The sequence below is a fragment of the Prunus mume genome, linkage group LG5, assembly GCF_029339155.1.
Source record: "Prunus mume cultivar Tortuosa linkage group LG5, ASM2933915v1, whole genome shotgun sequence".
Lineage (NCBI taxonomy): Eukaryota > Viridiplantae > Streptophyta > Magnoliopsida > Rosales > Rosaceae > Prunus > Prunus mume.
The window spans coordinates 2,323,288-2,392,695 of NC_142702.1; the positions used below are offsets into that span (position 1 = coordinate 2,323,288).

Genomic DNA, 69,408 nt, shown 5'->3' on the forward strand with positions numbered 1-69,408 from the left:
TATTTCTATTGCTGCACAAAGAAGTTGGAAGATTTATCAACTCGACGTCAAAGCAGCTTTCTTGCATGGAGAGATCAATGAAGAAGTTTTCGTTGAGCAATCACTTGGATATGTACAGAAAGGAAGCGAAGGCAAGGTTTATCGTCTCAAGAAGGCACTATACGGGCTCAAGCAGGCTCCACGAGCATGGTACAGTCGAATAGAGGCATATTTTATCAAGGAGGGCTTCAGCAAATGTCCCTTTGAGCACACATTGTTTATCAAGACAGCCAAAGCAGGTAAAATTTTGATTGTATGCCTATATGTTGATGATCTCATATTCACTGGGAATGATGAGGTGACGTTTGAGCAATTTAAGAGATCCATGATGCTAGAATTTGATATGACTGATCTCGGAAATATGAGATACTTTCTTGGCATTGAAGTAATACAGAAACCAGATGGTATATTTATGTGTCAACGTAAGTATGCACAAGAAGTGTTAGACAGGTTCAACATGGGTCAGTGTAACTCAGTGCATAACCCTATGGTTCCTGGATTCAAACTCACTCGTGATGAAGGGGGAGCCAAAGTAGACAGCACGCTCTATAAGCAAATGGTTGGGAGTCTTATGTACTTAACAGCTACACGACTGATCTTATGTACACTGTAAGCCTAATCAGCAGGTATATGGAGCATCCTACTGAGACTCATTTGTTGGCAGCTAAAAGAATTTTAAGATACGTGAAGGGAACTATTGATTTCGGGGTGTTCTACAAGAAGGGAGGAGATGGAGAGCTCATTGGCTATACGGATAGTGACTATGCTGGTGATCAAGATGACAGAAAGAGTACTTGAGCTATGTATTTATGATGAATTCGGGAGCGATATCATGGTCATCGAAGAAGCAACAGTGGTCACTCTCTCTACTCTGAAGCAGAATTCATTGCTGCTGCTTCAAGTACGTGTCAAGTGGTGTGGTTAAGAAGAATTTTGAGTTGCTTGAATTTGAGGCAAACTAGTCCAACAGTGGTTTATTGTGATAACGTCTCAACCATTAAGCTTTCAAAGAATCCAGTAATGCACGGTCGTAGTAAGCATATAGATGTAAGGTTTCATTTTCTTCGAAATCTTGTTAAAGATGAAGTAGTGGAGCTGCTGCAGTGTTCTACTCAGGAGCATATTGCAGATGTAATGATGAAGCCATTGAAACTTGAAGTTTTTCAGAAGCTGCGAGACTTGATGGTACGTAAATGGCCTGGAATAAACTGAATCTTTAGTATTCAGTTTAAGGGAGGATGTTGAAGTTGTCAAAGATCCTAGTTGATAAGGTTCCTTTGTTTTAGGGGCTTATTCCCTGAACGTGCTAATAACCCTCCTATACTTGAGGGACAAGTTTGTTATTTTGTTTTGAGTTAGTAAATTACCACGACTCTAGGTTGTTGTAGTCGTGGGGTGTTATTTCACTTCCTGTTATTGTAAGGCTATTTAATAGTCATTTATTGTCTTTCAATTTAATAAGGATGCTTCTGAGTTTTCAGTGCAATATACCCTGTGTTCACAAAACCTATCGATAATCTAGTTAGTTTCAACAAAAATATCCTCGGTGACAAATGATTGTTCATGATCAATACAGTTTTCATTTGAAAATTGAAGCTGCTCGTAACTTAGCTGTCTGGAAGCTTCATACAAAGCAATGCCAACACTTACAGAGAGATTCAGACATCTCACATAAGTTTCAACCATTGGAATCCTAATGGTCCCACCGCCAAATGTTTCACTTTTGCAATCTTGGAGGACTTCAGGTGGTAGGCCAGAGGTTTCTGAGCCAAATATGAGAAAATCACCTCTTCTGTAAGAAAAATCCTGAAAAGTTGAACTAGTGTAGTCGGTTTCAAATACTTATTTCATTGGCCAGCCAACAGTGTTATGTCAACAAAAAAGAAGAGTTGCTAACATTTGGTTTCATGACAAGAAAGCAGCGCAGATGGCGCTCTCGATATTCCTCAGTGCTTTAGTATGGGAGTGCTAATACATTGGTTATACTCGTGTTTTTTAAAAAATTTCTGAAGTATATGGTATAGCCAGGCAGCTATACCCGCTTCCCTTTCTTTTCTTTTTAAATAAATAGTATAGCAGGGTGGCTATACTGGGTCCTTTTCTTCTCTATGAATAGTATAGCCGCCCGGCTACACTCTTTATATATATACTGGGATTTTTTTTTATACAAATTTATAAATAAACCCAATCCTAGACATGTATTTATAAAAAAACCCAAGCACTATTTAAACATAGAAACACACCCAAAATTAACCCCAAAGTCAACTTTTTGGGTGTGTTTATAAATGGGTTTTGAGTGTGTGTAATGATGGGTTTTGGGTGTGTTTATATGTTTAAATAGTGCTTGGGTTTTTTTATAATTTCAACTCCCATTTTTGGTGTTTTAGTGAAACTCCCTTTTTTTTATAATAAAAATTATTTTTTCCCTTTTTTTGTTTATAAATAAGAGTAGTTTAGAGCATTATCCATTACTATTAGGCCATTATCCAAGTCTCTATTGTCCCCTTTTGATTTTTTACTTTTCCAGAGTTATTATTCATATAAAGAATTTAATATTTTTTGTTTAATACTCGTATTATATACAAGAATAATGGGGAAACCATCAAGAAGACCACAAAACAAACTTTGGAAAAATAATATTTCCATATTTATAGAAATAGTGGGGAAATTGCCAAGAAGATCACAAAACGAGGGCCCAACCACAAGTGGGAACCGCAAGTTGATGTGCTATATAGGTTCAATTTTGTTTGTCTTTAAAAACAACATGGACTACAATAATTTTAAAAAAAAAAAATTCTTCAAAACTACCCGGGCTACAGCCCAAGGTAGCCTTGTAGGTAGTTGCGCACGTGTATTAAAAGTTGAATGTAATCCATATTCTCTGGGGGTAGGCTACTATAAAGAAGAATACTGAAAGTCCCATTCCAACTCTCTCTTAATTATGTTCTAAAGAATCTGATTAGTAAGAGCTTTTTATTACTCATGTTGCATGCGTCAAATCAAAACCACTGTTTTTAAACCAAAAAACGAAGAAAATCTCTTTTCGTTCTCGCCAAAAAACATCCTTCGAGCATTCCAAAAGCCATTTGCTACATCGAAATTTTACCTTACCGTCCTTAAAAGCCAAATACACTGCTTGCCCGGCATCACTAGCAAACACCGCAAGGCTTAACCATCAAACCCTTTATATATGGACGTCAAAATATACATATAAGAGTCACAAATTCATAACGGCAGCTCATCTGTTTGCAAAAATTATAATTAGCTTCTTCACACTACTCCTAGCCCTAGAAGCACAAAAGAATGCTTCGCCTTTGAATGTTGATGTCTGCTGCACAGAGTTGGAGGATTTGGATGAGCCGTGTCGATGCCCGCTGTTGATGGAAATGGTGGAAGAGCAGAGATTATTTTACAACGAGACAAAAGTCGAAGAAATGAGCCAAAAAGCAAAGCAGTTACCTGATTTCTGCCACTTAGCACCGACCAGGTGCCCATAATCCCTCTTAATTTATGGCTTGTAGTTTTGGTCTTATAAGTTCAGGAGAACAAAGCTATACATATGACCATCCTATTCATTTGACATCTCTTTCAAATGACTCTTGTTAAAATATTCGGGGTAAATTTTAAATGATTTATTCCTCTCCACAGAGTACAGCAACAAAGATAATAAAACCTCATTGTACAATAATGAGTCAACTACACAAAATTATGGAGGAAATTTCTGATGTAGAAGCAATGTAGGCAAACTTGGCTGCTGTAAGTTTGGGCTTTGAGCTTAAGATTTAGAACAATGGCTCTTCTTTTATAAGAAGTTTGGGCTTTGAACTTAGATTTAGAACAATGGCTCGTTGTTTATAAGAAAACGGCAAGACGAGTGAAACTCACTAGGTCAAAACAACATTTTCATTTTTGAGATCATTTTTGGAATTTTATTATTTTCATTTTTAGACTTTTAATTATAATTCCTAGTGCTTCAAGAGTTTGAGGTACTATTTCAACTTTAGTTGTTATCTTATTCTCAACTTTCTAGTGGATTCAAGTTTTCATGTGGCGATCGCTTGATATTCTTTGATTGTCACGTTGTGTTAATCTCGTTATTAAATACAATACAACTCATGGTAACACTCCCCTTTGTTAGAAATATGTCATAAAGTCAAACATGTGATGTTGCTTTTTGAATATTTCACCATTTTGGATGGGCAAGATCGTTGTTTTTAACCATGATATTTGGTCTACAATCATAGCAGTAAAACAACAATCCTTGAAATATGAAATGGTATGAGGGTTATGCAATGATATTGGATATAAGGCGAACTCTCATACTTACACATCATTTCCTAAACGTTTATGATCATAGGATTATCAATTGGGCATTGATCATCCGGAAAAACTTTTACATACTATATATGCCCAATTGGGAGGATGACTAGTCTCAAGTCATTACATGTATAGACACTAAGATAAGTGTGTAGGTGCTTGTAAAGATAAGTATATTAAACGCAATCAAATCACGAGTTCTAGGATTGAGATCTTTACTCACATGTCAAACTACAACTCATAAGTTACAATAGTGCAAACTAGGCCTCATACCTTAGACATATAGATGTCTTGTGGGTGAATTGTTTGTCTTTGAGAACGCTATGAGGCTCGATATGACTCAAAGGTGTTATTGGAATTCTCGATGAACTCAAAGAGGCAAGTGAATGTACAATTAATGAATTTCTACTCTCGATAAGGAGAGTGAATGCTTTAAAAATATAATTGAAGAAATCTCTGTAGAGTAGTGATATGATTAGAAATGAAGTTTGATATGATTAGAAATGAAGTTTCTAAACATAACCAATGTAATCATATAAGTGGAGATTTCATATTAAGGTTTAACAAAAGCATCTATACCCTGGTAATATGAATTAGGTGATTTCAAGCACATTGATTTAGTAAGTTCACCAATTTAGTGCCATCTTCCCCTGTTTCATTTGATTGAATTGGTGGAGTTTTCCCAAATGCTGACAATTGTCACCAACAGTGATATGCCTTGCTTCAGTGTGTGATATGCCCACCTACAACTTGTCTCCGTCACCTCCATCAGCATCAAATTTCGTTGTAGATTCGTTGTCCTCACTAGGTCTTGCCATACACAGTTATCATAGCTAGATCACATTGTAGTCGTCTTGTTGATCTAACCGAAAATCGAAACTAAAATGCATTGAACCATTTATTAGGTGACTCTGATCAGTGTGGCGGTTCCATGCCGGTTCTGATTTCTCCAACATCTCACTAACCACTAGTTGATTAAAAAAATAATAATTATTGAAAGTCATCTCCTCCATCTCCTCTCCATTGTTGAACTCAATCTTCCCTAGCATCATCAACACGACAAACTCCTCCTCAAACTCATTTTCATGTCACTAGAATGAGCTACATAAAGGGTCTTACAAAACAATGAGTTGGCCTAACAAGTTAGGGCAAGCAGCCAATTTTCTTTTTTTATTTCATTTATTGCCGTATATAGCTAACTTGGGTCACTCTTTTTTTTTTTTTTTTTAAATGCAAGTGATAATCTAAACTAAAAAGAAGGAAGGTTTCTCACACACATACTACCGAGATGTCACAGAGGTTGTATCCTCTATCCATTTACTTATTCATTGAATTAATATTTGAAAGAATGAAGAATGACTTTCTGGAGTGGATAGCGCAGCTCCAAAGAAAAAAACCAAACACGCTCGTTTCATGAAAGTAGCTACTAAAATTTATAACTTCAGCCAAAGTCCCATGCCTTCTTTCCTAATAAAAGAAAGGGGGAAAGAGAAAAAATTGAAGGGGCTGACCACTGTCACGTGAGGACTTTGAATCATGTTGTAATGGAGACGACACAACCCCATGTGAGGTCATGAGGTCCACCAAAACAAGCTTTTCTGTTTTTGCTCAAGAGCCCAACTTCTTCCTTCACCTTAGCGTTATTTTCTCTTTGCTTTGCACAAAATGTGCTGTTTCTTGAAGCTAATTACCTACTTATAACATGATAGACCTGCAGAGTACTTGTCTCGTACATCTAATGCACCGGTGTATTACACTTTTTAGTTATTAAAAATCAAAATCAAAAATTTAGAGATTAAAATTCAACCGTCAATAAAACAATACATCCGATCTCGCATGATGACTCCGTTTTGATTATCCACACAGAGAAATAGAAGTCTTGCTTTTGTTGTCAAAAAACATAACTCTTTGCTTAAGTAGTGCGCCTGATTTGCAATCATTTTTAACTTGACTATGGAAAATGAGAGGGGAAATTAAGAAGAGAAAATAAATGAATTAATGCTGAAATAATGAACCTCCATATACGAAAAATTCAGTGCATCATTTACAGCACTTCAGGCCTGGAGCTGCCGACCAGGCCATGACAAATTAAACAGTGGGGACAAATCTTCAAGGACCAAGACATGTTCTATCCCATCTTTATTATATTATAATTTTGAAAGCCAGGGCCGAAAGGTTGGATAAGACGCGAATATGTAGGAAATCTATTATCTGGAACAAAAATAAACTTTAAATCTATAATTTAAAGAATAAAAAATAGCAAACCATTGACAAGACAATCATTCAACCAACTTTTAGGCCTTGGTCCTGTTATTTTACCCTTTATTTTATTATTATTATTTTAGAAATTTTGGGATTGTATTTATAATTCAGCTAAAAAAATTAATAACTATAAAAAGTCAATACAAATTAGTCACAAAAGAACATTACAATAACGGAGCGGATAAAAGAATTCTGCATCGCCACACCCACAAAAAAAAAATCCAAGAAATTAAAGAAATATTCATGGGAAGGATAAGTGTTGAATAATTTTTAGCTAAGATACTAATCATGATTGTATTGTTGTCACAATCAAGGTAAAAGAAAATATAACAACACAAACAATCATGATCATGTGTTTAAAAAACTTTTCTTCTCATTGAAGCTTTTGATCAACCGATGTCAGTTGATTGTATCATTTGGAATGCAAATGGGGGATGTAATTAACAAAGTAAACCCATTATGATTTTGTAGAAAACTTTTACGTCGGTGTCAGAAATTCATTAGGAATTCATAAAAACACTTGTTTAAGTGTTTGAAGATGATGATCATATAATCTACGTAGGGACAAAAATAAAATCAGGAAGAGAAAGGCCTTCAATCATTGAGATCGTGGTGGGGCATACATATATTTTGTGGATCATCATCATGCTATAATGCGCTAGATAATGAAAACTTGTATCTTTCATTTTAAAGATGTCTCGTAAATATGAGGAAATTAGCAAATGCCAGTGGAGAAAGGGACCCATGCCTCTGCCTATGGTTGATTATGAGGCAAGCCTCCCAATTGGAACTATTAATTTGAGGTATATTACATGGCCACATTGGTCAGTTTTAGTTTTGGTTTTGAGTTTTGCGGCAAAAAATTAAAGCTAAAATGAAATCATACGACCATGATCGACCTTGGAAAAAATTAGAAAGAAGTGATATTTTAAACTACTCTAATATACAAATAGGATAATCGAACTCGGAAACAAAGAAACGAACATACCATCTTAACCAATTGACGTATCTGTCACATTTCTTCTCTATTGCATATAAATTCACAACAACTCGCTATTTGCATTCAATGCAAATTCAGACTGGTGACACCCTTCTTTCACAACCAAACCAAATTGCATTGGTAAATGGTGAATATTATATATATTTCATGGGATTCACAGTCTAGAAAGCCTTAAACTGTATTTGCATGTGATGTGTTAATCAGCAAATACATGTGCAATCCATATTCAATTACATCCTTAAACCTGTAATCACATGCACAGTGACAGTGAGTGAACCAATCTCACTATACTCCAAACTCCTTGTATATATCCCAACCCCAAAACTCCCAACTCCCAACTCCCAAACCCATCTCCCTCTCTCTCTCTCTCTCTCTCTCTCTCTCTCAAAACATTTAACACTTGCAGACATCCATCAACAAAACTTAGTGAACAAATACAGAGAAGCTCTCTCTCTACTTTCAACCATGAATATGAAAATGAGGTTGTTTTTAATCTCAGTGACAATATTTTGTGCCATTATCTCAAGCGTGAACTCTTGTTCACCAGCAGACTTGGCAGCTCTTAAAGCCTTCAAAACCGGCCTCACCGATTCCCATTTGGGTCTCTTCAACTCCTGGGTAGGAACCGACTGCTGCGTAAACTGGTACGGCGTCAGCTGCGACCCCGAAACTAAGCGAGTCGTCGACATTAACCTCCGAGGCGAGTCGGAGGACCCGATACTCACCAAATCGGGTCAGTCCGGGTTCATGTCCGGCTCCATCTCGCCCGAAATTTGCAAACTCGACCGCCTCACCACCCTCATTGTAGCAGACTGGAAGGGAATCACCGGCGAGATCCCCAAATGCCTCACTTCACTCTCCAATCTCCGAGTCCTCGACCTTATCGGAAACAAGATTTCTGGCGATATTCCGGCCGATATCGGAAACCTCAAGATGCTCGCCATCCTCAATCTTGCCGACAACCAGATATCCGGCAAGATTCCCGCTAGCGTTGTAAGCATGTCCGGGTTAATGCACCTGGACCTCAGCAACAACCAAATCTCGGGCGAAATGCCGGCCGATTTCGGGAAACTCAAGATGCTGAGCCGGGCTTTGCTGAATCGGAACCAGCTCACCGGGTCCATCCCTGTTTCCATCGGCAACATGAACAGGTTAGCCGACTTGGACCTGTCCAGGAACCGGATCTCCGGTAGTGTACCGGACTGTCTCGGAAAAATGCAGGTTCTTTCGACGCTGAATTTGGACGGGAACTTAATTTCGGGTCAATTGCCTTCCGCCCTTTTGAGCAATCGGGGTTTGGGCATCTTGAACTTGAGCCGAAACAGCATTGGAGGTAACATACCGGACGTTTTCCACGGAAATTCGTATTTCATGGCCCTGGATTTGTCGTACAACAATTTGAAGGGGCCGATACCCGGTTCGCTATCGGCGGCCAAATATATCGGGCAGTTGGATCTGAGCCACAACCACTTGTGTGGGACCATTCCGGTGGGCAACCCATTCGATCACCTCGAAGCGTCGTCGTTTGCCAACAATGATTGTCTCTGCGGGAATCCATTAAAGACTTGTTAATCATGGTAATGATTCAATGAATATGATTCGGCCGATAGGGATTGTAAGTTATTGTATCGGTTTCGTTTCGTTTCGTTTCGGTCCGGGCAGTTGTTTTTTATTTTATAATATGTGTGTAATTGTAACAATTTATATTATGTGGTTTAATTTTTCAAACCTGCAATGAAATTTAAAAGCAACGCCCACAAGAATTTGTCGTTTGTGTCGGGAGTTGAAAAGGACAAAGATAAGGCAGAATGCAGAATGCAGATGCATGCACGTGAAACAGAGCATCATATACTCAATAACTGTTCATAAGATTCATAGAGTGAGTTAGCAAACTTCACCTACTTTATATTTCGTATTTGAATTATCTACAAGGTAATGCGTCCTATTCTTTTCATTTGCAATATCTTTGGTCTTGGAGACATCTAGATCATATTGCCCAACTGTCTCCAGATCATATTGCCCAACTGTTAATTTGGCCGATATTGGAATCACGTGTAGTTCATATTAATAGTTTGACAACATAACATTCTTCAAACAAAATAAACGAATGTTACAATGTTACGTTATGTGAAAAAAGAACATAGATGATCAAATTGATGTAATCTAAGAGGGTCCCAACTTTAGTTCTTTTGTGATGGAACCTTGATTTAAGGATTTTTATCTGCTTTCTTGGTTAAAGTAGTGATTTAGCTTTAACTCTGGAGTTCACAAAAATGCAAGCACATGAAATTCCATCATAAGTTTGAGACAAAGAGATCTGAAGTTAGTGGAAAAAGATGCCGACAACTATATCCCCGTGATGTATGTGTGGAATAATTGGAAATGGGATATTGCTGATATGACTCGGAAAGCTAGGGTGCTTCAAATCTCAAAGCTGAAAAGATTTCATCCTTTTCTTTCTTCGTATATTAAAAGAAGAGAATAAAAAAAGGTTAAAAAGTCTTTTCCAGCAGAAAACAAGGCAATTAGATACAGAGTTATGGTTCGAATTTGTTCATTTTAGGCCTCAAATTATTTGGATAAGGCGACTAAATCAATCAATCTCTTTGGTTTGGTTTGGTCGGTCTCGAGAACATTCCCTATTCTCTTGCATGTATAAAAAAGCATTTTCAATGAAACATGCAAATAAAATAGACAAAATTGTACTATAACAACTTAGGTTGCATGTTACATACATATTTATTTCACGAAAACAGTCGGTTATTTCAAGGAACTAGGCAATGCAATTGTACAAACCATTATTAACCCGCGATCACAAACAATAGATCAACATATACAAGGTGGGTAGTTGCAAGCATTAACTTGCCACCATTCATGTTGGGTTGAGCAGCAGTTCCCAAAACTGGAAGGCTAAGAAGCGAGGTCAAGGTCTCATACATATACAGCAAATAAATACATAAACTATATGTCCTAGTCCTACAGAGCACTTCCTCTTAACTATTCCCACGTTGAATTGAATTTACGCACCAAGACAGCCAGTCGACAGACACTGCCTGCCCCCACTCCCACCGTACACAAACAATTTAACTCATAGCGCACGGTGGCAAAGATAAGTATGCTTTTACTAGCATGCGCCGGTTTACACCATTACCCCCCACCTACCTTTTATCCCATGGGAGGACAAGAGTCACAAGACCAGTCAGGATCTGAAGCTGAAGAGGCCAAAAACGGAATATTGATAGGAACAAATTGGCTTCAATAATTCAATTCAGAATTCAATATCAATAGCACGGTCTGTCTGTATGTACCTCCACTCATCAACCTCCTTAAATACAGTAAAGGGGACATCTTCCTCATCCCATGCTTCACCATAAATCAACTCTCACATTTTTCTTACTATTTTTTTTTTCTCTGACTTAATAATGGGGCATACAATACAAGCCTGGTTGTTGTGCTAAAATGTTGTCATAATGTTATTGAATCAGTTCCTGAAAATTTTATGATCATTCTATAATAACAGAAAATGTGTCTTTTTTTTATTTTTTATTTTATCATTCACTAGGGAGAGTAAGGGGGGAGTATTATATTGGGTTGCCTCAAGATTGTCTCCTGCGTGAATCGAACCCAGGTGCACTTGGGGGGAGGGGGAGGTGTTTGGCCCACTTTTCCATTGTGGTGCCACCCTATGCGCAAAATGTGTCGAATTATTGAATCAGCAGAAAATGACTTTTAGGTTTTTTTTGGCACTACAGCAAAGAACAGCACATGAACATCCAAGATTCTAATGGTAAAGGACTCATTTAACCTAATTGCACACCTGATTATGTATTTTCAAGGGTACATCAAGAAGGAAACTATACCTAATACAAGAGGAAACTATAAGACTAGTTTGTTCAAACGCACACTTAATTTGCTTCATCTAATAATGAGACATTTGGTCTGGATACTAGTAATTCAGAGAATTGGATGCTATAGTAATGACATTAGAGAGTTTAAAAGATGCGAAGTAGGTACCAACAATTTACTTTATATGGATAAACTAGGGTATGAATACCAAAATGATAAATTGACCTTTTCTTTCTGCAAAACAATTATACTTACACTTGAGGGCCTAGTGACAATGAAATCAATCACTTGAATTACCCCACTAACATGAAGAGGTTTTCCTTTTCCCTAACATCTAATTCACTATAGGAAGCTGTTGTGACGCACAATCAGAACAAACAGGCTTTTCAAACCAAGGAAATTCCACAAAGAAGAAATAAAAAAATTAATAAAAAAATTTCGTACCAAACACCCATGCTATACATAATGTTCACTTCTCAACCCAACATATCTAACGGATGAGTTTATATGCTCAAATTCTCAGAATTTAAAACTCTAATACTGTGTCCTGTAATATGGGGCATACATGAGGATGTAAAACTATGAAACTATTCTTTCTAGAATAGACAAATGTTTGGGAAAAAGAGTTATTTGACAAATACAAGAACTATCGTTTCTGGCATGGCTCCTATTCTACCTTTTGGGTAATACTCCCTGTTTGAGTCCTTTTAAGACCCACAGAGTTGGAAATACAAAATTAAATATCAATACAAGTTATTACTCTCTGAAAAAATAAAATAAAAATCAATGAATAACGAATTTCTCAACATCACATTTCAGATTCAAATCCAATATTCCAAAATCCTTCCGGAGTCAGAGGAGGAGCATACCTATACCGATGTCGAGAAACACCTTCATGGTGCTCACAGCGGAAATTATGCTTATTTTTATCAGTATCCTTGCCACCGTCATCATTGGGAAGAACAGCATCATAGAACTTTTTGCACTGCTTGCATTCAACTCCTTTCAAATTTTCCCGCTCAGCTTTCTTTCTTACAGGTTCCACAAACTTGAAACCATTTTTGCCGGCCACTGGAACTGGAATCTGCTGCTTCTGTGGCCTAATTACAGCATTCACATCCTGTGTTTCATCATCTGAGCTATCTAGGTTCATGTCATTTGGAACTGGAACTGGAAGATCAGGAACTTGTTCCATTGTGGCTTTATTCAAGTTTCCTCTGATGTTCTCCAGTGGAGTATCAAGAAAATCATCATGCGGGTCAGGCCCACCTTGGCCTTGACGGGACCTAGTATCTATCCAGCAGGCAGCAGGCCTTTTTCTCCCAGCTACTGGGGCAGATTTTGCAGTGGGAGGGCATTTTGGTGCAACGGGGAAGATGGAAGTAGGAGAGTGAGGACTAGTTTCTTGAATTAGCTTGCCTCCTTTCTCATTCTCCAAGTTATTGTTACAACTGATTTCATTCTTCACTTTTTTCACGTAACCAGCTGCTGCAGAAGCATGCTGATTTTGGTCTACAAAACCTACCATTTTGCAATAGGTTAATGGATTAAACAAAGGATACCAGCAAATGAAATCATAGTGGTAAAACCAACCATAGGCTAAAAGTAAATGCATGCCTACTATTCGCCTAATTCTATGAAATTAGGAACCAAAGGAAGTTCTTAAAAGTAAAAGATACAACTGAGACTTCAAATCAAAGTTACAGACGAAGATCAGCCAACCAAAAATCATCTAGCAACTCTATTTGGTAGATCACCAAAATTTTTTGTAATAACTAATAGTTTCTGACAGTGTATTTATATTTCATTTTGCAAAAAAATAGTAATAAAGTTGGAAAAAAGAAAAAAGCAAGAGCATCATACCATGGGAAGTTGATGGATTGTGATCATTTCTCAATGAATCACTTCCATCTTCCAACTTGTTTTTGGGGAGCATATTCTCCCTAGTAAGACCATGCTTTGTGCGGAGATAATTGTGCTGAGATTTCAGCCTTTTGTAAGCAACAGTAAGATCCGTGTACTTCTTCCTCTCAGCCAGTAAATTCGAGTTCATTGATTCAATTTGTTTCTGTAACTTTTCCCCCGAATCCCTTCTTTTGGTCACTTCGCTGACCCTGCCCCTGAGATCCTCCCGTAGCTCATTAACTTTCTCCTCTAAACCAGTTACTTTGACCAGAAGCAGTTTTTTCTCCTTCACACAACCCTCCACTTCGTCGTTCTTTGTTAGGAGATCCTTTTGGAGTTGACCAACGTTTTCTTCCAGAAGTTTTAATTTGGCCAGAATAAGTTTTGTCTCTTCTTCCTGATCCTTCAAAAGATTTTCTTTATTCATTATCTCAGCATCCTGATACTCAATCTTCAGGAATAAATTTTCTTTAAGCTCATTTCCCTTGGTTACTAGGTCAATCTTTTCTCCTAGCTCCTCTTGGAGTTCATCAACTCTTTTTTCAAGATCACTCAGTTTGGCAAGAAGCACATTTCTACCTTCTTCATTCTCTTTAAGTTGTTTTTCCTTATCCACAATGACAGAATCTTTCGACTGAATCACTACGAGCAACTTACTCTGCAATTCCATTCCCTCATCGACCTCCATAGACTTCTGCTTAAGCATTTGTTCAAGCTCATTGCCTTTGAGTTGTACACTTTTCAGTTCAGCAAGTAGTTGATTCATCTTCGCTTCCTGATTCTTGGATGGATTTTCCTTGTCAAGCTTGAGTGAGCGGTTCTCTTCAAGGGTTTGTTGCTTTTCAGCTCGAAGTGTTTCAATTTGACGAAAGAGATCGTTTTCCTTGTCTTTCCATTCATCTTCAAATTTCTGAAAGCTTTTAGACTTGGATTGGAAATAGGGGTAGAGCTGGCTGCAGAACACATATTCAATCTGAGAAATCCTGTCTTTGGCTTCCTGAATGGTGGCAACAAGTAAAGTACTAAGCCCAGAGACATAGTCGACATCATCCAATTCACTGTCAATTGGGTCACAACCCATCTCTGAGTTTTGACATAAATAAATAAATAAATATCACAAAACCAAAAATAAGTAAAACAAGTAACCATAGCGACAAAAATCATAATGTTCCAGAAACATAAAACGTCTGTAGTAGTGAGAAAGAATTAAAATTCAGTCTGTTGTAAGTGACAAACATTTTCTGAAAACTGAAAGATGCGGTGAAAAATCAACCAGGTTTAATGAAGACCAATGCTAAGAAAACACACAATAATCAAGCAAAGCAAATGCAATTAATTTCACATAAATCTCGGCAAAATGCAAGGAACAAATATAGCTCAAGATTCAGATTAATAAAAAAAAACATAAACAACAAGTTGAATTAATTTCACATAAATCTCGGCAAAATGCAAGGAACAAATATAGCTCAAGATTCAGATTAATAAAAAAAAAACATAAACAACAAGTTGAATTAAAGAGATCATTACCGATCTGGACTTTGGGCATTGTAATGCCAAATTCGCGATTCCAATTCCAATTCCCCTCTCTCTGCAATCCCTAATTGGCTCCTTATCTACGAGAGTGCAATGTAGAAGATTAACAGCATCCCAATCGCTCGATCTCTCTATCTCTCTCACTGTGTATGTGTTTGGTTCTGCAACTTCTAGGGTATGGGTGCGAGGGAGGGCTGATGATATCTGAAGCAAGTTGTTATTATTGGCGCAGGACCGGATTGGCCTGGCGGGACGATATAGTTTTATATACTTGTGTTTCAAACACAGCTTCGCGGGCACGATTGCTTCCATTTCCACTTTTCCCCCTAAACTTTCTTTCGTTCACCAAAAAAATTTAAAAATATATATATCTACAGCATTAATACAAACGTGCAAAAAAGAATCTTATGTTTTACTATGTGGTATTTATTTATTTTTTTAGCTAGCTAGCTAGCTATTGGTTTAGTGGTAATTTTTAGAATATATATATACAAAGAGCTTCTATTGAGAGATCCCTCAAATTAGTTTATTTGAGGAACATCAGTGTAGGATCCACTTCGCATTGTATTTCACTAATCCAAACCGTCTATGTTTTAGATAATAATTCAAAGATCATATCTATAAAAAATCATTTAAATCTGATATCGTTTGACCACTTAATTGTTATTGAAATTTTAGTACTTTCTTGAAGCAACGTGTTCATTGATTTTGTAACATACAATTAGATGTCGAAAAGGTTTTCGAATTGTCTAATTTTTGCAAGAATGATCTATGAATGTAGACTTAAAAAATAGATGGTTTGGATCATTGGAAAAAAATTCGTAAATTATTTAAGGGATTTACCAATAGAAGGGGACTGTGTATATATATATATATATATATATATATATATAACTATAACATTTTTATAATTAAAAATATATTACTATCTTATTTCGTGCCCGCAAATCACAATTTGACACATATGCAAAAATAATTCATCAAAAACACGAAAAGATAAACGTATGTACACATGTGATACTGCTATTGACAGGAATGTAGGAGCTCATACTTATATGATAAGAAGGGAAGTATTATCATAATGAAAACAAAATAAACATTTCATTGTTGACCCCAAAAAAAAAATTCTAATTTGACTGAAATTAATTTACAATAAATTATTTTTATTAAATAATTGGACATCTTATGTTGTTAAAATGCCAATAAATATGTTGTACAAAACCTTGTAATTAGTCCAAGTTAAGAGGTGAGAGTGGGTATGGGTTCAGGAATTGGCCACCCACAACCTTCTTATTTTGCTTATTTTTCCAATTAATTAAATGAAGGGAAGAAATTAACGAATGAAAAGAAAAGATAGTACTTGGTTTTGATTTTTTACTTTTCAAATGACAATTAAAGTTCGGATTCATTAAAACTAGCCAAGACAATCAATCAAAGCCAGACTACACAGAAAAAGAAGAATTCCGAAAAATCTGAAGAGACCGAAATCATGAACCACATAAGAATTTTGCAATGCTCTGCTGAAGAAATTTCCAAGATGGACAAAATCAGACCACACATCCTCAAGTAAATAAAAGTACAGCCAAAATTGGAATTACCTAACTAGAAGGGAGAAAAAACAAGGGATTTAAACTAGTTCAGTCTTCTTCGTCGATCACCTTGGTGCCCAAACCAGTAAATCCCTCTGGAGGGACCTCTGTAACAGTGACTAGTGAGTATAACTCCTCCTTGGCATCTTCTTCATCATTTCTCTTCCGTGCAATGCGGACGCGTATCCTTCTAGGCACACTTCGAATCCCACGGCTCCAAATGTGCTTGTTGAGCTTAACATCCACTCTAACATCTGTAGTACCCATAGCCTTTTCAGCAAACTTCCTGATTTCCTTTATCGCATTTGGAGCCTTCTTTTTAAATGTGCTGCATGAGAATCAAGATATAGGTTACTTAAATCATTTGCACAGCTGATGCTTAACATAAACAAAACAAAGGAATACAGCAGAAATGGAGTCTGCAACATTACACTCAAAGATGCAGAAATTTTCTAAGCAAAAACTAAAACTGTGACGAGTCCTCATATCAAGTTAAACTTTCATTCTTTTAGATCGGTAAACCAGCAGGTTTCTCATCAATGCATCATTCAGAAAGATATTATAAGAACACAGGAAAATTGATCTAAACATATTCAAATTTGGTGACACACAAAGTCTAGAAATGTAATGTCATCACATAACCACCCAAATACATTTGAATTTAGGTACATGACATGTATACAAAAGCAAATGTTTTTTAACCAGCTTCGGCTTTGGCTATTACTGCCGAAATTCAATTGAAGTCAGAGATCAATTCACACAACTAAAATAAATTTTATAAACAAGAAATCAACTGCTTGTGCAAGACGATAATGACTGGGGACGTATCAAGCGCAACAAAAACACAAACAAATACGAAAATATGATCATGAAACTTCATATAATACATAATAAATTCCACTTAAAGCAAACAAATTTCCTGAGAGGGAACAAAATAACAGTTTATAACGACAACAGGGTTCACTACCATCATTTTGAGTCTCATAAGGAGCAGCCACTGACTTTTAAAAATGGATGTAATGCTTTGAAAATAAATCATCTCCATGCCTTTTGATAAAGAAATTTATAACATCTACATCTTGGTAATCAAATTCTTTTGATTTCAGTCTCAACAATTACAAATTATAATAGGAGACGAGCAAGATCAAAATCAAATAAAATAATGCAGGAAGAATCAAATCAACTATGTAAGCACTTATTGCTCAGAAAACACACAGAATATAAGCATTAAAAAAAACAAATACAAGACTAAATTAACCTCCTTCAACGCAGATCTTAACCCATTAGCAAGAACAGTATAAAAGTAACGAACATGGACGGAGGGATTACCATCCATGCAAGCGTTTGTGGAGGTTGATGGTGTACTCTCTGGTAACGACCTCTTCCTTTCTTCCTTTTCCGCCCTTCTCCACCATGGTTGAAGCTCTGCGATCCCCAAATGAGACGACGACGACGAGGAGGACCTCCACTCACCAGCAATGAATTTGTTCCCTCGGCTGCTAAACAAGCCCTAGGGCGTTAACGGCAGATCATATACTGATGAGCTTTTCGTGAAATGCCCTTAACTTTTCTTTTAAACTACAGCATTGCCCTTACAAGTACACGAAAGCTCAAGGTTGTTTTTGTCTTTCCATTTGCTGTTTTTTCTTTGTGGGTAAAACTGTGTCAGGCCCAACCAAACACCACAGCCCAAACTGACTCCGTAGCATCCTCAAGCAAATGAGACCCAAACTGGTAGAAAGACCCAACCAGCTTGGTCAAACAATCAGCTGCACAACAATTTTATTGGTTAAAAATGAAATTTAATGTACCTCAAGTAGAGTAGTTAAGAGCGGTTACCGATGTTCAAATCCACTTTCTTTAACATCACTTGTATTAAAACAACATAAAAACAAGAAAACGAATTTGCATTTTTAGGAAATGAAAATGCGTCTGGTAATTAGAAAACATCTTCAGAAAACAAAAACAATGAAAACGTATCTAGTAGTACAATTTGAAATAATAATATGTGAGTTATTTTTATGAAAACATTTCCCATGATAATGAAAACAACTTTTTTATGTTTTCAACAAGTACACATGAACTTGTTTTCATTTTATGAAAACATTCTCAGTGTTTTCTGTTTTTGAGCCACCAAACGTGTTTTTGCCTCATTTTTGTTCTCTGAAAATGAAAACAACCTTCTAAAACGTTACCGAACGGGCCCTAAGAGTCTATTGGATGAAACAATTTCAAATTTATTGATTTATATAACTATGTGGTTGTTTTCTTTAGAATACTACAATTTATATATATATATATAACAATATTTAAATAAGAAGGAAACGAGAAAAAACAAATAAATTTTATTAACCAATTGTACATAATCATTTCAAATCTTGTTGTTCAAATATTTTTCTTCTAATAATGAATCGTAGAAATTCAATGGATATCCAATTAAAATCTAAAAAATAGTAATTTGGTGGTATTCAATTATAATTTGGCAAAAATAATCATTCAAAAAGTCAGTTTTTAAGGGAACTGTAAAGTATTGATTTTTGTCAATGAGAATTGGTTCAGTTAATAAGGTTTATGCACCATGTGTAGCCCTATTAGTGTTCGAGTCCCACTACCAGCAGTCCTTATTGGTGCATGATTTATAATTTCCTACATAAATTCATATTGATGTCAGTTGGGTACCAGTGCACATGTAAGTCCTTCTGGCTCGAGATTGTGGGTTTGCCTTTGGTGGTGAGAGTAGCCAATTTCCCCATAAACTTCCTCTCATTTAAAAAAAAAAATATATATATATAAAAATATATTTTAAAAAAAGTGATTTTTGTAAACAAACAAAAAAAAGTAGTGATTTTTGTGGATTTTTAGAATGAAGATTCAAGACTTAAACCCTAACTTATAATTGACCCCAAAAGAAAACCCTTACTCATAAAATAAAAATAGATAATAAATAAAAGAGACTCAAACCCTTATTAAGCTCCCGCTCCCACTCTCTGTCTGGTGCTGCCTCTCATCTTCTTCATCGTCTCATATCTCCCAACTTCCAAAGGTAGGCAACCGATCAGCTCCTTTTCCGTTAAACCCACAATTTGAAGATCAGCAGAGAGACAAAGGTACTGGCTTTCACCTCTTATGCCTGATTTCTTTATTATTTTCTGTTAAATTTTAATTTTCTCAGTATATTAATGTGTTCGTGGTTATATATAGCTTGTAAAAGTTATCTTTCCTGGGTTTCAGAAACCCTAATGTTTGATAAGTGTTTATACATGTGTAGTCAAAAGGTTAATTGGTGTGTTGCCATTTGGTACTTGTCGAATCTTTCATTCAATTGAATAAGTTTTTTTTTTTGTTGTGATGCTTTATTTTCTCTTCCTGATTACTTTTATATTTGTCATTCAATTGTCTAACTTTTGTTTTTTGTTTTTATTAAATATTTTCCAAGTTTAGCTTTTTAGGGTTTTTGAGTAGAGCTTCATCATCCAATTGAAGAACTGAACAGAGCCAAATAAGATGGTAAGTTTGAAACCCACGAGAAAAAGACACAGAAACTTTTGATTGTATATCCTGGCTTGGCTTACATGTGGATTTGGTGTTTATATTTTGTGGGTGAAATTGTGTTTTGTGTTTCAGTCAGGGAGGAAAGAAACAGTCTTGGACCTGGCCAAGTTTGTGGACAAAGGTGTCCAAGTCAAGCTCACTGGTGGTAGACAAGGTTAGTACACTTTGCTCAACTCCCCATTTCTCTTTCTCAAATAATTACTATCTAGTTTTGTTGAATTCTTGATCAATGTGTAAAAGATTCTAGCCATCTGGCCTATAGCCTACTGGTATATCTCTCTCCTCAAATTTTCGTGGATTTGTAGGGGTTATGAGTCATTTGATTACCGTTACGGTTAAGGAAGTATTTTCCCTGCTTTAGAGGGTCAAAGTTCAAGCAGTCTTCGTTTCTAAACCAATAAATAGGAGTTGTAACACCCTATCAAACAATGTCTAAGATTCAGAATGTAGAAATTTACACCATTTGTAGGTTGTATAGTAAATATTTTATTAATCTGGGGTATGTGGCAACAGTGAATAGATACTAGCTGAGTCATAATAGGTTATCCCACCTCTTTGCTTCAAACATAATGTCAACAGAATTTACATTTTTCTGTTTAGGAAAATATCAATGAGAAATTTATATATTTTTATAATTATCTATTGTGTGTACGCAATTTAATTTTCTGTTTTGAATTTGATTACAGTAACAGGGACTCTAAAAGGATATGACCAGTTGTTAAACCTTGTCCTAGACGAAGCAGTAGAGTTTCTAAGAGGTAAATGTTCTGTAGCCTTCCGGAAACTGTTTTTGCCTTGTGTGCGTTTAAATTTATAGCATCCTTGTGCTCAAGAAAGACCAACTTACAGCACAGAAGGCAGGAATTAGATGACTTTGAAAATTTTCTAGGAGTTTTAGTCTCTTCAGGTTCTTGTCATGATAAGTTTTGTAACTTTTCTGTACTAGTGGATATGATAAATTTGACGTAAGAATTTTCCCCCTTCATTGCAGATTCTGATGATCCATTGAAGACTACGGACCAGACCAGGCGCCTTGGCCTAATAGTATGTATTCTTCTAGTATATCTCTGATGTTGAATCTTAAACCAGCGCCTAAAACTTCAAGCATACATACATATATACATAGATGTTCGGTGGTGGTTTAATGGTAGTGAACTATGACTAATATTGTTAGGATTTGGGGTATGGTTGGTTCTGATACTTTCTGAAAGTCTGATCACATCACAACGGTGAGAATATAGTATTAAGGGGAGAGATGAAAATTGCTGGATAAAATTAGAAAAGAAAGAATCTAAGGATCATGTTATTATCATGCAACTATGGCCTGTCCAACAGAATGTAACATGCATAGGCTCCTTATCACACTTACGTCATCTTCAATTTTGTTACCCGTGATATAATATAGTTAAACATCTGGAAGTGACTGGTACATCAGTTCCTTTCCAAATTCAGTAGCCAACATCAAATACAGACTCCAGTAACATTTATTATTCCTCCACTCTCTGGTGTTCACCCATCATGGTGGCTATGTATAGGAACAGTTTCGCTCTCCCTAAAAGAGTAAGAACAACGTTGCAGCTTGCTGACGACCTCATGAGAGTCTGAAAGAAAGCTGGTTTTAGCATCATCTCTCACTATATCCTTCCCTTTCTCACCTGGTCAATATTAGCAACATGTCTACCATGTGTCTGTTGGTTTTGGCAGCATCTTGTCCCAGCTTCATTGCTTTGCTCACTTGAAACATTCCAAACAACAGCTATATTCACAGGTGCTGCACCATCTTTCTTTCCTGGAAGGGCCTCTTGCACCATAGCACCATGCCTCTTTCTCTCCCATTGAGGCATATTTTATCCTTTTGGGTTGAACAAATGCAAAACTCCCATCTCATCTATAGTTGATTGATTTAACCCTGCAAGATAAAGAGATGTTAAATGCTCGTTACTTAACCAATTCAATTTGAGGGATTACAGAATGCATAATTGTACTCCTCTACAGTCCTTACTTTCATCCTTTTGCTTTAGTGAGTGAATTTTCTGATACAACTCAATCATGTAGTCAGCTGCTAAAAGTTTCTCTGCATTTTTATTTTCCCCATGATCAGAAAACTGCCCTTTTCAGTTTTCTTCTTCCATTGAAGACCAGTATTATTCAATTTAGGCTTCACAAATTTCACTTTTCTTTTTTTGGCCATCAGCATTACACAAAGTAAGTCTCCGAACTAGTTTCATCCAAATAATCCTCCATGTGCATTTTTCGATGGAATCATCAACTTCTATTTGAATTCATCCGTTAATGTCAAGTGCTAGTGCCCAGAGAACTCTCCAAAACCGTAAGTTATTTAGCAAGTAAAATACCTTTCTTGAATTCACTAGTGTTTCAGAGCGAAAAAAAAAAAGAAAAAGAAGAAGAAAGAATTCAGTAGTGCTTATGCATTTCTCCATCTTGTCGACTTAATATTGTCATTTTTTTCTGGCTGCCTAACTTGTTTAGAAAGCTATCCTGTTATTTTTTTAGCTAGGCTAAAGCTGCTCTAATGTGTATCTGTGAAGAAATATTCATTAGTAATGTTTGTATGATCGAGTAAAACGAAAAGACAAAAAAGAGGAAGTTGATACTGGAGCTCTTGGCTTTTTTTTCTCTTTCTTTTCTCAAATTATTCTCTACAACAAGTTTGAGTGTGCATTATTGTCCCGCAGGTTTGTAGGGGAACTGCTGTAATGCTTGTGTCGCCAACAGATGGTACAGATGAGATTGCGAACCCTTTTAGCCAGCCAGATGGGGCCTAAAATGGAGAACTTGCTTTGCCTCTCCTCACAACACAGTTTTTAAGAAACCATGATGGGGTGATTGTGGGGACCTTGGTCTTTAAATACCATGGACATTTGATTATCAACTAATGTAAAACATTAAAATGTTTGTTACTCTCTGTTCGTTTTAGATTCTAGTAGTAAATCTGTTCTAGGTGTTATTGGATGCTTCTAAAAATGAAACTCATTGTCTTTTGGGTGTCATCCTGTCAATGTAGTTATGTAACATTGTAAAATTTGATTCCTACCTGAGTTTCATACAATTCTAGTAGGATTTTCTTTGTTGCTTCATTTGTTTTCACCGTGAAGTGTGTCGTCCTCTTTTCCACTGGCCGTGGTGCAGAAAGAGGAAAACAAATTTGATGTGCACAGAAAGAGGTTGCTGCAACCCGTAAACTTGTAGATATCTTTTAAAGCTGTGACCCTTGAGCATTATATAGTTCACCAGGCGTGGAAGATGTCATCAAGGAGACTGCTTAATCATTTGGCCAGTGGAAAAGAGGATTTTCTGAAGATTCTTTTGTACTGAATGGCATTTAATCATTTGGATCAAACAGACTTTTGATATAATTTGTCCATTTTAAAAAAGAAAGATAAAAAGATAATTAACTTTTAAACTTTTGATATTATAGAATAGTACGGTAATGCTACGTGATATATCTTCAGACATGTGTTCAGTGAGCCAAGATGACAGTGTGGTCCCAGGCTCCCACTCCAATTATTTATTTATTTATTTGTATATCATATATGATATAATATTATAATATATTATATTAGTTTTAGCGTATTTATTTCACAATAAAATAATATATTAGGTTCTTTTTGTCTACAAATTAACCATAAAATTTCTTGTCTCTCTTTTACTCATTCTCTTAAATCTTCTAGGTTAGTTTATGATATTTGCACTAAAAACTCCTAAAGTTTTAACCTTTCTTTCTCTTCCTCTTTTGTTTAAAGCTTTATGAATTTTTTATTTTCCTCATTTTTTTATGTATGAGTTGGGTACCTTAATCTTGCACTTTATGAACTCTTTTTTGTTTTTGTTTTTCTATTTCTTTTATCTTTTGGAATATAAATGATCAAATTTGAAGTCTTTAATAGTGTAGATGATGATATTAGTATTTACCCAATTTAAAATATGAAATTCATGATAATTATGAAGAGAAGACAAAGTTAATGAAGGGCCCCCTCTAATGTGAAATCCCCGCCACGCATGTGTTATAATATTAGTGGATGTTTAATTGATACTATTCCCTAAAGCTTAAAAAAGGGAAAATAAACTTTAAAACGTCTGTTCATATTATAACACGTGAAAAATATGTCATTTGACTATACTACCGTAGTATTTTATAATTTATAGTGCTTATGGGGCCTCTCCTCCACTAACCTCTTAATAAAAGAATTTTCAACGGGGTCGGCTGTCCTCATGCGCACTTGAATATAAAGTTGTCATTTTACGTTGCTTTTTGTATATGGATTCCATTGCAGGAACATGTCATTGGGTTTTTGGGAGTTTCTGGTAACAAAATTGCCAGATCTGATGAAGCTGTCCATTTTAATGATCTTGACCATGGTGCAAGGTGGAGGCATTATCCATGAAAATAAGTGGCTTGTATTGTATGAGAAGTATATATAAAGTAGTCCAGTGGAAACATGAATCGCTTAGAGCCACACTTGGGGAAAAACCAATGAGATGTCTTTTGATTTTTTGACAGCCATTTAGCTGTATGGTGCCCTCCCCCTTACCACCCACTTTGCTGATTGGCATTTTGATCTTCTCTCAAATCTAGTGGTTCTTTGACATATATGCTTTTCCCCCATTTTTCCTAGCTACATAGAAATATATTCTTTTCAATTCCACTAAATTTAAGATGGATCAACAGCAAAAATCACATAAGAGAGATGGAGGAAAAAGACTTTAAAACTCTTTTGCAATGTTTGACTCAACATTTCTATGCTCCACTTTACGAAGGTTGAGAAAATAGTTGGGTGTCAAATGTGGCGTTGGAATAAATGTTTTTAATAACTTAAGTTACAAACTCATTAGGGTTCGTTTGGGAGTGATTTTAGATAAGCCAGAATCACTTATGGGAAGAAGGAGGATGTACTTCTCCAAAAAAATCACTTTTAGTAATTTTAAATGGTTCTTGGGAGAAGCATCTCCTATGTGTTTTTTCATAAAATCACTTAAAATCATTTTAAAGTAATTATTTTAAAAAATAATTCTCCATAAAAATGATTATTGGCCTCTCTATAATCACTCTCAAACGAGCATTTTAATTAATTAGATATTTCATTGTTGCATAAATATCATCCTATGCGACAACTCGGCATGCCAGATCAGCTAGGCATGAGAAACATGTGGAGCAAGTAAGGGTGAGAGGAGATGTGTGTAACATAAGTTAAAAAGAGGGAGATGACAAGTACTGTCGCATTGTAGATGATGTTACAGAACATAACCAAATTATTGAACTCTGAGAAAAGCTTCCCACACAAGGAGTCGGCGACTTCAGCTCTCTATCTATGGACAGCTGGAAACCCAACAACTTCCATGATATGACCATCACTAAACCCATAAAAAATGGTTAAACCCTAAATTGTCATAGATAAAAAATGTCAAACTATATCTTTTTATTTTAAACTATTTCAATAGTGAGGTTTCAAGTTCAAATCTCGTATAAATGGTTAGATTTGAGGTTTCGGGTTCACATTCGTCATCCTCCTTTGATTATGTACTTATCCTTAATATAACTTCATTATTAAGTATATGAATTGAATGGTATGGGCTGCTAATAAGTCATGTGATGACATGATTTTGGTGATTAGGAAAGTGGGTCCTTGTGCACCTTTTCTTTTAAATTTTTTTATTTTATGTTTTGGCCCTTGCGAAATAAAATGGCATGAAACTGGGTCCAAATTTTGGTTCTATAATTTGTCCCCAGGATTTGACCCCTAAAATAATAAAATAAAAAATCAACATGGGGAGCCTCCTCCTAATTGACCACAATTTTAGGCTTTACCTTACTCGAGGACAAATAAAACAAACACATATAAACAAGGCTTAATTATGTATATGCCCTTTGTGCTTTCCAACTTATCTCGACACCATCAGATTTGCAAACTACCAAAGTACCCAAAGTTTAAAAACCGTTTCACGCATCGTTCATCTCCCCAAAATTCCGAACAAAGAACCCATCCTCTTTGTTATCGTTCATTCGACCAATTTTGGGCTGTCATCTCCTTCTCCGCCACCCAAGCGATTTACATGGGTATTAAAAGAACCGATTTTACCTAAAATCTTCATCGCTCGTTCGGCGATTCCGAGCACCATTTGCTTCGATCCGGTATGGTTTTTCAACCTCTCGAGTTGTTCTTGCCGCTAGTTGTCTGGTTATGAGAAATTTCGAGTTTTGGAGGGTAAATAAGCGATGAACAGAACAAAGGGGATGAGTCTGCTCGAATTTTGGGGATGAACATGAACGCTCATAACGGAACTTCAAAAACCGAAAAGGTAACGTGAGACGGTTTTTTAAACGCTTGATTGTACTTTGAGCCGCTTGCAAACACCTGTGGTAATATGAGATAAGTTGGAAAGACAGGAGGTATGTACATAATTAAGCCTAATTAAGCCTATAAACAAATACGACTGTTTTATTTTTTCCTGATTTTGAAGGATTCAGGGATTCAAATTGGATTATTTTTATGACAAAAAATTACGTGTAGTACACGGCAACATGCATGTGGTCAACGCTTAAATATTTGATATTTTCAACAATTCGGTTTTTCATATTACCATCCGTACTAGAATTTTCAAAATTAGCCAACCTCAATTAATTTGCAAGATAGGTCATGGTGCGTCATGTACACGATTTAGCCTTGGATTGGGTGGATTTTCCCGTCAGTGCAAAACATGTTCCACTTCTATTATGGGGAAAAAGAGCCTTTGCATCAGCTGCTCCCAACAAACATTGCCAAGAATGATCCTCATCATCTTCTTCCAAGTGACTAAGAGGGTCGGAATTGCGCCTTAAGGTCTCATTTGGTTGCACGATTTGTACTAAATTGGAATTAAGTTTAAGTCCGTCTTTATGAATCATGTTTCTTTAGATACGATTCATATGTATAATATTAAGAATTGTTATTCAATTTAATAAGTCCAATATGATTATTTATAAATTCACCAAACAACGATCAATCATCATGACACGAAACCAGGCTTCCAAGCAGGGTTTGGTTTCAGTCTAGCCTTACGAGTCCAATCCAACCATTTAATTCATTTGTGGCCTTAATTGGTGGGAGGCTAATTAATTTTGAAGGTGATGCCACACGCATTTGGTCGCATGCCTCGTCGTTCAGACACTTTACATTTCCACTGCCTAGCAGGAAACAACTCTGCTTCCAAGTTCCAAGTTCCAACCAACCCAAACTCCCCAGAGACAAAACTCAGCACTTCGACGACGTCGTTACATAAATACACATAAACATACACATTCACATTCACATAATAATACATTATACATATGTACTTTTCTGACAGCTTTTCATGTGACTGAAAGGTCACGAAAGGCGGACCTACCTACATGTGGTCCCCACACAAACCCCCCATGCATGGCCCACCATGCAAGTGTATGCATGCGCACTCATCCACGTCATCTATTCTTTACACCCACCGCTACTCAATCTCGGCCGTCAGATCTCTGAATCCCTCGAGATCCTCGCCCCCACTCCTGCCTTTATGTTGAAAACAGCGACCAGTTATCATACGCAAATGTTCCCTTCACCTCACTTCATACTTTACAGCTTTAATGGTTTATGCCATGCACACGTGTCACCCTCCCATACGCCCTCTTCAACTCGCCTAGGCAAATACCCACTCGTATCAAATTATCATCTCGTTCCATCGCGAGAAATAAATAATTGAAAGCGCCCCCTAAGTTGCCCATACGGTGGGCCCCATAGCTTCCAACCCTCCTCCCAACTGGATTTTCCAGTTGCAAACTTTCGAAATGACATAAAACACCCTGTCTCTTCTTCGAATTAACATTCAACTGCCATTCAAACATCGCAGAAAAAGAAATATCAAAACCAGAAAAAGCTGAACACCAACTATTACCAACAAACACATCGAATATCGTAAATCACAATAATTTTATCATTTTCCAAGCCAGAAGAAAAGAAAACACAATAAAATTAAAAAAAAAATAATTATCAGAGAGAATTTGATTTTCTTCAATAACTAAGCGATCTCTCTCTCCGTCGTCTCCTCTGCTCCTAAAACTGTTTCCCTCAATCTAAAACCATCGGTGATGATCTCCGAGAGAGAGACACGCCATGATAATCGAGCACAAATTTCCTCTGAAACTTTCTCGAGAATTAATTTTAATTTTCCCGAGAAAATTCAGAAATGTTTTTGGTTTCATTTCTACAAATTTAATTATCAAACCCGGACGATCTTCGCGGCCTTGACCACGGGGTTTTCTCTCGCGATGGCCTCGCGACCCGCGGCCTTGTAGTCGTAGCTGCACACGTGGCGGTCGGAGTACCGGTGCTCGGAGCAGAAGAGTTCGCCGCACCGGCACCGGAATCCGGTCAACCCGACCTTTCTCCGGCATCCGGAGCAACGGTTTACCACTCGCCGATTCGCCGATTCGTCCGATCTCGCGATCTCGGACGCCGTCGTTCTGCGGGTGATCTCGGCCGGAGCCTCGAAGCTAAAGGAGCTAGATCTCGGACTTTTTTCGCCGGAAAACTTCAAAGTCACAGCCGAAGATGAGGTTGCTGTGGTGGTGGCTGAGGAGGCGTTGAAGCACTTCTGGCACATGTTGTTGGTGGAGGGATTGCCTGTGACGCCGCAGTTGTTAACGCAGTGCGTTAGAGTTTCGGGGACCTTGAACTCCGTCTCTTCCTTCTCCGTTCTCTGAGCCATTTTTTTCATTCAGATTCCGTCCGATCGATCGATCTCTCCTCTTCTCTTCTCTGATTTTTTTTTTTTTTCTTGAGATATAGATAGAAAGTATATGGAGGTTGAGGTTTTCTAGAGAGAGAAAAAGAAAGTTGTGGTTTCTAGAGAGAGAGAGAGAAGAGAGAGGTTTGAGAGGTTTGGGTGGGCGAGGGAGGAGACAGAGAAATGGGGATATGAAGGACTGAAAGGTCGGTAATGGTGATGGAATATAGGCCTCATACAGACGCGTATAAAACATTTCTGCGTTTTATTTTTACCAAAATACCCTTCCTCTTTTTCTTTAATTATGACCTTTTGCTTAATGAACTAAATTAAATTAAATTAAACTTTTATTTTTAATTATTTTGGTTCTTTGGTTTGGCTTAGGTTGCTTGTTCTAGATTGGTTCTGACGTGGTAATCGTCATTATTGAGAAAAGGCTATCCCTGACAAAGCTTATTTTAAGGTTCCGTGGGACCCGCATTTTTACCCACATGCAGAATGATATCAATATGCAGCCGTCTGATTGATTCTATTGGTGGCGGATGTTCTAATTTATTTTTCATTTCTTTATTTCCAATATAAATAACTCAAAAGATTAAAGATGAATTCGTCTGTCTGGATTTTTATTTGAATAATTGTTCATCAATCATACGATAATTTATTTATTCATTTTTTTTACACAAATTAATTGGTTTCTACTCTTATGCAATTGTTCTCATTTCATTGTTATGTAGTGGACTCATATGCATACTATTAGAAAAATCACTTTATACCTTCTCAATAATTATTTGGTGTGCCATTTCGGTCATAGATAGTAGGAGAAAAAATAAATGATATAGTCGTTAAGATCGTTCGAATAACAACACTCAAATTAAGAGGAGTTCGAAGTAGGGAAATATGAACAAATCAACGATTTAGGAAACCCTAGTGGCTTTAGTAGTTTTAGCGCAGTTTTTGTTCGTTTTAAGTTTGTTTTTAGCATGTTAGTTTGTTGTCTTCTTAGAATTGGTGCTTTAGATGTCATGTTGATGTCTTTAACTGCATAGTTAAAGTTTATTTTTTGAAGTTGCTCTTTGATAAAAAAACAAAAACAAAACTCAATTTATATTGTAACGAATGCATGTTAATATTTTGATTTTATTTTAACAATTAAAAAATAAGTGAGATTTTAAGTTATCCTACACAAGAATTGCTTCCAAATTACGAAACCCCCTTATTTAGTCATTCTCATGATTTGCTATAAAGCTATCACATATAAAAAGAATGCTTGAAAAGCAATTTCTTACTTTTTTTTTTCTACCTTTAATTATCTTGCATTGGAATAAAAGCTGCCTCATGGATGCCTTCCCAATTTAGGGTGATTGACATCTTTAGCCTACAAAAATTTATTTCATATGGTAAAGTATGCATGTCTTATAAAGCTTCATATTCTTTTTCTTTTTCTTCATTCTTTAAAAAAGAAAATTTTTTTTTTTAAACCAAGAAAACCATCATGAAATTAAGCTGAATATATATATATAAAGCAAAAGACAGATAATAGTAAAACATTTAAAATATCAAAAAATGCTTTTAATTATTGCAAACATTAAGAATTGAAATTATTAATTAAATTAAGATAATATGATAAATTCACATTTTTTTATATTTTAAAAATTAAAATGAAAAGAAAAATCAAATAATGGATTCTACTTTTATGAAAGCAACTACCCATTATCTTTTTTAATTCTAAAATAAAATAAAATTTTTTTTTTTAAAAAAACCTATCACAAATACGAAAGCGCGTGCGAAGATACTAGTATTAATTAAACAAGAATTTGAAAAAGATAATTAAAAAAGTTGGGTGTGAGGTGAGAGGGATATTTCCTGTCGTCCACTAGGAAGAAAGGAGTAAATAGTTTTTTGTTTTTTGTTGTTGCACTGCATGGGTAAAAGAAGAGCAAAACAAAAATAAATAAATAAAATTAAAAATGTACGGGATCCTAGAAGAATTGCAATGCAAGTGGAAGGGCAAAATGGAAAACGGGGAAAAATTAGAAAGCCCCACTTGGGGAATGGCGGTGACAGGGGCAATTTCTCGCGTCCAGCTTTATAAGGCGAAGCCGCCCTATCTGACTGACCCATTTCGTTGTCTCAGGAAAAAAGTCGCTCTCTCGGTCCTCGTCCAACGCACACGTGTACGTCACACGCGTCGTCGTCTCCCCTCCTCTACGTGTGCCAATATGAGGAGCCAAACAAAATACGCAATACTGCTGTTCACCGCAAAAACAAAACAAGACAAAAAAGAAAAAATAAACAACGCAAAAACTATTTCAGTTTCGTTCACCTACTTTCCCCATGTTACGTTAAGATTTTAACTACAATGTTTCTATTTTGGTTAATATAAGTTCGGAACAATATCAATGTGTGAAAATTATGACATTGATTCAATGTTGTAACTACGGAATAGGAATATAGAATGAGAGAAAAACCAACGAAGTCTAGTCCAATTAAAAAGAATATTAAGTTTGAGCGAATAATTTAGTTAGAGCACTAAAATGTAACTCAAGGACAAGTACATGAAAATGGTTTGTACTTACCCGTTGGCCCAGTTTCTCTTTTGATTTTATTTTTTAAAGGAAAATATCCACGTCTTTTTCTCGAAGTAGGAATTCCCATTTTTCTGTTAATCACAATTTATATTTTTAATAAATTATTTATATATATATATATCAATCTTTGATTCGTAGAAAATAAAAATGCCTCTTTCATAGTAAGAAGGGAAATAATATCCTTTTTAGAAATAGGTTGTGTTGTTAGGGAATTTCAAAGTCTTTTCACGGCCATGGTTTTGAAAGAGCGCAGCTGTTTCTCTCTCTGAGCACTAATAATAAATTAATGCAGCGGCATGATCTGAGAACCGCTGTGGGTTGAGCCCACCACTTGACTGGGTCCAAAGGATAGTGACTAATTGTTATCGCAAAGTCAAACACGGTGAGATAGACGGCTCTGATTGGATGCCACGCGGTTCACACGTGGCCGACGTACCTTGTTGGATAGCAAGTGGGCAAAAAGGGTCGGTCGCAGATGACCCGGCCCCACCACCAGCGTCTGACCTCAACTTCCAACAATATTAAGATTAGGATGGGCGTGTGTGGGCCCTATGCTCATCCTACCTAAAAGGTTCAGCATATACATCTTATTATTTATTTTTAGTATAAATATTAGGCTTAATTAAGATACAGATTAATCTGGTCCATGTAGTATTAATTGGCATGCTATTTGGTACCGAGGAATGCTAGCTACATCCTTTTTGTATTCTTCGTTTAATTTGTTCCGCGTGTACTCTATTCATATATAAATCTATGTGCTAGCTACATCCTCCTTGTATTCTTCGTTTAATTTATTGTACGTGTACTCTATTAATACATAAATCTATATAAGAAGAGTATAAGATGGAAGTGTTCCTCTTTATTATGTATTTATAGTATTAACTAGGACACATATTAATCTAGTCAACAGCATGTGTTTCACGTGTTATAAAAACATGACTGGAGCATATTTATATTTAAAGTTAGGGGAATAGTATTAAGAAGTTATTAGAATTTCTGAAAATTCTTCCATTTTCCAACTTTGGGTGGGTTTGATTGAACTATTTTCACTATTGTTTGATTAACTTATAAATGTTGGATTCAAAGAGACCTTGGCTAGTACTCAACTCCAATTCAATCCAAGCCGAACAACCAAATGAGGGTAAGGCCGAGAGAAAAAAACTACAAGCATTACACGCGCGTTACTTGAGCATACTACTACTTTGGCTTAAATTAAATACTCAACAAGCAAAATAAACAAGATCCAAAACATCATCCATAGCAAAGCCAAGTGACAGCCTCCTGGCCCTCACCAAAGGCTGGGATTATTACACACAATCGTTCCTGACATTTGAAATACTCCCACAACAGCTTCCAACCATCTATAACACGAGACCTAACACAACAAGATCAACTTAACATAAGCAGAAGCCACATGGGTAGAAATGAGAGCATGTGTGCAATAGATAAAAAGATGAACCCTCATTCCGAGACATTTATCAGATTTTGTCCAGCTTTTCTGCCTTCACAACCGGGTTGGCTTTTGCTATAGCATCCTGAGCAGCACTTCGGTAATCATAGGGGCAGTTGTGTTTATCCGAGTAACGATGGAGCGAACAAAAGAGATTTCCACAACGGCAATTGAAGCCGGTTAGACCAACACGTTTCTTGCAAGTTCCGCACCTGTTTGGAGTCTCCTTCACCTTCTCCTCACTCTTAATGTCCAAAGATGGAGTAGAGGAAGCCTGTGTTGAGATGAGCATCAAATCTGCAGACCCAGCTTGTACATCTACATCAACAGTAGCAATAGGCTCCTTCCCTCTGTCATTGGGATTGCCATTCACAGCACAATCAATGGATGCTGCAGCAACTTTAGCCTGTTCTTGCTTCAATACCAAGTCCTTGTGGCATTTGGAACACAAATTCATTGTTGCTGCACTTCCAAAGAATCCGCAGTTGTTGGCACAGAGCTTGGGAGCTTCAGGAGGAGCTTGGCACCCTGTCTCGTTGTGCTCCATTTTTTTTAAATTTTCCTGCACCATAATTCCTTAAGGTCTCCAAAAATATATGATAACACAACCACAGGGTAGAAATCTCTCCCCACCTGACATCTACAATTCACCCACTAAATTAAATTCAACATAGTAGTTTAAATCTTTAGAACAAGACATGAAATGACCAGTCCATATCTTTGCTGTGACAGAAAAACTATATGGAAATGTAAATCGTCATTTCTAAGTACCATACTCGAGGGAAAATGACTCTTTAATTGTATACTTTAACCATGACACCCTAAGAGGATCTTATCAGTTACCTAAACTTAGTTTGAGGTTGGCTCTGAATACTCATCTTGGTTATTTAAATATTATTACATTGGTTTCACAAAAACGAAAACAAAATTCAAATGGATAATAATCAAGAAAGACCTTAAGGTTTCACTTGTACATAAGGGAAACAGGAGCAGATAAGTTTCCATTAGAAATCATTTTTCAGGGCCCTGCATATTAATAGGAAATTTTTTACATTTTAAAAAGTATAATACAACATCAGATGCATCAATCAAGTGTATGCACCCTCAAACTTTACCAAAGAAATCAAACAGAAAATCAGTGTGTCCCTTCCTTTACTATATACCCTTCCAAAGAACCATATTACTAGATGGTCAACCCTATTCAATGAAAAATTTATGAAGAAAAAGATGGCTTTCTGCTTTATTCTTATTGTTCACACATGATGATTTAATCATGCTTTGCTATCTTCATTGATGATTAATGGCTTCATAGTTGGATTAAAAAGACCTTATACTTCTAACCAGATACTTTCATGACATTCAACAAAATAAAGGGAGAAACAAAGAAATTATAGCAGCAACTCTCCAATATTCGACACATACAGAAGAGACTGACAATGACACCCCATAAGGCGTAGACATTTCTTACTTCTGCTGTCCCAAATCACAGTGAAACCATACTGACAAATAGACAATTCATTGTTTACAGGACAAAGCAAAAAGTAGAGAACACCATTCCTGCAACTACCTAGCAATACAAGTATAAAATATCTGCAATTCCTGCAAGTATATGAGTATAAAACATGCACAATCTGAAATGTATATTCAATTCGCTGGATGCCAAAACCCACAGATACAGTATTGGAAACCCAAAAACTCAACAACAATAATAAATTCAATCCCTTTATTTCATTCCAAGAAGAAAACCTACCATTTCTTCAACTGACTCTTGACAAAGACTAACTAGCCATCACTGTCACCAACTTCCAACAAACACCCTTGTATCACACAACAAAATGTCTTCTGTTCCATCTATTGTTGTTTTGTTTTTGCCTTACTTTTTTCCCTAATGTTTTCATTGCCTTCATATAATATTTGCACGTCTTCTAATATTTCATAACCTTCTAACTTGTGGTTGGGACTTCCATTCAGTCACACTGGACAGAACCATGCTTCATGGGTCACAATGACTTGGCTAAAGTTGAGATAATTATTGAAGCTCTAATGACAATTCTAACTATGAAGACCGAATATGAAACTCGTACAAATGAAAGAGTTCCATTTAACTAGACATATCATTTAAAAGTTAGGAACGAAAAAGAATGGTTGCTTTTTACTTTTCTTTTTCTGCTAGGGAAAAATAACCCTTGGTGTATGACAGTATTAGTAGTTTTCACTTTGCCACCCTAAGATTTATAAGGTGAAAACTTTCGGTAACATTCTTTATTCTTTTAATTGTTCAACCGGTTAAACAGAAAATACAACTTTGCAAGAACATGAATGTCCATTGAAAAGAAAAGTGTGTAGTTCATCCATCATGACAGAGAGAGAGACAGAGAGAGACAGAGACAGAAACAGAGACAGAGACAGAGAGACAGAAACAAAGACGGGTTAACAGAAGAGCAGGGAATAAATTTTGCAATTTTTTCATCTTGTCCGAGAGAGTTCCATCAATGTAAATTCAGAGATTAGCTTTTCTGATTGGTTATGCTTTGCAACTCAAGAGCTACGCATCAGCTTATGCCTATTTGTGGGCATTTGATACAACAAGCCTTGGCTAAAACCTTCATGAAAATAACAGGCTAAAACCTTCATGAAAATTCGCCAGTCAGCATAATAACCACATAATCATACTTCTGCTAAAATGCTTTACTGAAAAAAATAAAACACAATAATCCAAACATTAAACACATATATTTGCTCAACATTGTGGCAGATATTAGCGATTGGAGCATACAACTATTGACAGGAACATTGCCCTCTTTGTCCTAACAAATTAAAATACCTAGTTAAGGTAAAATCACCATCAGAAGAAAATACGTGGATCTTTCTGTAAACTCAATGAACCTTACAAAAAAAACCTCAAAACAAAAATTGAAACTAATCCCCTTGTTCTCGATACAAGGCTAGGAAATATTGAGACAATCTAAAAACTCATATAATATTGCGCTACATAGCTTTGAAGAAATTAGCTTATCAGACAGCTCATGAACAATACTCAAAAGCCCTTCCACATGCTTGTTCCTACCTTTCATTTTCTCTCTCTATTTTTTTTAAAGAAAGAAGGGAGTAAATGGATGGTTATGACGAATTCGAATTCTTTTTCGTGGTACTGAGTCATTGATTTCTTCATAGATTTATATTAGTACATAAAACATACTCATCAGAAAACCTAACCTCTAACATACATATCCCCTTTTCAAGTCTTGAAAGAAGAAGTCATGTAATCAACTTTAAGCTAATTCACCATGGCCAATGAAAAAATAAAGACACAAACCACTTTAACCAACTCATCAAGCTAAAAACTTGCAAAAAAATTCATAATCTGCACAAAAGAACCTTAATTTCTTATTGTTAACATCACTAACTCGGAATTAGCACCTGGGTTTCCATCAAAACACAAAACCCACCATCATAATCACATATTTTAACATATACATAAAGTTCTGAGCGTCTTCAACCATTTTGAATATATTTCATCAAAACAAGCAGAACCCAAAAACGATTAGTGACAGAAGAGCAATCTACGACTCACCTGTTCGCAGAGAAACCAACCTCCTCAAAGTAGAACCTGTAATTCACAGAGAGATGGTCCCTATCCGCTCCCCTTCAATGAATAAATAATAAATTATCAAAATTTTGAAAAATCAAACACTCAAATAGAGAGAGAGAGCGAGAGAGACGAACCCTAAAGCGAACAGGAAAGAGAAAGGTGTCAGAGGAGGAGAAGTCGAAGCCATCTGTTCCAGCTGGGATTTATAGGCGAGGAGGGAGCGTGGAGGTTGAGCGAGAGCAATGATTTGATGTGTTCAATATGTTACGATTTAAGCCACGTTTCTTATTTTCATTGGAAGATGGGGAAAACCGTCAGAAAATGGTTTTAACGCATTTGAAATAAGAAGTAGTGAACCAATCAGATTCTGGAAAACACAGATTTCACATAGACTCTGCCTTACCTGATATTTTTTTGTCCTGGAGTGGAAGTGAGTTGCGTGCTCAGTAATGTTTTGTTTTTGTTGGGTTTTTTCTTTCTTGATGTTACGTGCGCAGTGTTTTGTCAGTTTCTTCAAAATGTTATTTTTTTGGGTGTGGTTTTATCGGAAAAGCTCGAAGAGGAAAAGAGAGCGACTCATGTACGATTTCTTTACTAAATTACCGATCGTCAATTACGCCATTTTTGTATAATAGGCGTCACGAAGTATTTTTAAAACATGTCATTAATTTGCTATAAAAGAGTGTTATCTTGATCCAGCTAAACTGCAATCTATACACTTCAATGGCTGGTTTTGTATTTCCAAAACTGCCCAACTCAAAACGACCATCCCATATTATTTTTTTCAACACTTTTTTTTATTTGTGCATGATTCGCATTTTAGTCATTAACTCAAAAAATGATTCGCATTTTAGTCATTAAACTCAAAAAATGATTGTTGTAGCACCTCACCAGTTTTATTTTCAAATATCAAAATACGAATCGGGCACAAATTTATAGACTATTGCTTTTAAATAGCCTATTTTTTACATATTAATTGTCACATTTTGAGTGTTAAATCACATATTTGAACAATAATATGAGAGTCAATTCAATGTTAAAAGGGACCTATATGTTGGAAAATAGTGTCTAATTACTATATTATTCTCATATGAAATTCAAGAAACATTAATGTAATTAAATCCACAATTTAATGCATACACATGAGCAAAAAAATTGCTACATAAACATGAAGTACTTGATGTAAGAATATTTTATAAATATTCTATGTGGCCCACATGAAGTGATCTATGTGGTAAATAAAGTGTTTAATTGGTTTAATAAATAGTATTCAGAATAATTATATTGGTCAAATAAGGAGAAGTGGTTTCCTATTTTATTACTGTGATGGGTGGTAATTGATTATGGGCTTGACTAGGAAACGGGTCCTCTCTCTGCCTATAATAGTGCACATACCCATCTTATGTGTACACTAATGAAAAACACGTATTAGGGTTTTTCAATTCTAATGTGCAAAAGGCTAGAGAGAGAAACACCGTTTCCCCTGTACAAAAGCTCACAACAATCCTGATACTCTTCTTTACTTGAAGTCATGGATCAAGGTACGCATATTATTTATTAAGTTTCCGCCTGAAGTTTATTGTGATAATCATAAGGTTCACGATTCTGTAAGTTATTGGGTCTTATGTTTTCACTCAATATTTAAAGCTTACATTTGGTATCAGAGCATGGTTGAGAACTCTCATGATTTTCCTTTACTATGATAAGGTTTGATTTATTAATTTAATCGAACTATGAAAGAACAGATTGTGTTTGCGTGATTGACCTTGATTTCTATAACTGTAACTGGTTATAAAATTAATAATTGTTGTCGTGGGCTGTTGCTGTGGGTTCTTCATTGTAAATTAATGTCAAATCACTTTATACACGAATTGCATGAGTATCTAAGCAATATGACTTATAGTGAATATAAATATTATGGGTTCAGTAAGTGACGCATGTTTATTGCTTATCAATATCATTGTTGTTCAATTAATTTGATATTCATATCATGAGTTGTTTGTTAGTCACCAAAGTGGCCAAACTAGAAAGTTCCATGAATTCAAATTAAATGATAATCAATCAATTACTCATGGTAAGATGATGCATATAAATGAATGGAATCTTGTTATGTTTCGTTAAAGATTTTGACATGAGTACGTTGATTTTCAATAGTCATGAGATATTTATGGGTCACCCAAAGGTAGATCAATTATTCTGATGATTGTTGATATAACTGTGGTAATCTGGATGTGCTTTATTTGGGTTAGTTTTGGATATCCAAAGATAGCAAAGCTTGCCTAATTATGGATATACAGTTGCCAATAATGTGATATAAATGCATCCTAATTGTTTAATGGTATTGTCATGGTATCTACCCAAAGGAGAGTTGTGATGATACATTTACTGGTTGTCAGATTATGTATGTAATTCTGATTATTTTTTGTGTACGTGTTGATAACTCAAAGGATTAATGTTGTGAGCATTTAATTGCAGTGTCAGTGCCTGTTTCGCTTCATTCACTTGCTCCATCTATTCCAAAACTTAATGGAACAAATTTCTCAGATTGGTGTGAACAAGTCCAATTTCACTTAGGTGTTATGGATCTTGATTTAGCACTCCGAATCTGAGAAACTCACGCTGCTCTTACTGACAATAGCAGCAGTGAAGAAAAGTCTTTCCATAAGGCTTGGGAAAGATCGAATAGATTGAGCATTATGTTTATGCGAATGACTGTAGCAAACAACATAAAGACTGCGCTTCCTCAAGCTGAAACCGCTCAGAATACTTGTAGAATGTTGAAAAACGTTTCAAGATCTGCTGACAAGTCCCTTGCAGGGACATTAATAGCTGAGCTTACCACCAAGAAATTTGATGGTACGCAAGGCATGCGTGAGCATGTTCTTGAAATGACTAATGTAGCAGCAAAACTAAAGACCCTGGGGATGAGTGTGGATGAGTCATTCCTTGTTCAATTTATTTTGAACTTTTTGCCTCCTCAGTATGGACCGTTCCAAATTAACTACAACACCATTAAGGACAAGTGGAATGTGGATGAATTGTCCAACATGCTTGTTCAAGAAGAGGGAAGACTTAAGCAACAAGGGGACCATTCCATTCATCTTGTAACTCAAGGAGCTGGAAAGAAATATGGAAGAAAGCCTGGAAATGGCAAGAAAGGAGGATCGTCCAAGAGTAGTGAACCTGCTAATGTTACTTAGGCTCAGAGGAAGGAACAAAAGAGTGATATATGCCATTTATGTAGAAGGACAGGGCATTATCAGAAAGATTGCCCAAAACGCAAAGCATGGTTCGAAAAGAAAGGTAAGCTTTTGGCTTTCATATGTTTCAAATCAAATTTGGCTGAAGTTCCTTACAATACTTGGTGGGTTGACTCTGGTGCTACTGTTCATGTCTCTAATTCGATGTAAGGATTCCTTACGACCCAAACTTTAAATCCAAATGAAAATTTCATCTTTATGGGGAATCAAGTCAAAGCTCCAGTTGAAGCCATTGGAACCTTTCGTTTAATTTTGGATACTGGGCATAATTTAGATTTATTTCAAACATTTTATGTTCCTAATTTTTCCAGAAACTTGATTTCAATTTCTAGACTTGACCATGATGGTTTTTCCTTTAAGTTTGGTAATGGATGTTTCAGTTTATTTAAGAATACCTCTTTTGTTGGTTCTGGTATTTTAATTGATGGATTATACAAGTTAAAGCTTGATAATATTTTTACTGAAACAGTTTTGACTCTGCATCATAATGTTGGGACTAAACGTAGCCTAATTGATGAAAATTCATCCTTCTTGTGGCATAAATGACCGGGTCATATATCCAGAGAAAGGTTGGAAAGATTAGTAAAGAATGAGGCTCTTTCGAACCTAGATTTTACTGATCTTGGTGTGTGTGTGGATTGTATTAAGGGTAAACAAACCAAACACACCAAGAAAGGAGCCACAAGAAGTTCAGGGCTTCTTGAAATTATTCATACAGACATTTGTGGACCTTTTGATGCTCCATCTTTTACTGGAGAAAAATATTTCATCACCTTCATAGATGATTTTTCACGTTATGGCTATGTTTATCTATTGAAGGAAAAATCTGAGGCAGTGAACATTCTTGAAGTGTTCATTACCGAAGTTGAAAGACAATTAGATAAAAAGGTGAAAGTTGTCAGATCAGATAGGGGTGGTGAATTTTATGGAAAATATAATGAATCAGGTCAATGTCCTGGTCCATTTGCAAAACTCCTAGAAAAGCATGGCATTTGTGCTCAATACACTATGCCAGGTACGCCACAGCAGAATGGTGTTGCTGAAAGGCGTAAATGTACACTTATGGATATGGTTAGGAGTATGTTAAGTAATTCGTCATTGCCTATATTTTTGTGGATGCATGCTCATAAGACTGCTGTATATTTATTAAACAGGGTTCCTAGTAAGGCAGTTTCAAAAACACCATTTGAACTGTGGACAGGAAGGAAACCCAGTTTAAGGCATCTTCATGTTTGGGGTTGCCCAGCAAAAATAAGAATTTATAATCCACATGAAAAGAAATTGGATTTTAGAACGATCAGTGGTTACTTTATTGGTTAACCAGAAAAATCCAAAGGATATAGGTTTTATTGTCCTAATCATAGTACGAGAATTGTAGAAACCGGTAATGCCAGATTCATTGAAAGTGGTGAAGTCAGTGGGAGTGGAAAAACTAAATAAGTGGTCATTCAGGAGGTTATGGTGCATGTCCCTTCACCCGTGCCTTATAAGGAAGTTGTTGTTCCTACACATGCTGAACCACAAAGCAGTGTTGAACAACAAATCAATGACCAACCACTCCATAATGAGACTATCACAAATGAAAATGCAGTGGAAGAACCACAAGAAATAACATTAAGACAATCTCAAAGAGAAAGGAGATCTGCTATTTCGCATGATTACGTGGTTTATCTACATGAATCTGATTTTGATGTAGGGATAAGGATCCGGTTTTATTTTCACAAGCCATTAATTGTGTTGATTCTGCTAAATGGATTGATGCCATGCATGATGAGTTGAAATCAATGGAACAGAATGAAGTCTGGGATCTCGTTGAATTGCCTGAGGGTTGCAAGCAAGTTGGATGTAAGTGGGTTTTTAAGACTAAATGCAACTCAAATGGCAATATAGAGAGATATAAAGCCAGACTAGTGGCCAAAGGTTTCACTCAGAAGGAAGGCATTGATTATAAGGAGACCTTTTCACCAGTTTCTAAAAAGGACTCACTCAGAATCATTATGGCATTGGTAGCTCATTATGATTTGGAGTTACATCAAATGGATGTGAAGATCGCTTTTTTGAATGGGAGTTTGGAAGAAGAAGTCTATATGGATAAACCAGAAGGCTTCTCATTAAAGGGAAAGGAACACATGGTCTGTAAACTAAAGAAGTCAATATACGGACTTAAGCAGGCTTCCCGACAATGGTATCTTAAGTTTAATGATATCATTATTTCCTTCGGTTTTAAGGAAAACACTGTTGATCGGTGTATATATTTGAAGGTCAGTGGGAGTAAATTTATATTCTTGATTCTGTATGTTGATGACATTTTGCTTGCTAGTAGTGATCTTGGTTTATTACATGAAACCAAGAAATTTCTCTCAAAGAACTTTGAAATGAAAGATATGAATGAGGCATCTTATGTGATAGGAATTGAGATATTCCGTGATAGGTCACATGGTATAGTTGGTTTGTCTCAGAAAACATATATTGAAAGAGTTCTAGAGAGATTTGGTATGGAAAATTGTTCGCCTAGTGTTGCTCCAATTCAGAAAGGGGATAAGTTTAGCCTTATGCAATGCCCGCAAAATGAATTGGAACGCAAACAAATGGAGAGTATTCCTTATGCATCCGCTGTAGGAAGCCTAATGTATGCACAGACTGCACTGTGCCAGCCATCGTTTTGTAGTTCGGATGTTGGGCAGGTACCAAAGCAATCCAGGAATTGATCACTGGAAAGCCGCAAAGAAAGTAATGAGATACTTGCAAGGAACCAAAAACTATATGCTCATATTTAAAAGGTCTGATAACTTGGAAGTAATTGGTTATTCAGACTCAGATTTTGGTGGATGTGTTGATACTAGAAGATCAACTTTTGGATATTTGTTTCTACTAGCTGGAGGAGCAATTTCCTGGAAAAGTGCAAAGCAATCTTCCCTTGCTTCATCCATTATGGAGGCCGAGTTTGTTGGTTGCTTTAAGGCTACAAATCATGGGTTATGACAGCAGAATTTTGTTTCAGGGCTTGGTGTTGTTGACACCATTGCCAAGCCGTTGAAAATTTATTGTGATAATGCTGCAGCTGTTTTCTTCTCAAAAAATGATAAGTATTCTGATGGTGCTAAACATATAGAGATGAAATACTTTTCTGTTAAGGAGGAGGTTCAGAAACAAAGAGTGTCTATTCAAAACATAAGCACAGAGCTTATGGTTGCAGACCCATTGACAAAAGGGTTAAAACCAAAGACATTTAATGACCATGTTGTAAGAATGGGTCTTGGTCGTAGTCCCTAATAATTGCTATAGTTTGTGGTTTGCATAATGACAGTCTATTTTGTTTGACACTATGAGCTCAATAATTGATTTGTTTATGATATTTCATGTTTTCCATTATATGGATACATAAATGAGATTGGATGAATGATAACAGGAGTAGTCTTTGACAAAGACATCATTGGACCTTTTATGATACTTCTCACTTATGGACTGTTTTAGGTGATTTGCTAATGTTGCAGTACATGGAAGGGATTGTATCGCTTATTGATGCATAACCGCCATGACTCGCATTAAAGAATTGCTTAAATGCGGTATTTATGTTGATCATATGAAAGTGAGGATTATTCTGAAGGTGTCGCGCGCCTAATGTTTATTTATTGAACCATTAAGTAAATTTATCATATGGGCCAAGTGGGAGAATGTAAGAATATTTTATAAATATTCTATGTGGCCCACATGAAGTGATCTATGTGGTAAATAAAGTGTTTAATTGGTTTAATAAATAGTATTCAGAATAATTATATTGGTCAAATAAGGAGAAGTGGTTTCCTATTTTATTACTGTGATGGGTGGTAATTGATTATGGACTTGACTAGGAAGCGGGTCATCTCTCTGCCTATAATAGTGCACATACCCATCTTATGTGTACACTAATGAAAAACACATATTAGGGTTTTTCAATTCTAACGTGCAAAAGGCTAGAGAGAGAAACACCGTTTCCCCTGTACAAAAGCTCACAACAATCCTGATACTCTTCTTTGCTTGAAGTCATGGATCAAGGTACGCATATTATTTATTAAGTTTCCGCTTGAAGTTTATTGTGATAATCATGAGGTTCACGATTCTGTAAGTTATTGGGTCTTATGTTTTCACTCAATATTTAAAGCTTATACTTGACCCCCCCAAAAAAAAGTATGGGTTAACATGATAATCGGTTAAGGCTAGTATTTTATACTATGTCTTTAGTACAATTTGCAGCCACTATGTTGTTCATGGTTGACCGACACTTGTCTCCTAGAATACAATAACCACGTCATTACAATTATAACACCTTAAGCTATAAGATACTATCGAACCACAATTATGTTGAACACTCTCTCATATAAACTCAAACCCCTATTTAGAGTGCAAGTGACTCACAAAATGCTATGACTTCATTTAGGGAATGTTTGGGAGTGCTTCTGGATTGGCTAAAAACTCTTTATGACAGCCAAAAGCGCTTGTAGTTGCCTTTGGCAGAACAATTAAAACGTACTCACTTTATGGAGAAACACCTATCATGTGTTTTTTAAGAAGTACTTGCATTTTTAACAAAAAAATCAACATTTTTTTTTTCAATAAAAAGCGTTTATAACAAAAGTACTTAGAACATGTCCACCACAGGCCATTTGCTAGGGCAAGAGGCCCCCTCTAGCTGGGTTTGGACCTCCAGCGCAGAAAGAGAACCCGGCAAGCCCAAGGGCAAATCCTGCCTGGGCTCAAGGCCAAGGTGCTGATGTTAGGAGCGAAAAAAATTGACAAAAATTCAATTTTTTTTTTAAAAAAACCAATAAATTATGGATGTTTTCCCTATAAATACATAACAATTTTATTCACTTTCCACACCAAACCCTCATACAAACTCTTCTCCTTCCAATATTTGTAAATTGTAATCTTTTTTTTTCTTGCATTTGTAAATTGTTTATATTTTCTTCCATATTTATTTTTTTCTTGCATAATCATATTATTTCTTGCATTTCTAAATTGTTTATATTTTGTTGCATTTTTTTTTTCTTGTCCTTGCCCTAGCCTTTTGGGGTGGAACCAAAAAAGGCAAGGCTGCCACTATTCACTTGAATAGTGGCAACCATGCCTTTGCCTTAGCCTTAGCCTTTTGGGGTGGACATGCTCTTATAAGCATAAGTATTTCATGGAGAAGTAGTCCAAAATAATTATATTTTATAGACGCAGAAGTGATTGTTTATAATAAAATGGTTGTACATTTGTTTATAAAAAAGGATTTCGAGTTCTTCTTTGTAAATTACTATTGGATTTACGTCACTAATTAGTGAACACGCTACAACTATTATTCATCTATACAAAAAGCCGCAAATAGTATTTTTCTCTAACCTTGCAGTCTTAAAATTCGAGAATCAATGGTATTATTCATAGTTTAACATTTGTTGATGGATTTTATTTTAGAAAAATTAGGTATTAGACATAATTAACTTTACTAATTAGTATTTGAGACATTGGGCATTTTTGTTTGGGTTTTAATACCTAGAAAAGAATTGTTATTTTGGATTAGGCCAAAGAGGAGGCCCAAATTCATTGGGCCTGTCAAATTTATAAAGGTAAAATACATTTGTACCCTTTTTGTTTAAAACCCTTCCAAAATCAGATCTCACCCTTTCTTTCTCTCTCTTGGACAGACGCGACACATGACGCCTCAGATCATGGCTTCTCGGACCACCTGCGATGACGACTGGTTACAAGTAGGGTATAGTCTATGCTGTTATGGTTTCTAACTTTCATATGGTTAGACTTGAGCTATTTTCTACAGGTTATATATCTGATTTCTTTCAATTTAACAAACTGGTAAAGTTGCTTGAGGATATCATGGATGACATCAGAATACTGATATTCAAGGATACTAAGAAAGGATGTGATCAGATCACTCGACAGCTCTGCATGAATGGTTGGCCGGCTCTCTCAATTCATGGAGACAAAAGTCAAGTAGAAAGGGATTGGGTCCTCTCTAAGTTTAAAGCTAATGACTGCAACAGATGTTGCTGCTCATGGTCTAGGTATGGAAATAATTTCTTTTGAGTTTGTCAAAAGACTTGAAAGGAATTCTTGTTTTGTGTAAACATAGGAAAATATGAAACCCCCACCCTGGACACCATTTCATTTTGCTCTTTCCTATGTTTTATCTTTTATGGTTTTATGATATTTTATTTTATTTGCACTTCTTTGTTATTTATTAATTTTTTATTTATCTATTGAAAGATGCTATTCTTCCCAACTAACAATTTCTATTTGTTTCCCATCTGGGATGAGACCCACTCCACGAAGAAGGTTACTATTTTTTGATTAATAAGGCTATTTGAAGCAGTCAATTGATACTTAGTTCAGCTTTTTCTTGTGTGTGTGTGTAGGATGCTTGGGTATTTCAAGGAGATCGACTCTCCTCCACCTGTGAGAGCCTCTTTCTCTTTCATTCTCTTTTAATGCATTTGCATGTATTTTGAATTGGGGGTTTGAAAATATTGTTAATCCTTACGATTTTATAGGTTTTTCTTTTTCTTTTTTGTTTGTTTGTTTGAAAAGATGGCCTGCTGTTGTTGGATCAATTTTGCTGTATAATTGCCTTTTTTTTTTCTTTTTGATACAAGTGATTATGTTTTTGGTCAATTTTGTGAAAATCAAAATACTTGAGAAAAAAGAAGCTGCTTTGAAGAATCAAATTCAATTTCATCTAGCTACTTTGGAAATGGTTGATGCCATCACTGTGATATAATATCTTGCAATACCATTTAAGCTTTAGTTCAGTGAAATTTTACACAGGTTCTACATTGTAGTTTTGCACAAACTACATTGCAGTTTTGCACAAACTACATTGCAGTTTTGGTAATTACAATTGAATTTTTGCTCTTTCCTTGGCCTTCAACCTCACCAATTTGAAGAGTAGAGGCTACCTAGATGAGGAATTGGGTGGGCAAGAGAAGAGAGAACTACCCAAGAGAATGAAACTTAAAATTGGACTTTTTGAAACTAGAAATTGCATTGCAGTTTTCATTTAATTACAATTTGATTTTTGTTCTTTCCTTGGCCTTCAACCTCACCAATTTGAAGAGTAGAGGCTACCTAAATGAGGAATTGGGTGGGCAAGAGAAGAGAGAACTACCCAGGAGCAAGGGAATTCAAAATTGGTCTTTTGAAAATTGGAAACTGCATTGCAGTTTTCATTTAATTACAATTTGATTTTTGTTCTTTGCTTGGCCTTCAACCTCACCAATTTGAAGAGTAGAGGCTACCTAGATGAGGAATTGGGTGGGTAAGAGAAGAGTAAAACTATCCAAGAGCAAGGGAACTCAAAATTGGACTTTTGAAAACTGGAAACTACATTGCAGTTTTGGATTGCAAGTGACGATAAAACAAACATGGACATCTGCTCTATTCGGAGGGTGATGACTCAGTCTAATGGGAATCTCTCTGATGCATTTTCAACATTTTTGCACTGCACTGGATTTTTGTGTTATTGTGTAATTGTTTGTTTATGTTGGTTTTTTTCTTTTAAAATCATAAATTTGAGTTGTGCTGGTAGGATTGTTGGTGGTAATTTGTTTTGATTGCAATGCAGAAAACGGAAACTGCAATGCAGTTTCCATTTAATTACATTTGGCTAAATTGTTTTATCATTGGATATTGGTATGATTTTTGAAGTTAATGGAAATTATACAATTGTCATCAATGAATATGTCCTTTTGACTTTGTTTAGTTGCTTGTTTTCATGATGGCTTTGCCTTTTGGTTTGTTTTTTTGTTAGTGTGGTTGCAACTTGATTAGAAATTGCAACGCAGAAAATGGAAGGAACTTCTGTTACCTTGATATGTTTCCATTGCACGTTCCAATGTCTTTTCAATGAGCATGCTTAGTGTTACTAGTAATCCAGCTGGGCAAGCAAGTGACAAAGAACGTAGCTAGAATTCTTTTTTATTAAATCAATTTGATACAGCTCTAGTACAAGGATTGCCACTTGCCCTTTGCTTGTTTCAAATATATTTTCTCCTTTTATTTAGGACATGTACTCATCACTCAAGTTTGGAGGTTGACGCATCTTATTCTATGATCGTTGTTCTTTGTACATAATTTGGTCTTATTTTATATAGCACAAACGTCGTTTTATATAGCACATAATTAGGTCAGGCAATGATCTAATTTAGCTGCAACTAAAGCTCACTTACTATGCATTTGTCTTGATTTGGAAATGGTTGATGCCATCACTGTCATATAATATCTTGCAATACCATTTAAGCTTCAGTTCAGGGAAATTTTACACAGGTTATGCATTGTAGTTTTGCACAAACTACATTGCAGTTTCAGAAACTGCATTGCAGTTTTGGTAATTACAATTAGATTTTTGTTCTTTCCTTGGCCTTCGACCTCACCAATTTAAAGAGTAGAGGCTACCCATATAATGGGCAAGAGGAGTAGAACTACCCAAGAGCAAGAGAACTCAAAATTGGACTTTTGGAAACTATATTGCAGTTTTCATTTAATTACAATTGGATTTTTGCTCTTTCCTTGACCTTCAACCTCACCAATTTGAAGAGTAGAGGCTACCCAGATGAGGAATTGGGTGGGCAAGAGAAGAGTAGAACTACCTAAGAGCAAGGGAACTCAAAATTGGACTTTTGGAAACTGGAAACTGCATTGCAGTTTTCATTTAATTACAATTTGATTTTTGTTCTTTCCTCGGCCTTCAACCTCACCAATTTGAAGAGTAGAGGCTACCCAGATGAGGAAGTGGGTGGGTAAGAGAAAAGTAGAACTACCCAAGAGCAAGGGAACTCAAAATTGGTCTTTTGGAAATTGGAAACTGCATTGCAGTTTTCATTTAATTAAAATTTGATTTTTGTTCTTTCCTTAGCCTTCAACCTCACCAATTTGAAGAGTAGAGGCAACCCAGATGAGGAATTGGGTGGGCAAGAGAAGAGTAGAACTACCCAAGAGCAAAGGAACTGAAAATTGGACTTTTGAAACCGGAAACTGCATTGCAGTTTTCATTTAATTGCAATTATTTTTGTAGCTGTTTTTGTTTTTTTAAACATAATTGATATCTACATTGTATTTTTGTTGCAATTTTTGTTTTTATTTGCAGTTTTTGTGTGAACAAGTGTTGAAATGATTTTTTTTTATTTTTAAAAACCGTTGATTGTTTATATAAATACTGTATAACTGAATAAATATTACAAAATCAAGTTTGGTGTAGTGGTTTATGAGTGAGCCTTCCTCATTTGAGGGTCAAGGTTCAAGTCCATTCAATGACACAAAATCTTTTTTTTTTTAAAAAGGTAAATAAAGGGCAACAGAGTTGGTCCCTTGTAGACGGTGGCAAGTGATGACTGACGGCGGTGGTGGCGGTGGCCGACGACGAATTCCAGTGGTGGCCGGCAGAATTCCGGTGGTGTTGGCCGGCGCAGTGGTGGCCGGGGGCGGGATTCCGGCAGTGGTAGTTAGCTAGATATGGACATGTGGCATAATATGCTTACCTTAGAAGGAGTGACATTGTGTGTAATTTTGATATTTTTTAGTGATTTTTTTGTAAAATTAGGTGCCACATTTGGTCTTTGGCCTTATGCTAATTAGATGAAAGAGTAATGCTACACTTACCACATTTTTATCCCATATTTCTATACCACATGATGTGGCATGTCCATATTATATGCCACATCAATTAAATCAATAAAGTGTATTTTAATTAAGACAATTAGAAAAACAAATATTGGAATAAATCATAAAATAAAAGAAAATATTAAATAATTTTAATTGACGTGGTTGTCCACCTCAACTGCCACATAAGATGGTATAGAGATGTGGTATACAAATGTAATAAGAGTAGCATTATTCTTAGATGAAATTGTATTATTATCTTCCAAATTAGTAAACTATATTGTGTTTTAAAACTAAAGCTCCCTTTTATTCACCACCATTGAATTTTATTTGGAACGTTAGATATCGAGATGAAAAGTATTTTGAATTTGGACCTTTGGATAACAATAGTCAAATGTTATCCGGGGCCCAAAAAGAAAAAAAAAAGAAAAAAAAAAAAGAAAGAAAGCAAATTTTAGGTTTCAATCTCTGGGTTGGAGATAGCCTAAAAAAAGCCCAACTTAAAATTGGACCGGGTTGTCCAAATCTTTGAGAAGCTGACCTAAATAAGAATAAGAATATATAAAAAAGAGTTGCCAAAAAAGGAAAAAAGCCCATAAACAACCATACGAATTATTATCCCCAACCTGCAGCAAACAAAGAAGAGAGAAATCACAGCATTCTCCCACTCCCAGTAGAAAACTATAATTTGCGAAATATAATTTCCCAGAAGGCACCCTCTCAATCAAAACACTCTCTCTTCTCTCTCAAAATTCCATTTTCTCCCCGGAAATTCGCTCCCGGGGGGTTTTTTCCCATGAAACCCTATAACCCAATAACCTAGGAATTCTTTTCCATCACTTTCCCGGGAAAATCCCCTATCTTTCCGTACACAGTTATCGCCCAGTTCCGGAGGAGGGAGGGATTTGATTCGGTTGCGGATATTTATAAACCCGAGAGCTAGGGGTTTGCGATTGGTTGAGGTTTCTGAAGCATTTGGTAAGAGGGGTTATTTTGAGGCCGGAAATTAGGGTTTTGTGGCGATGGGCAGCGTGGATCGAGTCGATGATAGGACCTTTAGGGTTAATTTGACGGGCGATTCAGTTGTCAAGTTGAGAGCGAGTGTGAGGGAGAAGCTTAAGGAGTTCATGGGGGATTACACCGACGACACTCTTGTGGTACGGACTCTCTCATTTGGCTTTTGGTCCCTTTTGCGCGTTGTTCTGAAATTTACGATGATTGTTGGCCGGTTTTCAGTGGTTTGATTGCGTTTTGGGGAATTTGTCGGTTGATTTTATGTTTTATTTGGGTGATTGCATATGGTTTTCTTGGTTCTTACTTTATGTGGAGGAAAGATTTGGCTTTGGCTTTGGTTTTGGCTTCACCGTCTAAATTATGCTTATCCTGGAATTTAATGTATTTCGCTACCAATGTTGATGCCATGAATTGGGTTTAGTGAACGTTGGCTAGGAAATGTTGCCATTTGCTTTAAGGTAGGCGATCAGATCCGACTTGGAGATGCTAAGCATTGCAGTACTCTTGAATTTTGGTTTCATCTAAATCATTACCCAGATTTTTGAGTTTATACTTTTAGTTGGTATGACCGTATGAGTATGTAGAGAATGTTTGCATTTCTCTTGCCCCTCAGGTCAGGTACATTTTATGATTGAAAAAAGTTAAGATACATCACACCTTTGGATTTTCTTGAGGAATTTATGCCCATTGTTCAAAATGTGAGCTGTAAGTGTGCCAAATGTTTTAGGCTTTTGTTTATGACTGCATTGCTTGGGCATTTTTGTACGGAATCTGTTAAGGTGGTTGTCTGCGTGGAGAGTTTTTAGAGGCACAAAGCTTCCAAGATAGTTTATTTTTGAGAGAGAGGAAGAACATACCATTGTGAAAATGTCTTCTTGCAATATTGCTCATGACCTATATGTGCAATGAATTTGAAATATCATGGATTGGTGCGGGCCCTCGACTTATGAATAATATAGGCTTGAAGCCTAGGGTTTACTTTGGGTTTTGAGATTACGCTACTGCAGAGGTGGTATGTCCAACACACCATTAGGCTTGATGTAAGGGACATGCTTCATAAGGTTTCCATAATTGAAAATTGAAAACATAATGTTAGCAAGCTTCGGGTACTTGGACTTTCTTGGGACACATTGAGATTGCTTTATGATCTTATTATGTTTTTATTTACAAGGATGATCCTCATCTGTACCTTATAAAAGTGACAGGATCACAAAAATTAAACAAAAAAATTAAATATCCTGAAGTAGTCTACCAATTTATTTATATTTTACACAACACAGTTGAGAAGTTTCATATAAGTACATGTATCTGTCTCTGTTTTTGGTTGTGGCTTTGCAGATGTATTTTTCGTGTAAATGAACCATTTTATATATGCAAATTTTGTGTTTCTTGAGATTTACAGTCTTGGTTTATCCATTGTGTTGTTTCTTGTGCCCATATTTCTTACGGTAAATGATATGAATGCAGTTTTTCAGGGTTAGTATATAAATGACTAACTGGCATATAACCGTATTGTATTTTTATTTGTTTTAGATGTGCATGCGTGGCACCTAAGGTCTGTAGTATAAGTTTAGTAGTTCAAGATGATGCGAGTATTCTGAGTCTTATCCAGTTCCATCTCAGAGCTGTAAGTATAAACTTCTAAAGTACATCTCTGATAATGAAGGGTTTTTAGGAACCAGGCCTAATTATTTAGGAATATACTTGTAAATTCCTCTTCCCTCACTCCGTCCTTCTCCTTGCCTTCACCCCCTTCTCTCTCTAGATATTTATGTGTATATAAGCATAAACTGCATACACCTATTCTCTAGTTCTCTTGTTCGGGTTCGTGGGCAGAAATCATAGAATAGGAAAAATGTAACTTGGCTTATTTAGGGGCGAGATATTTTGTCTCTCTCCCCAGCCTTTGCCCTCCTTTTAATATCATTTTTGCTCAATTTGGTGATGATGGGGAGATGCAAGGTGTATTTGGGTTGAATTTAGGGTATGGTTGATCAAACTTGGGTGTTGCTCTTGGTGTAAGTTTTATACTGGTTATGCTTTACGTTGGATTTAGATTTGGTTTTCTTCTTATCTTGTAAATTTGGGTGTAATTTAGGCCCTGGTTGTTAACAAATGAGTTGCTGGTTTTTAGGTTTCACTTTTTTAGGCTTTATGGTGGCTGTGTAATTGGTTAGACTTGGGTTAGCACATTTGATAGGGCCGGGTTTTATTTTATTTTTTTAATTTTTCCCTACGTGGGCAGGCTGGTTGGGTCAAATTGCAATCCTTTTACGCCTTATGTTGGACCTATATTTGGTTAGAGTCGTATAGAAGACTCATGGCTGTTTAGTGTCTTGCAGAATAGGGGTCTACTGGGTTTGTGGTGACATATTTTGGGGGATAAGAAGTACTGAATTTGATAGTTACAGAATTTGTGGATTGTGGAAGGCAAAGTTATGCCAGGCATAGAGGGGTTATTTTTATACCTACATGGCAGTTTTTTTCTTTAATAAAGTGATTTTTATTTGTCGGGTACTTTTTATAATACAGAAACATGTGCCACTTCACTAGTTTGACCAGAGTTATTTCCACTTAAAGGACCTTAAGTTATGTCATGTGATGGGATTTTGTACATTTGAGATTTTTTCCTCACGTATAATGTGGAAGTAATGCCATTAGAAGAGAGTTATATGCATACTATTTAATGTTGAGTGATATGACAGAATTTCTTCTCATCTCATTTGTTTAATATACACATTTCAGTGGAGTTTAATTTGCATAAGATGAGAGTGAAACATTCCTTTTGTGGACGCTTTTTCTTCTTGATGACGCGTTGGCCTTCGTCTCCATTTTTGTTTGTGTTTCATTGTCTACTTGGGTTCATCCTCTTGGTTTTTTCTTTATGTAGAATTATACACAACTTATGCCATTAGAACTCTAGCTCAGTTTTCTAACTTATGTTGCAGGAATATGTAATTGTCCTTTTAAGGAATGGCAGGCGGAAAGAAGAAGCGAAGAATGAGTTGAACGTATTTTTGGGGGATGACAGTGATTCTTTTGTTTCTTGGTAATTGATTATTTTCCCTCTTTTATGAGCAATGTTAGTTCATAGATGATGGTTGTTTAGCAACCTAGCTTTGGTCACACGTATTGTGGACAAAAGTTTTAATTATTTGTTTAAAATTTTCCTCAATAGGTTGTGGGATCATCTGGCTTCAAATTTGGATTTGCATGTGCAATCTCAGGATTCTGATATGGAAGATGCGAGTAAAAGAAAAACTACATCAGGTGACCAAACAGGAAACACTGATTCTTATCATTTGGGTTCTGAGCCAGAAAGAGAGAAGTCTAATAAATTAACTAGAAGCCGGCACAATAGGGAATGGAAAGGACTAGCGAGGGATGCAGCTGAACCCCCTCCTTTTCTCAGCTCTGAGATTGGAGATATTCATGTAGATGAAAAAAGTCATAGCAAAGTAATTCGTGCAAAATCTCCCTTGCGCCAACCTGCAGCTCAGAGGAAAAGGATTCGGCCTGATGAGAGACATAATACAGAGGTTTGAATTTGTAATTTTTTTTCTTTTATGATCCTGAAGCAGGGTCTTGTTGAATTTGACTCTGATAATTTGACCTTGGGTCTTGCAGCTGTTTTTGATTGGTGACATATGATTAATGTTATAATTATCTATTCTTCAGTTGTATTGACTGGTAAATTTTTTTTTGTCTATGTAATAAATATTTATAATTAATATATGCTGAAGTTTGGTATAAACTGCTATATTAAAGTATTCAAGGCTGATATTCAGTTCTGGAACTATCCTATCAGTAATTTGGAGTTTTCAATTTTGTACTAATAAAATCTGAAAATTTGTTCAAGTACTCTTGTAAACGATTGTTTTGTTTATTATTCTTCAATCAATCAGTGGTCCATTATTGATCACGTTTGGAACTGAAACAGCAATTTTCCTATCATTTTCTTTTTAGAGATTTTGATGTTGATATCATGGATTGGCTTTCATGTTGTTGCTTGGATGTCAATAAACTGTCTTTGAACGTATTAATGGTTTTCAATGTACATACAGCTGATCTTGTCCACTTTTGCTAATCCTCCATCTATCTGTTAAGATGATATTGTAGAGTAGAGTAACTATGCTATTTATGTGTATTTAAGGAAGATCATTTTAGACTGCTATAACTGGTACAACTAGCCTTCTTCTGACATTTCGATGGCTTGAATCTTAAAAACACTACTTGCTCTCAGGCTTGACAAGCCAAACAAAATGATAGACTATATTTATTCTGCTCACAACTTTTTTGGTATAGAAAGTATGCACTTTGATAACTGTTATCCAACTTTCTCATTCAATTTCTTGACAGAGGGAACCAGTTTCTCAAGTGAATATTGATGCCCCTCGACGGCTACTCCAATTTGCCATGCGGGATGCGCTGACAACCTCAAGGCAATCAAATTCAACAATGCAGCCCACATTGAAGCGACTCCGTTCTGTGGTTTCTACACCCACTGTTGACTCATCAGTGGCTGATCGTCCTCGACGAATTCAATCTGTTGCCAGGGTGCCAAATCCCATGTCAACTGTAATGAAAGCTGTTGCAGAAGCTGCTGAAAATGTAACAAGAGTTAAATCATCAGGTAGTGTGTTTGACCGACTTGGTCGTGGTATGGATGTCTCAGAGACGAGTGGCCCACTTGCATCATTTAGAGAAGCTGCTACTGAGGATGGTGTATATGAAGATGCCATCCAAATTCGTGAGCAAATGCAATCAACATATCTTAAAAAAAGTGAACACAGTGGGCAGTTTGTAAGGAATGCTATCTTAGAAAGTGAAACTGGTTTGGCTTCTGATTGTATATCAGACAATGAAGGGTTTGATGATGTCAATGTTATGGGTCGTAGAGTTACTGATGTTTCTCAAACTGGGACATCTGGTGGAAGCAAGGGTGCTGATGATGTTATGCGGATATCAAGGAATAAAGATCAGGGTCAACCTACTGCACCTGCAAATTCTGCTCATAAGATTGTGAACATATCTGTGAATGTCAATACTTGGAAACCACCCCATTATCAGGAGCCAAAAGAAGTTGCTGACTCAGATGACTGGACTTCTGTACAGGATGGCGAGTTAGGGGTTCCCAAATCTGATTTGCGGGTCATGAAAGAGAATAGCAACCCTGTCGCAGTTAGTAATGGAAATGTAAGTTCGATCTCCCCCACCCCACACGGCAATTTTTTTTTCGTCCTCAGTTCCTTTTTTTTTTTGGTTGGTGCCCTGGAGACTGCCATTGAATATGTTTTCATGATAACAGGCGAACCCTGCTGCAGATTCTCAAAGGATGCTTTCCTCTTCTACTGGTGTGTTGAAACTCTGAAATAGTCAGCTCTCTTTTTGCTTCCATGCTAATATCGTAATTCCTGTTACTGTTCCCCCTTATTTAGGGGAGTAAGGACCCTGTTTCTAGCTCCTCAAACAATTGATTTCCTTATCGGTGCTGTATCATCCTGATTTGAGCACTACGCTACTCTACATCTTATTAATTTTTGTTCTTGGAATATCCTGTAGGTGCATATGCTGCTGGACGTCCTTTGGAGGATGCAGAATCTCGAACCATCTTTGTTAACAATGTAATAGCTCCTCTTCTTGTTCAAGGTTTAACATATTGTCTTGGTTCTGTGCATTGTCAGTTTAGATTATATTTTGTTATGAATGCACAGGTCCATTTTGCTGCTACAAAAGATAGTCTTTCTCGACATTTCAACAAGTTTGGGGAAGTGCTAAAAGTGGTGATACTTACTGATGCAGCAACTGGGCAACCTAAAGGGTAAGATGTGTCGTCTCATCCAAATCCTTCCTTTTTCTTTGAGGATGATACATATTCAGTTGTTATTTTTGCTAAATAACTTTACTTGAGCAGGTCGGCTTATGTAGAGTTCACACGGAAGGAGGCGGCAGACAATGCATTATCTCTGGATGGCACCTCCTTCATGTCCCGGATCCTTAAGGTAATGATTATCTCTGATGGTTTTTGCTATTGTGAGCTCTTTGGGAATATACATCATATTTAGCTTGCTTCTTAACATATGATCTTGTAAGATAAATTGTTCATAGCAGGGAATATGTGTGTTGATTGCATTTTTGGCTGTGACCGAAAATGAACATGGAATGGTTTTATTTTTTAGGGTTTAAAAGGTAGTTACTATGCAACAAAATATTGACCCTCGTTATCATCCTGTTGCAGGTTGTGAAGAGGGGCGCTGCACATCAAGAAGCAGCTCCTGTCATCACATGGCCACGGATTGCCCGGGGATCGCCGTTTGCCACTGCGAGGTTTGCTAGGTCGCCCTTCCCAAGAGGCATGTCTGGTGCATATAGGCCTCGTCCCCTAATCAAACCTGGTGCCAGGAGCATGCAGTGGAAGCGGGATACTCAAGCCACTCCAGGTGAGAGTGGTGCTCCAGTCACTGGCAATCCTGTTCCTTCACCGACAGCTCGTAGTCTAACCTACGTGCGAACAGAACCTAAGCCAGAGGGCAACTAGTCCAAAAATGTTACCTTCTGCAATATGCCCGACTTGAAATTGCACCACATGAAATGCTAGGGATTGTTGGAAATCCAATAAATTGGAGTATATTCTTTTTGTAAAGGGTGGAGAACATTGTTACATGGAGGCTGAAGTGGAGGGGAAGGTTTCCCTACTCGCAAATTTTTGGTTTATTCTTTTGATTTGGAGATAAAAGAGGGGTTTGGTTGTTATGGCATATGGGATAAAGCGAGGGAAAGTATTTTGGATCGAGTCCGTAGGTGTTTCTTCCGGAGATAATATTGTTCGCGATAAAATTTGTGAATAGGGCGGATGGATAAATGGTTTCTTTTTTGAAGGATAATCTGTTAATTTTGCTTTGTAATATTTATACATTGATAAACCAAAAAAAAAGGTAAAAAGGATTAAAAGAGAGATTAGTTGCCTCGTATGTCAGCAAAGCTTCGTGGTACTTGTTTTTCTTTTTTTGTTTAGAGAAATTGCAAATTCAATTTAGTAATGTCTCTCATGATATGCATGCAGCGTTTTTCAGTAATGAAGATGCTAAATATTCTTGAATGAATCACTGCCAAATAAGAAAATTAGAATAATATATCAAAAAAGAAGATAATAGGGTTAGTTATTCCGATTGTTGCCTTGCCACCGTATACAATTGCACAAACAAACCACTCGCATAAGCTTGCTGCATCCTAAACATAATTTCCAATGACCTTCACCAGGGAAATGGTCTCCAAGCATAAGATTTTGCTTATATCGTCGTAAAATGAATCTAGACCATTGATTAAGTTGATTATGGTCTAAATGTAACAACATTCATGTAGCAGGAACTGCTGGTATTTTCAGATGGGTGAACTGATAATGCCATTGGCTTGATTTATAGGCTGGTTTGGTAGATAAAGATGGGATTGTTAGATTCGTTTTCACTTCCCGTAAAATATAAGGATACAAAAATCCAATAACATAACAATCAATTATCAAAATTCATGAAAACAATCTCATGAACAAGAATTAAAACTCATCTTGTAAGCACAGCAAACAAGACTCCAACTGACAAACCAGCTACACACAAGAAAGAAACCCCGCGAACCCGAACAAAGAAGACATTCAAATTCTTAGCAACCTGAAGAGTGAGTGTCAAAATCTGCAACCTACCTTGCTCCTCCATTTTCTTAAAGAAGTAGATCGGCTTCAAACTCTGCCTCAACATGAATGCCAATGAGATCGGCAACCCAAATGCCAAAATGCTCTGAATTGAGACCTCTGGAATTGGCGTGGACTTGGTTATGTATGAAATCCAAGCTCCAACACCAAGCTGGACCAACCCCAGAAGAGCAAATGCCCTGCTCAGATTATACATGTTCTTTGCCATCCCTTCAAGAACTTCTCTGGTCTCATTGGCCAAGGACGATAGGTCTCGCTCCACGGTCGGTCCTTCAATTTCTTGGTGCTTGAAATCAGGGTTTTGACTAGGGTATTCACTTGGGTTTTGGGGCTTTTCAGATTCTGATGGTGGTGAACTAGAGGTTGAAAGAAATCTGGGTCTTTGATCTGATAACCATAAATTGGTACTGAAACTTGAACATGACTGTGTAAAACCAAAATTGGGTTTTTTGGGCTGTGGATCAAAAACCCTTTGGTGCATAAATTCAGGGTTTTGAGTACTGGATTTTCTAGTTGGTACCCAACTGAGATTGGGGTTTATGGGTTTTGGAGTTGGTGCTGTTTTGTAGTCTTTGACAACGGTGATGGGGTTTGAGTGTGATTGTGAGAAAGTGGAATTGGAGGAGTGGGTGAAGGGTTTAGGCGTAGAGTCTTGGAGCTTTTCGGTGATGAGGTAGGTGGAAGATACATACCATGATGAATAAGGATGAGAGAGCCTTGCAAGCTTGGAGCTGAATCTGCGTGAGATCATGGCGGCCATTTTTGGTGAAACAAAAATTCAGAGAGACGCAGAGACAGAAACAGAGGGTTGGGAGAGCGAGAGCCGTGAGGTAAAATTTTAGGCTTTTCAGCAGAATGACCCCAATTTAGACACCCGGCCCAAAATTATTTCAAGCGGGCCATTGTGCAGACCCAAATTGGAATATTTGACTGGGGAGGGAGTTTAATAAATAAATAAATAAGGATTATATTCAATTTTCTATATGTAGTTTCTACTTGCTTGTTACTGCGTTATTTCAAAATAAAATAAAATAAAATAACTGGTTTATGTGTTAGGATATTGATTGATGCCATATCTCAAAAGTGGACAATCTTAATTATGTTGTCTATTGTCGTTCATTCATATTATAACACGTGAATAAATTCTCATATTATAACATGTGAATAAACAAATTCTAATGTTATATCAAGTGAAAGAGTTATACTATGTAATAGTATCTCAGTAATTCCTCGTTTTCTAAAATTATTAGGCATTATATGATAACCACTGTGTGAAAGTGTGACCGTAATAAAAATGGGCCTGAAATAATTAGGGTGGGTCGAACCAAATCAAACAAAGATTCATGTCATTACACACTAATAAGATTTTGACTTGATTTGGATCAACAATATGGTGCCAAATGTCCTATTAAGGAAGTTTAGGAAATCTCATCCATTAGGTAAACTTTCTCAAATCATTCCATAGAATTCAGAATAGATAAAGTGGCTCAAATTGAGGACTAAGATATAGTAAGAAATCCTTAGCTTCCCAACGAAATGAGGTAAGAGATCAATGCGATTATGCCACAATATATGGTATTAAGGATGGTATTTGGACCTAAATTAAAAATACGATCTCAGCCAAGATTTCTGCAATACAACTCGCACTTGCATTTGTGAGATAAAAAGTACCTGGAACACATTCTCACTACAGGTAGCTAACAATATCAATTGAAAGCTTGGAAAATGGAGATCATGCACCAAAAATAAATATAAAAAAAAGAACAAGAAAGAAAAAGAAAAAACCCAGAACCAGAAGCTCTTTTAATTTATTGCATTATAAGTAAAAAGAAATGAGAACCAAGAGAGACACCCTCCAATCTCTATGAAGTAGTCAATAATTCATGAGCTCTCTCTTAACTCTCAAATTTTTTTTTAAAAAAACATAAATTAATTTACTGCATGTAGTAAGCAATGAAGGACACAATGGAGGCACCCACCACGGACCCCAAGACAGGGAGGCTGGCACAGGCATCATTTGCGGCTCCTCCTGGTCCTGGGGCGGGGGCGGGGCTGGGGGTGTAGGCGTGGGCGTGGTCGTGACCTTCATGAGCCATCACAGCGCTGACAGAGGCTGCGGCGAAGAGGACAGCGCAGACAATCTTCTTCATTTCCATGGTGGCCTTGTGGTGGAATTTGTTGGGCTGAGATCGGTGAAACTTGACGTTGAAGATGAGCAGTGAAGAGTATTCGCTGAAAACGCCTTGGAGTTGAGAGTGCTGCGTTGGGAGTTTGGTTTAGGAGGGATTTAAGGGAGATTTTTCATGTCTTTCTTTTTGGAATATCGAAATTGATAGGTAATATATTTTTTAATACCATTTTTGGCATTTTCTGTTTTGGGATAAATCATAATATTGTTGGCAAGGCTAACTTTTTCGTATATTAGTAATTAAATAATAAAATAATTATAAATATTAGATCGGTACGGGTTTTTGTCGAGTTAGAATTTAGAGATATTGTTACTTTGCTTTTTAACCAAACGTTTTGGTACAAATCGGATTAGTATAATTAAAAATAAAACATAATTATTTAACCAAACTAAACCAAACCAAACAATCGATACAATACTGTCCGTGGATGAGATGTCCCACCCTAAACGTGATATAAGGGATCATAAAACATGTTAGTGTATATAGGATATTGTGGTAAAGTGTTTAGTTATCTATAAAAAAACGGAAGAAAAGAACAATTAATGCATTGGATATTAATTGCTGACAAGATTCCGAGTTTGTGCTAAGGAAATCCATTTCTCATGGTTTATTTGACGTATGATTAAGTGTAATGTCTGTTAAAACAAATTTGCCAAATAAAATTTGGGACATTGAGATTTATAATAAAAAAAACTTTAATTTTAAAAAAGTAATATAATTTTTTATTTGTTAAGTTATACATTTAAAAAAAAATTCTATTTATAACATATTTTAGCAAAAATACACTTGAAAAACAACTTACATATTATATTTTCAAATTGTACTACCAGACATATTTTCATTGTTTTTATTTTCTGAAGATGTTTTCTAATTAATTTATCAGACGCATTTTCAATTCCTAAAAATGCAAATTTGTTTTCTTGTTTTCATTCTTTGAAAATATTCTAAAAAAACATTCTCCAAAAACATTACCGTATAGGCGCTAAATCTCTAACATCCTAACAATATTATTCAATATTACATCAAGGTAACAAAGTAACAACCTAATTATATTAAAGGTTGATATCAACGTGTACGATGAAACATAATAATACATGATGATAACCAATAAGGAAATGCAAGTATCATACAATATATATTAAAATATAGGCGGTTTGTTTCGATGATTTATGTGATTTTCATGTAGGCAAAACTAAACCAGACCAAATTATGGTCTGTAGGTTAAGGTTGTACTTTTAGTATTAAAACTGAACAAAATCGATGAGACTGATTTGGTTTGACCACTTTAAACCGTAGCACATGTGCTAAAGGCTCATCAGATTAAGCAAAGGATGTCTGAAAAACAAATGACATCAACAGATTTGAGAATAATTTGCCTAAATACATATTGGTTATCTTTAGTAATTAATTGTTACTACCAAAAAAAAAATCTAAAACATTCCAAAAGACGTGAAAGAAATGATAAGTCCTCTAACAAAAATGAAGTAGAACAAAACAAGAGAAACCCTATTCCAATTCAATCTTATTCCCTTCCTTAGTTCCTAATATATATGAAAGAACTCTTCATTCAAGGCGGGCAGCAAGTAGTAGGTAAGGTATGATACAAGGCAGGCAGCAACTAAGGAACCCCAGGTGGGCAGGCCAGCAGAGATATCGCTGCTTGATTTTTGTGCTTTTGCAGGTTTTGGTGCTCTGGTGGCTTTGTCCTTGCCTTTCTTACGAGCCATCACAACGCTGACAAATGCAGCAGCAAAGAGGACAAAGCAAGCAACCTTCTTCATCTTCATTTCCATGGCTAAGTTGGTGTTTTGTTAATTAGGTAAATACTAGCCGAGCTCCAAGAGAAATATTGAGAATGTGATTAATATTGTCAATGATCACTGAGTCCAGCCCGAGGAAAGTGGTGAGATTGTGAGTGATTTATGTATGGGAGGAGAGGTTCATGATGTTTTGGGTTTGAGTGCAGTTAATCTTTTCCACATTTAGTCTTTTCTTTTTCAACTCCTTATAAATCTATTGATAGGGCATAGCTATATTTAGGTGAAGGCTACACTGTGTTTACTTTGCATGTTGAGAATATCACGTGGACAGAAGTGATTGTAGCATGTTTGGGTTGTGTGGGTCTTGTCGTTAACAGTTGGGTAACTTATCAAAAAAGGAAAGGAAAACGAAGCAGGCAATTTTCGACCCAAAAAAAGAAAAAGAAAAAAAGGAAGCAGGCAAGGATTGGAGGAAAAAAAAAAAAAACTATTTTGAGACATTGTGTATTGCTGCAAAGTGGCATTTGAAAGTGCAAAATTTGAGTATGGAACATGTTGGGTTGGAGATAGTCTTGTACATGGATTTTCATTTTATATAGGTTTTTTTTAATCACAAAACGTTCCATGAAATTATCAAATTCCGTCCTTGTTTTTTTTTTTTTGTATCATTCGTGGTCTTCAAGATTAATATATGTGCTCATAAATAGTCCTTCCAACAAATACTTCGTTAGTATGCTGATGCTCCACATATCCAATTATATAGTGCCACGTGTATTTAAAATACAATATATATTTAAAATAATTTAAATTTTAAAATACAACTTTTCTTTTGGTTTTTTAATTTTTAATTTTTATGAATTATAAATTATTTAAATATATATATATATATATTGTATTTTAAATACACATGACACTACATTATTGGATATATGAACTCCACATATATGCCACATAAGCTAATTAACAGAATTTTTGACAGAACCTAATAGGGATTATTTGTGAGAACACATATTAACTTTGAGGAACACAAATGACACAAAAAGAAAAAGAAAAAGAAGGACACAATCTATAATTTTATGAACCACAAAGACGTTTTTTGATATAAAGCCTTTTATTTAAATACTGAATGTTAAACTTGATGCAGACTTTGAAATATCTAGATCTTCTAGTTCTAGGTGCATGTAGGCACTGAATTATTAATTTCCTGTATACAACTTTGTCCAAACATATGCACATGCAGTTCTGAAAGCTCTGGCAAAGGTAAAAACAAAGAAAATGGTTTCATTTCAAATATAAAATGGGATCCACAAGACTGGTTTCATAATTTTTGAGAAAAAAACAAGGTTCTATCTTCATAAGCTAATAAGTTGTACTAGGGGTGGGCGCATTCTGGTTTTCCCTTGAATTGAAATTGAAACCGAAAATTACTCACGGTTTGTATCAGTTCAGTTTCATAGAAAATGTTTAGTATAACTGAGCCAAATCTAATAGGTCCGGTTTGATTATGCTGGTTTCTTGTTTGGAAAGATAAAAATATGAAGATATGAAGAAGATAGAAATAGGAAGAATAGAAAAATAGGTAGAAGAGATAAATTAAGAGAGAAAGAGATGAAGAGATAGATAAGAGGAAAAATATAAAGAAATAGGTGGAAAAGAGAGAGACGGAAGTGCAACAAAAACAAGTATGGTTCACTGAAAAGAAAAAGAAGTTGGGGTAGAGTTGTTATTTAGTTGGGTATAAATTGGAACTAAGACATTTAGGTATTAATCGAACTAAAATATTTAAATATTTTTTGGAGTTACTAATGTGATTTGAATATTAATTAATTAGGCTTACTAATAATTTCAGATATAAATGAATAAGTAAACTTAACATAATCGGTTTGGTTCAGTTATCGATTTTTTCAAGACAAGAATCGGAATGAGAACCGATCCAAAGCGATCCGGTTCAGTTTTTGATCCTAAGTTGACTTTTTGATCAACACAATTTTTTTTCAACTCGATTCGGTTTAGTTCACTAGTTAAAACACCCACCCTTAAGTTATACTACAAATTTTTTGGTAACCTGCCATGGATTGTAAATATTAAATTTTGACTTTATTTTTAGGCTATTTAAATGGATTGGGTCCAATAGGAAGCGGTGCATTTTGTTTGCAGTTTGTCATGTGAGAGGTGTGGGAGCAAATATTTTCGTCTCCAATCACAGCGCGCCACATGGAAAAGAAGATTATCTCTTAAATTAATTAATTGAACCAGTTTATCTGGCCAATTAATTAATTTGGATAAATATCTTAATTAATATGATATTATCTTTATTTAATAAGATAATATCATTAATTCAAATATTATCCTAATAAAGAGAAGATAATATCATTAATTCAGATATTATCTTCATAAAAAGAGATAATATCATTTAATTCAGATATTATCTTCATAAAAAGAGATAATATCATTAAATCAGATATTATCTAAGTCCGACTCGATCCCTACGAATTTGGGTAGAGAATAAACTCATCATATTCTCTACAAAACCCTAACCCTGAGGCTCCTATAAATAGATGACTTCATTCATCATTCAAGGTACATCTAAACATACTCCTAATACCCGAGAAAAATACCTGAAGCTCTCTCTCCACTCTCCACTCTCTATATTTTCTCCACATTGCTCCGGCCGCCCAGTTCACACCATAAATAAACTCCGTACCCTTTGCTTAGCTGTTGTTTTCCTACAAACACTCGAACTAACTTAGATATCGGAGGGTATTTGGCCAACACCCCCCTGATGTGGTCTATTTACTACAATCTTTTTTAAGGATATCGAGGAAGAGAGAGAAGGAAGATCGAAGGTTGAAAGATCTAGAAGCGAATATTTTCCCGTGAGATTATTTGCACAAACAAGAGGTACTTGTTTAGGTTTTCTTGGCCACATTTGGTTAGAGAGAAATCTCTCTTTTTTGTTCGGGTAGAGGTCACCATTTGAGAGAATCACACTATACTATTTGGTTGTGAGTGTGATTATTGGTTCTTTGTTTTGATTGAGAGACATTGGGTGTACTTGAGCTATGGCTATAGGCCAAATATTGTTAAATACAAATGTACTATGCTTCAAAAGCAATAATGCGAATGTACTTTTTTTGGCAACAAAAATTTGCACTTATATGGGACTGAAAAGAAAGAAAGAGTAGAATATCAGAGATCATCCCAATTTTAGAAACAACAAAGGATCTGGAGGCGACAATTACCTTTCGCGTGATACATACATTAATATTATGAGTCCAATTAAAGGAATGATTATCAATATGAGTTCTTCGTCGTTCGTCGCTATAAATTCAATTTCACAGATTATTTATTTATTTTTTCTTTTTTAAGAATCTTTTCTATTGAGAGGGACGATAATATATTAATGGTGTGTTTACTAATTAGGAATTGGAATTCTCATCAGGAATTGAATTCCACCTATAGACGATTCTTGCGTTTACTTCACATCAAAGAATTAAAAAGTAAGTGAGACCCACACAAAATTACGAATTGAATTCTTGATTTTGGAGGAATTCAATTATTGGGTGAAATGTGCTATTATAATTCATGGAGAACTAACTCATTATGAATTCATCTTTTTTACCCATTATATCCTCACACAATTTTTAAAATTCCAAATTTAACATCTACTTTAACCCAACAACGAGGACATTTTAGTAATTAGTACTTAATCAAATTACTGATTAGTAAATATACCACAAAGGCAAAAAGTCATTTTTGGTTCATGTAGTTTCAATTTGATCAATTTTGTCCATGTAGTTTCAATTTTGAGCAATTCAAAGATAATCCCCATTTTTTTTGTTAAATTACTCTAATATGGAAGGGCATTTTGGTCCAACTTACAACCCCTCCACAACCACCCCCACAAAAACCTAGCAACGCCTACCCAACCACCTTCTCTCATCCCTCCTCCCCCTCCCCAACTATCCTCCTCCTCCTCCTAACTCAACCCACTCCCTATCCTATAGCCATGACCCAACCACCTCCACAATCACCTTATTCCCTCCCTCCACAACCACCTTATTCCCTCCCTCCACAACCACCTTTTCCCTTCACTCACTCACTCACTCACTCTCTCTCTCTCTCTCTCTCTCTCTCTCTCTCTCTCTCTCTCTCTCTCTCTCTCATCAAACTCCAAAACTAATTACATGCATTGCCTAAAACCTCTCATCATGAACCCAAGATAAAGTAGGGGCTTGAGATTTGAAAACATAAGAAAAACTACATTAGGGATTGCTTGGGTGGCTAGGGAGTAGTTGTGGAGGGGATGCAAGATTGGACCGAAATGCCCCTCCATATTAAAGTAATTTGACAAAAAATTGGGAATTGTTATTGAATTGCTCGGAATTGAAACTACAAAGACAAAATTGATCGAATTGAAACGATAGGGACCAAAGTGGTAATAGTGGCAAACTACAGGGATCAAAAATGACTTTTTGCCTGTATTAAACTCATGATAAGACTCGAACCCATGACATAACTTTTCATGAGAGAACAATTATTCCAAATCATTATATTAGCGCCCCTTTGCCAATTTTACTTATTATAATAGCAACCAATGGGGACGTATTGAACTCTCCACAGCCCCACTCCCCATAACCAACCGACACTTCTATATAATTGAGAATTGAAAGGTGCTTCTAATTTGTATGGCCAGAGTGGCTCTTTGAAGACTTGGCTACAGATAAATTTTCCTATCGTTTGATTAAAAAAAAAAAAAAAGATATGTGAAACGTTCTTCTAATTTTAATTAAATAAGTTGGCCCAGCACTCAGATTATTTATACACACAATTCTTGGCTGAAAGTAGAAAGAAAGCAATTTCTTGAGCAATAATCAAAGTTCAACTTCTATTTGTGTGTTCACCCTTGTCTCTCTTTTTCATCCATGGCTAGACTCTCCAAAGTCAAAGTTCTAGAGCAATGCCAAGTCTCTCCCCCACCAAACTCCTGCTTACCTGATATTTCACAAACCTCTCTCCCTCTGACCTTCCTGGACATACCATGGCTCTTCTTCTCTCCAAGCCTACCTCTTTTCTTCTATGAATTCCCATTTCCCACTTGTCATTTCACTTCCACCGTCCTCCCAAACCTCAAGCACTCTCTCTCCCTCAGTCTTCAACACTTTTACCCTTTCGCCGGAACCCTAGCTGCCCGGCCTGAACCCGGCATTCCCGAGCTCGTCTACACCCAAGGTGACTCGGTTTCAGTGACCGTTGTCGAGTCAGATGGAGACTTTGTATATCTTTCAAGCAATTTCCCAAGAGAAGTGGAGGAATTTTACACACTTGTGCCTGAACTAGCATCAAGTAGTAGTTTTGTACCTATTAGTAATGGTACACAAACACAAGCAGCCAAACTTCCTTTGTCAAGTGTTCAAATTACAGTGTTCCCAAATTGTGGGATTTGCATTGGACTTGCATATCATCATGTTGTTGCTGATGGAAGGACCTTCAACAATTTCATCAAGGCTTGGGCCTCATTCTCTAGGCTTGGAGACTCATCAAAAGTAGACGTACGATCAAAGCCCTCTTATGATCGTACGGCTATTGTAGATCCATATGGGTTGGAGGCTGTCTTCTTGAAGGAGTGGTGGAAGCGAATTTCTTCACAAGGCTTGCTTCTTCTTGGTCCTAGTTATTATAATGGACATTCAACGAACGCGGTTAGGGCCACTTTTTTGGTGGACTTGGCCCAAATGAAGGGCATCAAGAACTGGATTATTGCTTTATGCAACAAGGGAAATGAGCCACATCCGGTACATTTATCGCCATATGTCCTAATATGTGCATTTCTGTGGGTTTGCTTGGTCAAAATCCAAGAAAATTATCTTAATCACAACATTTGGTGTGGTGAAGATCCGAATTATTTTGGGTTTATTGCGGGCGGGTTAACCCGTATGGGTCACCCAGTATTGCCTACATATGTCGGTAATTGCGTCGGGTTTGGCCGGTCGATGGCGGTGAGGAAGGACTTGTTGGGAGAAAATGGAATTGTTGTTGCGGCAAGGGCAATTGAAAACACTATTAAGAAGCTAGACAAGGCAATTTTGGGAGGGGCAGAGAAGTGGATATCTGAGTGGGAGGTGATGTTCGGGTCAGAGCTTCATGTTATGGCTTTCGGGTCACCTAAGGTGGATCTTTATGAGACAGATTTTGGATGGGGAAGGCCCAAAAAGATAGAGGATATTGGAATTGATGGTGCAAAAGCTATTTCACTCACTGAGAGTAGAGACATATTGGGCGGGATTGAGGTTGGCTTGGTCCTACCAAAGCCTCAAATGGAGGCTTTTACAACTTTTCTTATCGAGGGACTCGATGCTTTTTCTTGACATCAGCTTTGTATTGTAGGGGGGTGTATATAATTATTGAGACTTTTTTTTTTCCCTTTTTGATTTGTCAGTTTATGGTTATTAGGGTGCGAGGTGAACTGTTAAAACGGGGCCCATGAATTTATATTTTCAGTGAAGAATTTACTTTTACATAAGTGCCCCCTTTTTTTTAACTGTCATCACATTACACATGCATTTTACGTGTCATCTATTTTGATAAAAGTGTTATTTTTGGGAGGGAAGGGGGTTCGAAATCGAATCTAGTGCCTCGGATGTAGAAGTAAATGCTCTTAATCACTCGTCATCTATATAGTAGAATAAATGAAACATGATCGCATGATTCGAAAGCAAATTCTAGTCACTCCAATTCCCCCATTAGGCCCATTGTACCACAGACCTCACCTGCAAGGTTTTATTACTTCTCAGCAAAGAAGAACACGCAGAAGGCAATTGTGGGAAGAAAATAAAGGAAGTTGGTGAACCAACGGCTTTCAAAATTGAAAATCAAAGCAAATTCTAGCCGTTAGTTTTCTGCTTTTGTGACACCACAACGTGGCCACCCCATAAATCCAGCTCTTGACCTATGTTCTCTCTCCGTTCTGTGGGCCCCACTCCCTTCCCTAAATATCACTATATATTTTGGGGAAGCAAGCAATCAGCCCAACTCTCTTCTTTATTTGTTCTCTCTAGCTAAAACTAAAAGCTATTCTTTTCTTCATTCAAATTAAATCTTTGATTTGCAATGGCACATTTGAGCAGCAGTGTGACGAAGATGAAGGTCTTGGTCTTTGCCTTTGCCGTGGTGGCTTTCTTTGCGGCTGTGTCTTCGGCCCAAGATATTGATGCTGCGCCCACTCCCGCGCCGGCTCAAGACAAAGGAGCAGCTCACTCTGTGGTGGCCTCAGGGGCTATGATCCTCTGCCTCCCGTTTTTCATGTCCATGGTTGCTCTCCTCACCCACTAGATTTTAATTATTATTTCCACCCATTTATTACTTGCTAGTATTAATTCTTTGGGTTTTTCAAATGAATTTCATGGAAGTGACTCGGTGATTCTTTTAT

The 69,408-nt window shown here is 36.3% G+C and overlaps 11 protein-coding genes and 1 non-coding gene across 13 annotated transcripts; 6 read left to right on the top strand and 6 right to left on the bottom strand.

Moving 5' to 3' along the window:
- The first annotated feature begins 669 nt into the window (after nucleotides 1-669).
- Nucleotides 670-1,340, top strand: LOC148916623 (secreted RxLR effector protein 161-like). Its single transcript, XM_089051770.1, has 3 exons — nucleotides 670-829; nucleotides 1,121-1,224; nucleotides 1,326-1,340. Exons 1-3 carry the CDS (start codon nucleotides 670-672, stop codon nucleotides 1,338-1,340), a joined length of 279 nt encoding a protein of 92 aa, XP_088907896.1.
- A 6,348-nt stretch (nucleotides 1,341-7,688) lies between these two features.
- On the top strand, nucleotides 7,689-9,346 carry DRT100 (Leucine-rich repeat (LRR) family protein). The gene has a single exon (XM_008233086.3). The coding sequence runs from the start codon at nucleotides 8,084-8,086 to the stop codon at nucleotides 9,188-9,190; it is 1,107 nt and encodes a 368-aa protein (XP_008231308.2). The 5' UTR covers nucleotides 7,689-8,083; the 3' UTR covers nucleotides 9,191-9,346.
- A 2,692-nt stretch (nucleotides 9,347-12,038) lies between these two features.
- LOC103330541 (protein gamma response 1) lies at nucleotides 12,039-15,247 on the bottom strand. 2 transcript variants are annotated; one of them, XM_089052078.1, is made up of 3 exons: nucleotides 14,897-15,247; nucleotides 13,328-14,366; nucleotides 12,039-12,985 (listed from the first exon to the last, which is right to left on the bottom strand). In XM_089052078.1, the coding sequence occupies exons 1-3, from the start codon at nucleotides 15,212-15,214 to the stop codon at nucleotides 12,273-12,275; spliced, it is 2,070 nt and encodes a 689-aa protein (XP_088908204.1). In that variant the 5' UTR covers nucleotides 15,215-15,247; the 3' UTR covers nucleotides 12,039-12,272. The 2 variants fall into 2 exon arrangements, with proteins under 2 accessions (XP_088908204.1, XP_016649956.2); XM_016794470.2 differs by having other exon boundaries at nucleotides 13,328-14,452; nucleotides 14,897-15,138.
- Nucleotides 15,248-16,389: 1,142 nt separating this feature from the next.
- On the bottom strand, nucleotides 16,390-18,008 carry LOC103330496 (large ribosomal subunit protein eL31). Its single transcript, XM_008233087.2, has 2 exons — nucleotides 17,821-18,008; nucleotides 16,390-16,819 (listed from the first exon to the last, which is right to left on the bottom strand). Exons 1-2 carry the CDS (start codon nucleotides 17,904-17,906, stop codon nucleotides 16,540-16,542), a joined length of 366 nt encoding a protein of 121 aa, XP_008231309.1. The 5' UTR covers nucleotides 17,907-18,008; the 3' UTR covers nucleotides 16,390-16,539.
- Nucleotides 18,009-19,456: 1,448 nt separating this feature from the next.
- On the top strand, nucleotides 19,457-23,141 carry EMB2816 (Small nuclear ribonucleoprotein family protein). Its single transcript, XM_008233088.3, has 6 exons — nucleotides 19,457-19,598; nucleotides 19,933-19,998; nucleotides 20,116-20,197; nucleotides 20,730-20,801; nucleotides 21,035-21,087; nucleotides 22,740-23,141. Exons 2-6 carry the CDS (start codon nucleotides 19,996-19,998, stop codon nucleotides 22,827-22,829), a joined length of 300 nt encoding a protein of 99 aa, XP_008231310.1. The 5' UTR covers nucleotides 19,457-19,598; nucleotides 19,933-19,995; the 3' UTR covers nucleotides 22,830-23,141.
- A 4,818-nt stretch (nucleotides 23,142-27,959) lies between these two features.
- SAP5 (A20/AN1-like zinc finger family protein) lies at nucleotides 27,960-29,003 on the bottom strand. Its single transcript, XM_008233089.3, has one exon. The coding sequence runs from the start codon at nucleotides 28,783-28,785 to the stop codon at nucleotides 28,288-28,290; it is 498 nt and encodes a 165-aa protein (XP_008231311.1). The 5' UTR covers nucleotides 28,786-29,003; the 3' UTR covers nucleotides 27,960-28,287.
- A 3,564-nt stretch (nucleotides 29,004-32,567) lies between these two features.
- On the bottom strand, nucleotides 32,568-36,637 carry LOC103330499 (zinc finger A20 and AN1 domain-containing stress-associated protein 8-like). The gene is made up of 3 exons (XM_008233090.3): nucleotides 36,559-36,637; nucleotides 36,407-36,478; nucleotides 32,568-33,394 (listed from the first exon to the last, which is right to left on the bottom strand). The coding sequence occupies exon 3, from the start codon at nucleotides 33,377-33,379 to the stop codon at nucleotides 32,861-32,863; it is 519 nt and encodes a 172-aa protein (XP_008231312.1). The 5' UTR covers nucleotides 33,380-33,394; nucleotides 36,407-36,478; nucleotides 36,559-36,637; the 3' UTR covers nucleotides 32,568-32,860.
- A 10,420-nt stretch (nucleotides 36,638-47,057) lies between these two features.
- LOC148916624 (small nucleolar RNA R44/J54/Z268 family) lies at nucleotides 47,058-47,143 on the top strand. Its single transcript, XR_016127578.1, has one exon. It is a non-coding gene; the product is annotated as a small nucleolar RNA R44/J54/Z268 family (small nucleolar RNA).
- A 2,768-nt stretch (nucleotides 47,144-49,911) lies between these two features.
- Nucleotides 49,912-57,299, top strand: LOC103330500 (RNA binding (RRM/RBD/RNP motifs) family protein). The gene is made up of 9 exons (XM_008233091.3): nucleotides 49,912-50,471; nucleotides 53,277-53,377; nucleotides 53,507-53,867; nucleotides 54,688-55,524; nucleotides 55,637-55,682; nucleotides 55,891-55,952; nucleotides 56,043-56,149; nucleotides 56,243-56,330; nucleotides 56,567-57,299. Exons 1-9 carry the CDS (start codon nucleotides 50,337-50,339, stop codon nucleotides 56,864-56,866), a joined length of 2,037 nt encoding a protein of 678 aa, XP_008231313.2. The 5' UTR covers nucleotides 49,912-50,336; the 3' UTR covers nucleotides 56,867-57,299.
- A 521-nt stretch (nucleotides 57,300-57,820) lies between these two features.
- Nucleotides 57,821-58,864, bottom strand: LOC103330501 (uncharacterized). Its single transcript, XM_008233092.2, has one exon. The coding sequence runs from the start codon at nucleotides 58,788-58,790 to the stop codon at nucleotides 57,885-57,887; it is 906 nt and encodes a 301-aa protein (XP_008231314.2). The 5' UTR covers nucleotides 58,791-58,864; the 3' UTR covers nucleotides 57,821-57,884.
- Nucleotides 58,865-59,944: 1,080 nt separating this feature from the next.
- LOC103330542 (arabinogalactan protein 23) lies at nucleotides 59,945-60,273 on the bottom strand. Its single transcript, XM_008233140.2, has one exon. The coding sequence runs from the start codon at nucleotides 60,184-60,186 to the stop codon at nucleotides 59,965-59,967; it is 222 nt and encodes a 73-aa protein (XP_008231362.2). The 5' UTR covers nucleotides 60,187-60,273; the 3' UTR covers nucleotides 59,945-59,964.
- A 6,506-nt stretch (nucleotides 60,274-66,779) lies between these two features.
- Nucleotides 66,780-68,449, top strand: LOC103330543 (anthocyanin 5-aromatic acyltransferase-like). Its single transcript, XM_008233141.2, has one exon. It carries the CDS (start codon nucleotides 66,905-66,907, stop codon nucleotides 68,345-68,347), a length of 1,443 nt encoding a protein of 480 aa, XP_008231363.2. The 5' UTR covers nucleotides 66,780-66,904; the 3' UTR covers nucleotides 68,348-68,449.
- Nucleotides 68,450-69,408: the final 959 nt, after the last annotated feature.

Excerpts from the sequence above, each read along its gene's own strand:
- LOC148916623 (XM_089051770.1), top strand. The coding sequence starts at position 670 with ATGGAGCATCCTACTGAGACTCATTTGTTGGCAGCTAAAAGAATTTTA. Across the intron at positions 830-1,120 it reads TGATCAAGATGACAGAAAGA|ATGAAGTAGTGGAGCTGCTG; the intron begins GTACTTGAGCTA and ends ATCTTGTTAAAG.
- DRT100 (XM_008233086.3), top strand. The coding sequence starts at position 8,084 with ATGAATATGAAAATGAGGTTGTTTTTAATCTCAGTGACAATATTTTGT.
- LOC103330541 (XM_089052078.1), bottom strand. The coding sequence starts at position 15,214 with ATGGAAGCAATCGTGCCCGCGAAGCTGTGTTTGAAACACAAGTATATA. Across the intron at positions 14,367-14,896 it reads AATGCCCAAAGTCCAGATCG|GAAGCCAAAGACAGGATTTC; the intron begins GTAATGATCTCT and ends GCCACCATTCAG. Across the intron at positions 12,986-13,327 it reads CAATCCATCAACTTCCCATG|GTTTTGTAGACCAAAATCAG; the intron begins GTATGATGCTCT and ends GCAAAATGGTAG.
- LOC103330496 (XM_008233087.2), bottom strand. The coding sequence starts at position 17,906 with ATGGTGGAGAAGGGCGGAAAAGGAAGAAAGGAAGAGGTCGTTACCAGA. Across the intron at positions 16,820-17,820 it reads CACAAACGCTTGCATGGATG|CACATTTAAAAAGAAGGCTC; the intron begins GTAATCCCTCCG and ends ATTCTCATGCAG.
- EMB2816 (XM_008233088.3), top strand. Across the intron at positions 20,198-20,729 it reads GCTCACTGGTGGTAGACAAG|TAACAGGGACTCTAAAAGGA; the intron begins GTTAGTACACTT and ends ATTTGATTACAG. Across the intron at positions 21,088-22,739 it reads CCAGGCGCCTTGGCCTAATA|GTTTGTAGGGGAACTGCTGT; the intron begins GTATGTATTCTT and ends ATTGTCCCGCAG.
- SAP5 (XM_008233089.3), bottom strand. The coding sequence starts at position 28,785 with ATGAAAAAAATGGCTCAGAGAACGGAGAAGGAAGAGACGGAGTTCAAG.
- LOC103330499 (XM_008233090.3), bottom strand. The coding sequence starts at position 33,379 with ATGGAGCACAACGAGACAGGGTGCCAAGCTCCTCCTGAAGCTCCCAAG.
- LOC103330500 (XM_008233091.3), top strand. The coding sequence starts at position 50,337 with ATGGGCAGCGTGGATCGAGTCGATGATAGGACCTTTAGGGTTAATTTG. Across the intron at positions 53,378-53,506 it reads AGTGATTCTTTTGTTTCTTG|GTTGTGGGATCATCTGGCTT; the intron begins GTAATTGATTAT and ends TTTCCTCAATAG. Across the intron at positions 53,868-54,687 it reads ATGAGAGACATAATACAGAG|AGGGAACCAGTTTCTCAAGT; the intron begins GTTTGAATTTGT and ends ATTTCTTGACAG.
- LOC103330501 (XM_008233092.2), bottom strand. The coding sequence starts at position 58,790 with ATGGCCGCCATGATCTCACGCAGATTCAGCTCCAAGCTTGCAAGGCTC.
- LOC103330542 (XM_008233140.2), bottom strand. The coding sequence starts at position 60,186 with ATGGAAATGAAGAAGATTGTCTGCGCTGTCCTCTTCGCCGCAGCCTCT.
- LOC103330543 (XM_008233141.2), top strand. The coding sequence starts at position 66,905 with ATGGCTAGACTCTCCAAAGTCAAAGTTCTAGAGCAATGCCAAGTCTCT.